Raw genomic sequence first — 69,513 nt, 5'->3', positions numbered from 1 at the left:
CAGAGCGGCCCCGCGAGCCCTCCGGCTGCCCGTTGCATGTGGCGCTGACTGTGCTCGCGGCTGCCTCCTCCCCTCACCTGTCCCGTGTCCCCTGCGCTCGCCTTAACCCCAGCATCCCGCTTCAGGCCGGTTTCCCTGCGCCTGCTGCCAGAGCGGGGAGCGGCCCAGGATTCTCGGGGAAGGGTCATCTTTCCAGGTGGTCTCAGGATGGGGGGGGGCAGCTCACGCCTACAGAGGCCTGAAGGGTTACCCCTTGGTCGTTTGTCACCGGGAAGCCCGGTCGCTGTGCAGCAGCCATCTTGGGAACCCTTGATCCTGTGGAAGGGAAGGGCAGGCAGGGGTAGGAAAGGCAGACCCTGCTGGGTGTGCTGCTCGGCGCCCCGCCCCGCCCTCTGAGGAGCCTCCCCCCCCCCACCCCCCCGTCCCTCCCCTCCCCCCCCGCGGAGGCGCCCCCGCCCCGGCGCCCCGCCCCGCCCTCTGAGGAGCCCCGCCCCGCCCTCTGAGGAGTCCCCAGCCCTGGGCCTCCGCGCTCTGCTGTGTGGGGCCCAAGCACGCTGACCCTCTGTATCCCATTCTCCCCGCAGGGCATCGAGCGCCTCCAACGAAAGAAGCAGCGCAGGGAACGCAGGGGCAGCTGGAAGTCGGTCAAAGAGACCTTCGGCGGGGACTTTTCCCTGAACTGGTTCAACCCATTCTCTGGACCGCGTTACCCAAAGCCGCTCAGCGACAGAGACTGGGTGCGACAGGTGTCCTCGGTGTCAGACACGGAGAACACGGAGACGACGACGGAGGAGCCGTCGGAGGAGCCAAAGGACGAGGACTTCGCGGAGGTGGTCGATGAGTGACGCTGCGGGGCGGGGGCCGGCACCGGGCCTCGCTGGCGGCGGCCGGGGGCGCCTGGGCACCCCGCGCGCTCCCCTCCCGCTCCTGACCTCCGACTCCCGCCCCCCTCCCCACGCCGGGCCAGGTCAGGCGGTGGGGTGGACGCAGCATGATGGAGGCAGACGAGAGACCTGCTCTGAGCTCCCCACCCCGTGAGGGATTGTCAGGAACCATCCTCCGAGGCTGGGCGCGCTTCTCAGCCTGCACAGCCTCACCCAGAAAAGGAAACTCCGAACAGGGCAGCCCAGGGGCAGAAAAGAACTTGCCTCTGTCCTTTCTTGGGGTGTCTGTCTTCTCTTGAGAAGGTTGGGGCCCAGGCTCCTGGCTTTTGGCAACTAAGGCCGTGAGGCGGTGACGGTAGGACAGAGCAGGGCTGGCCTTGGGAACCTGGGGGGACCCCAGCATCAGGCGGCAAGGACCCTGGCCGCTCCCCAGAAAGGGCTACCCACCCCAACCCCCGTGCCTGCCTTACTAGGAGACAGCCAGGGCGGCCTTGGCTACCTCCGGGCTCCAGCTTGGTTTGAGAGAGGGCCCCACACATGTGGGACGTGCACGGTTGGGCACGAGCCTAAGTTGTGACAGCAGCACCCAAACTGAGCTCGAGTTCCACAGACACCAGAAGCCTTAGTCTGCTCGAGGTGTCCTGCCCTGGGGCTAAGAATCTGTCCACTTCCGGTGGAGGGGCAGAGGGACAACCTACATAGAGCTCCTGGAACTCCGACCTCCTCCGTGAGAACTGCATTTAACTGTCCCTCCTGAAAAGAGTCTAACCACCCACATGGGCAGATCTGACCAGAAAATCTGGCCTGAGAGTCTTAGGCCTGTTCTCCCAAGACAGTGTCCTTTCTTGGGGCGTCTCTCTCAGACCATGGATGGTGGCCAGGGCCTGCCAGTTAAGAAGCAGGAAGGCCCCCTGTCACACGTACAGACATCCCACACTGCCAGGCTGAGCCGGGACCCTGGTCATCCCATGTGAAGCCTGAAGTGTCCGTGATCATTCCTGAAGGTCTGAGCAGCGCGTCCTGGGTTCACAATCCCTGTTCTCATAGCAGCTGAAGCAGCATCTTCACAGAGTCCAGCAGAGGGTTGGTGCCCCGTGGTGATCGTGGGTAAGAAAGGAGGGCCAGGCAGTGGCCTAGTTCTGGGAGGGCACCCTTGGGCATTCCATAAACATGGTGATTGTCAGAGAGACACTGCCGTCCACCCCCAGTAACCTGCCAGGCTCTGGGTTTTCTTGCAGAGGGGCTGCTTCTTTCCTCATCCCAGCTCTAATGTCTCACAAGAGGGCGACAGCAGGACTCTGGCGTTGATAGAGCAGTTGGCAGGGCATGGGGCCTTCCACACCCAGGCCGTAGGCCTCTTTTCTGGGTTCGTATCAGCTTTAATATTTATTAACAGCCACATAAGGGACCCTGGGGGGCTCTGAAGCCTGTTAACTCACCATCTAGCCAGGGTGTGGCTACAGAGGCCTGCTAGTTTTTATCCTTACCCAAAAAAGCATCCAAGGCACAGGCTTGATGGACTGTACACCCAAGAGACTCCACGCTGGGGAAGGAAAGCTGTCCCAACCCCTGGAGTCCCCAGGAGGCCGTGGTTAGAAGGAGATAGGGGTCACTGGTCACTGTTTGCAGACAGCTTCAGGGGTCTCTGCTGAGTCCAAGCCCCAGGTCAAAGGCATGTGCTGAACCACAGGGCCCCTGAGAAATGTCCCTGCATGACAGGCTTGAAATTAGTCTTCCTCTGGCCGTCATGGCCCGAAAGCAGAGGTACCCACCAGGCCCAAAGCCACTTCTGCTTTCAGATTGGTGGATGCGGAGGCCTTTCACCCACACAGAGTAGGACCCAGAGCCGACCCCTCTCCTCGCTGAGCCCATCTCGCTCCACACTAGACACATCACACCGTGTCCCAGGAGGGGCACCTGGGTGGTGTGGGAATCACCTGCCCAACCCTAAGCCTCATAGCCTCGCACCAGCAACCACAGTGGCCTTCTCTCCATGGTGGCTGTCGCCAGTGTGATATTCTGCTTAACCCCCAGCTAACCACCGGGCGACTGATGTCAGAACAAGCTGAGGGCTGCAGGGAGGGAGGCCAGGCACAAGCCTCCACCTCTTTGTTTGAATAAAAAGCTCTCTGGTCCACCTCAGCTGCCAGAGTCTCGTGTCTTCATGGAGCTCCCAGTCTAGACCCCTGGGCGGCGTCCTGCCTCTCAGGTCACCTTGAGGACATCTCTAAGCCTCTTCTCTCCCATTTGTGGCCCAGGAGACAAGTGTCACTTAGCTACACCCTTGTCTTGGGATTTTCTCCCCGTGGTATTTCCAGCAGGAAGAAAACTCACCTTTTATGCACCAAGCATTGATGGAGCATCTACTGTGGACATTTGGGCCGAGAGTGCCCAGAACTGAAGGTCCTTGACTCTCTAGAGCCCAGGCCTCCACCTCTGAATCTCCTGCAAATTTCACATAAAATATCTCTCATTCAGCCCACACGGTGCTACATGGTGCCTCTGCCAGAGTGTGTCCAGTTCGGGTTATGGCCTTAGAGGGAGGAGCAGGTGTCCCCAACAGGGTCCAGAACAAAGAAGCCTGACCCCAGAAAGAGACAGTCCCTTGACCTGGGAAGTTCGGAGGATCAGACGGCTCTCCAAGTTCCCACATGGTCCCAGCGTAAGACTCTAAGAAGCTTGTTCACAGAAAGAGAAAAGTGACCTGGAGGACCACATGGTCATCTCGAAGGCATTGGGATTTAGTTAAATGTGCACTGATCATCTGAGCAAGTCTCTGGAGGGCAGCACCCAGAGAAGAGCTGCAGGTAACACAAGGGCTTTGTGTTGGCACAAGGAGGTGCCTCCTTCTGGGATGACCAACCCGCCCCCCAGGAAGGGACAGACCCCTGCCCGAGGGAAGGGGGTTCTCCCTCCCAGGCTGAGCCACCTCCCTGGGGCCGAGAGCGTGTCAGCAGGCCAAGGCCATCTCTCCGGGTCCCTGTGCTCCTGCCCACCGCTCTGCTTCCAGGCCCACCATACGGGGCCAGTAGCATCAGTCAGATGAGGTGAAGGGCTCATGGGGCTCATGCCCCCTTCATGAGGGCACTCCTTGGGATTCTTCTTTACCCCAAAGGTCAGGATGGGTCACCCTTCTTTAACCCCCTTCTTTTCCTAGAGTTGGTTCAAGTCAGGGCCCTTCTGGCTGGCCTGCCTGCTTTTGCACCCTGAGGTGGAGGCCCATGGGGTCACTAAGGCGGCTTTATCCCTGGGGGTCAAGGAGTGAATGGGAGGTACAGGGCAATAGATTTTAACCTCCTTGACCATGAGAGGGAGGAACTGAAGCAACAGGATCAGCAAATTCACTGACCGGTCTAGGGCCATGTCCAAGGTGGTTCACAAGGGCAGGCGTTCTTGAAAAGGGAAGCTCAGGTCTGGGGGCATTGGGGGACGCAGGGCTGACTCTGCTCAGCTAGGCAGTGGCCTGGGATGGGCCTGCTGGCGTGATGAGCTGGGGTGCGGAGGGGGATGTTTGGGGTATTAAGAGTGAGAGTGAAACATCTGGATAAGAACCAGGTGAGGAGCCTGTGGCTTCCTTGGAGAAGGTTCAGAGGCTGTTTGGAGGGAACAGGTAGGCAGGCTCCTGCACCAGGAGGGGTGGTGCCATTTACCATCTTCCCCCGTCCCTCCCCTGCCCCGTGTCAGCCCCCTTGAAGTTTCCTGATTTTAACTTACCATGATCAAGTAGGTGGGACCACTGGATCACCCACCACCATCTCAGGGGGCTGGGGCTTCTTCCACGTGGAAGACTGGAAATGGCCCCTGCGCTGCAGGTGCCTCGAAGGCCCACCAGCCGTGGGGAAGCGCAGGCAGGCAGGGGTCATGAATCTTGGTTTCAGGTGTCACAGTTTCAAGTTGCCTGAAGTTGTCAAAAGTCAAAGGCAAGCAGACAGCACGTGGTCCTCAGTCCTGCGTCTGGTTTGGGCCCGGGCTTGGTGTGTGCTGAGGTCTGTAGGAAAGGCCCTGTCCGCCTGCTGGCCCTCAAGTCCCCTTGGGGAGGAAGGAGAGGTGGGAGTGAGGCATGGGGCAGAAGTCATTGGACTTCAGGCAAACACAGCGGAGAGAGAAGATATCTTCAGCAGGCCCAGCCAGGGTGGGCAGAAGGCTCCGGTCAGCTGCTGCTTCCAGGGCTGATGTGCACTGGGACTTCTCACGGGGTGAGTGGGCAGCAGCTAGGGTCCAGGGAGGGCCTCTGGGGCTGTGGATGCCTTTGGTTCTGATCACAGACAGCCGTGGTCCAAAGCTCAAGGTGGCAGGGCAGGGCTCTGGGACCCAGGCTGGGCATTTCTACTGTCAACAAGGTGATCTGTGATTCCACGTGACCTGGCCCAGTGGTTGTGCTGCTGTGGTTGGTTGGCCTTTGAATGGTATCTTTCACCCAGCTAGCTCTTGAATCTGCCCTCATATGAGTAATCAAACCTGATCATCTGAAATCTAATGAGTAATAAAATCTAAGTATCTGAAAGCTAATATCTAAGCTTTTCCTTGGAAGAAAAACTATGACAAACGTAGACAGCATATTAAAAAGCAGAGACATCACTTTGCTGACGAAGGTCCGTATAGTCAAAGCTACGGTTTTTCCAGTAGTCATGTATAGATGTGAGAGTTGGACCATAAAGAAGGGCACCAAAGAATTCAAACTACTATGCTTTCAAACTACGGTGCTGGAGAAGACCCTTGAGATTCCCTCGGATAGGAAGGAAATCAAACCAGTCAATCCCAAAGGAAATCAACCCTGAATATTCATTGGAAGGACTGATGCTGAAGCTCCAATACTTTGGCCACCTGATGCAAAGAGCTGACTCACTGGAAAAGACCTTGATGCTGGGAAAGATTGAAGGCGGGAGGAGAAGGGTAGATGACAGAGGATAAGATGGTTGGATGGCATCACCAATTCAATGGACATGAGTTTGTGCAAACTCCAGGAGATGGTGAAGGACAGGGAAGCCTGGGGTGCTAGAGTTCATGGGGTTGCAAAGAGTCAGACACCACTGAGTGACTAAACAAAAATCCCTAGGCAAGAAATGCTGAAATGTTCAACCAAGGCTCAGAACCCATCAGCTGCCACCTCCTTCTGGGGCATCAGGCAAAGTCTAGTTGGTGTTGAGAACAGTCTTCTCAGCAGGAACCTCTTTCACCTTATTGGAACTAAACTTGATGAGAAGTTTCTTGAGTCCAGTTTTTGTTGGGATGCCTTGTATGTGGAATCTGATGGTCTCTCCCGGCTTCACTGCCCTGGAAAATTCAGACACACAACCATACAGTTGGCGGGAAGTGCTGCGGGAGAGGGGAGGGGCACTGTGTGAGAAGCCGGGAGTCCCAGCCTCAGCTCAGCCTTTTTGAAGGGTCCTGCCTGGTCCTGAGCAGGGCACATGGGCGTCCGGCTGAGAAGTACCTAGGAGCTTTAGACGATTACTAATGATGAGACCCAGGCTGGAGAGTCAGTTGCAGCCGTCAGGGCTGGAACATGCTGCCAGGGCCAGGCAGGGATGTCAGTAGTATTTCTGCCATTGGGAGCACTGGGTATAAACCGACTAGCTGAAAACAAGTTCAACCTCCAACTTGCTGAGTCTGATCCACACACTGAGTTTTACAACTTGAATTACTACAGAAGACCTTCACACTGTAGAAAAACACACACGCTCCTCTTGCTTATTCTGAAAGATCAGAAGATCCAGAAGTACAACGCTCAAGTTCCTACACAGTCTCAGCTAACCAAAGAGAGCTGCAGCACCTACTGTTTATAAGGTACCTCAAACATCCCCAGAGACATAACTGCCTGGAGACACATGTGTTTTCCCCAACTCCTCTCAGGAGGTGGGAGAAGTTTTCTGCTAAGCCACTTAGGTGAGGGTGGGGAGTGAAATTCCCCAAGAGAAACTCTTGACGCTTAAGTCATGAAAGACCCCTCACTGCCTTGGGGGGTGGGGTGGGATGGGGGGTGTGGGGAGGGCAGGAGGTGCACACCTGCAGGAAAGAGTTGCTAAGAAGCTTTTCACTGTAACTTTTGCATCTTTAGAATTTTGTACTACGTGCAAATACTTATTCCAAAAATTAAAATGTTTAAGATTCAGATGAGCAAAAACTTTAAAAAAAATTGCCTATTGAGGCATCACTTCTTCAGAAATTCTAATTTGGAAAAGCAAGGTGTTATTTTTCTTAGGAATACACCTGGCCTGAAGAATAAGCCAACCAAGGCACCCACCAGGGGTCTTAGGGACCCACCCCAAGCCAAGACCGAGCTCCAGGCAGGATCCCTGTCTGCCTCTAGTGGCTCACCTCTACCAGGAGCTTAGCGTACCGGAAAGATACAAATACCTGAGTGGTGGTCATTTTTTCAGACTCTAGAATTTCTGCAATGATGAAACCTTTGATGATTGGTTCATTATCAAACATAGGCAGTCCAAGTAGGTATTGGAATCCAAGGACACAGTCTCTTCAGATGCTGCCAAAGAGCTAGAGAGTAGGGATATGGTCATTTACTGCAGTTCCCCCAAACGAGTTAACATCAAGCACAGAATTAGATGAAATCTGGGTGGACAGAACTGGGTTACTTTGCGTAAGTCTCTTCCTCTCTCTGGAAAGCAAGCAGCTGAGGCTCAAGATGAAATAATAATTGACTGCATTCTCCAGGCTCCCATCCTGAGTCCATGGAGACATCACCAGCTCTAGGACTTTCTGCCCATTCTCAACTGCCCTGGCTACCCACAAACCACTGGTATTTGAAACAAAATCTTTGCCATCATAAAAGACTTCCAATGCTACTTCTAGCACCCCTGATTCATGACTGTGATGGACCCCACGTTTCTGGACTAGTAGTCTCTTTGGCCCCCATTTTCTCTGTGCATAGATTCCTTGTAACTATCAAGCGGTAGCTACTTAGGAAATGTTCATTTGTGTTAACTCACAAACCGTGAAAACCAAGTCCTCTGAAGCAGGGACACACGTGCACATGGGGGTTATCGTCCACCCTTGGACACAGGCAGACCAGTCTCAGGAGGAAGCTACGTGGCCTGGTGGTAGCGGGTGGGGTCCTGCAAGGTATCCGCAAGAGGTGTGGAACAGTAAGTGTTGGGAGGTCAGACGTGGGAGGCAAGAGTTAAGACAGGAATCAAAGAGATGTTCACTTCCTGAGCCAGCTGTGCAGGACTTCCACGGGCAAATGTGGGACAGTCCTAGCACAAACATAATTAAGAACAGGAACAGTCGTAAACCACTGGGTACAAATGAGATCCTTGAGCCCACGCAGAGAGATTGTTTTATAGATGGATAGATGATTGATAGATCAGACAGACAGATGATAGACTGGGGTGAAGGAAGGGCTTTGGTTACAGAATACCAGGGCCCAGCAGGTAAGCTGGGAGGGAGAGCTGAAGCTGGGAAATGACTGTGGAACCATCAGAGAAGGTTGGTGCAGACATGAGTCACGCGTGCACACTCAGTCGTGGCCGACTCTTTGTGTGACCCTGTGCACTGTCGCCCCCGGGCTTCTCTGTCCATGGGATCCTCCAGGCGAGGATACGGGAGTGAGTTGCCGTGCCCTTCTCCAGGGGATCTTCCTGACCCAGGGACTGAACCCGCATTTCCTGCATTGGCAGGTGGGTTCTTTACCACTGAGCCACCTGGGAAGCCCCAGCATGAGCTGTCAGTGGAGAGGAAATTGTTGGGGAGGGGGGCGGCGTGGCGGGAAATGACAGGAACGATTTTCATGAGGACCAGGATATTTGCATGACCTCATTTACTTGTTTACTCCAACCAACTTTGTCCTTTCTGAAATGAAATGGGGAGGAGCTGAGATGCGTCAGGGAGTGTGAGGCAGCAAACGCTGAGATGCTGGGGGACAGAGCAGAGAGTGAAGTGATGCAGACAGCCAGGGCACACTTAAGAGCCTTGAAAAACCGGAAGAGCCACGAAAGGGCGCTCCAAGGAGCCTCTCAAGAGGACCTGGCCGTGACCATGCCTTGATTTTAGGCTTCCAGCCCCAGAACTGTGAGAGAATACGTTTCTGTTGGTTTAGCCGCCAATGTTGTGGCCATTCGTTTCTGCCCTAGGAAGGGAATTCAGGGCAGAGTCCACGTGCCCTGAGCACTGGCGCGTTCTCCCCGCCCGCCACCGCCTCGAGGCCCTGCAGTGATGCAGCACCCCCACACGGGTGGGTTCCGGAGGTCACAGCAGGGCTGGGCCTGCAGGAAGCCACGCCTCAGCCACAATTGTTATTTTTTTTTTAATGCTTTTGTTTTCTGTAGTTATTGCACCTGGGTGGGTGGTAAAGACTGAAATGTCAACTGCTTGTAATGTCATATCATAAATGATGGGGAACCATCCCGATAAGGGTAAGCTGTGAGGAAAGTGCTGGCAGGATACAACTTCCTTGTTTTTCGCCGCCAGTGGGTGAGTTGGAATTTAAATCCTCTCAGTATTAAAAAACAAAACCAGTTTGCATAATGGATGATGTTTGCTGTAACTTCTGCCTCTTGGAGCCTCAGGAGAGAAATGACAGATGGAGACGCACTGTTAGGGTTTTAAAAGGCAAAGTTGCTCTTAAACCAAAGTTAGCGATAGTTGCTAAGTGCTCTTGTGAGACCATCAGCCTATGACTTTTCAGCTTGTGTGCAGATTTCTGGCGGGTGGGGGACTGTCCAATCAGGACTCAAAAATGGCAAGACGGCAACTTCCCTGGCGGGGGGGTTGGGGGATGGTCCAGTGTTTAGGACTCTGTGCTCTCACTGCCAAGGACCAGGGTTCAATCTCTGCTCGGGGAACTAAAATCCCAGAGGCCAAGTGGCGCAGCCATAACATAACATAAAATATTATAAGAGATATGGACAGGTATGCTCCTGAATTTGAAGAACACTCGCCTGGGTAGAGTCAGGAAGGAACTGGCAGGCAGAGAGCAGCCCAGCGCCAGGCCTAGAACTGAGGATGGGATTTCAACTCCCTGAGAACTACAGCTCACCCCAGGTGCTCTTACTCCAAAAAAAATGAGGAAAGGAAAAAACTCAGGGCAGAATCGAGATCACACACTTGGCAGTTTAAACTTACAAAAACAAGCATTTATTAATCTAGTTTTTCTTCTCTTGCTTTAATACAGAAGCATGAGGCTGATGGTCTGGTAACACTGATGTGAAGCCAAAAGCCCAACCAGTCCTGATTCCAAAATCCTGTGACTGGCCTTCGTTAGGCAACAGGATTGCAGTTACAGTGTGGTCTCAAGTCCATACAGGAAGCTGACCAACCCCAGAGTCTCCTGCACCTGCCCGGGCTTGCTGGGTGGGCCAGGGAACACGAGAATCAACAGCACAGCACAGACGGATGGAAGAGGCGGCTTCGGGCAAAACACTGCCAGGCGTACTTCCCCTGACAGAAGCTGGAGCTGTCCACGCACAAAGCTTCTTGGTCACGGGCCCGCTTCCCTGGGCAGCATCCTCCTCTGGCCCGGGGTCGGAAGGCTGCGCACCCAGATCGCCCTGAGCTGCGGTCCCCACACGCCAGCACGAGCCTGAGCCGTCATGACTGTCTTTCCAGCGGGTCTGCCCGGCCAGCTGGTGCTACCGCTGCTTGTGTGGAAGGGGCTTCCTGGGCGGTGGGAGCTCCCTGTGGATCAGGGTGAGTCCACAGAGGATGAGGAACACTCCACCCCACCACAAGACCTCCTGGCACTCTCCATACAACACAAAACCCAGGAAGGCCTGTGGGACAGAGACAGCTGTGAGGCCGGGTGGACACGTGCCTGCAGGGTGGGTGGGCACCACCTGACTCCCCTGTGGCCCAGTGCCTCCCAGGGCAGGAAGAAAGGTCTGGAGCTGGAAGTCTTGGGCCTGAAACCCAGCTGTGATCTTCAACAAGTCTCATCTGTAGAAGTGGGGCGGGTACCTCCTCACGGCACTGGACCAGCAAAGGGGACGAGAGAGGCCAGAAGCAAGGCCCTACACACAGCTGGCCCAGCACGTCCGCCCTGCTTGGACTGCACGCTGACTGGCTCAGCCCCACTAGGAGGGAAGAATTTCCACCCTCCATGTCTCCTGCCTGAGTTCACAGATCCTTGTGGAGCAGCAAACAAGTAGGCTTTTGACAGCTGGACTTCCTCTCCATCTAACTTGAGAAGGTCACCAAGTTTGAGGTTGGAGGAGAAGCCACAGGAAGTCAAGATACCGCCCAACCTCTGCTTCGGTTCTGGTCCCTTCTCCTAGGTGGGAAAGCAGGGTGTTGCCCAAGGACAACCCACCCAGAACCCAGGTTTGGGACAGAGGAACCATACACTCAGGCTACTCACCGAGTTGAGGATGTTTGAAAAAGTCACCGTGACAGATGCAATGGCTGAAGACATGGATAAACTGAGGCCCCGGCTAAAGAACGTCCACATCAGAGAATTGGTGGTAGCCATCATAATAATGCCTAAGACGCACAAGCCCACGTTCACCTGCAGGAGAAAGGGTCACTGCAGCCACGGTCAGCCCTGGACAAGCTTAACCAGCAGCCACCCTTACAGCCACCCAGGGTCATGGTCCCTGCTGGCAGCCAGGCTGCCACAGCCTGGGGATCCTGAGCTTTCCTGCATAGGACTTACTTAACCCTCAGCCGGTAGCACGCTCGTTTAACAGCTGAAGCAAACTCAGAGAAGACATTTATTTGGCCATTGTACTAGCCATGTGACCTTGGGCAGAAGTGCTAATTCATATCCAGTTATCTTCTATTGAACACCAGTCTGTTACGGCCCCACAGTGACCAGTGCGGTGGGGTAAGTTCAGTCTCAGTGGGCCAAGTAGTTACCCCCAGTCTGAGTAAATGAGGGGCAGAGTCCTCACATGCCAGAATCAGGTAACACAGGAATTGGTGGTCTCCCTGCTGTCCTATGCTGCCTATAAGCCACTCAGCCCGGTCCCACCGGGCATTCTTGAGCTTTTACTCGGTAGCAGGCCCTGGGCTAAGTGTTACAAGTACATTTTTATTTATTCCTTAACTTCATTTTACAGATAAGGAACCTGAGGCATTAAGGAACTTGACTGAAGTGCCACAGCTTGGGGGAGCCACCAGGTTTCAGGCCCAGGCAGTGGGACTCCATGCTCTGAACTAGGACACAGCATGGGAAACCACACCTAGGTGTCTGACTAGTGATCCCAGGCACCACTTGGAGAACATGCAGATTTCATTCATTCGTTTCAGCAGACTACTGAGAGAACAGAGGGTCTTTAGAAGCCTCCTGCACAAAGGACAGGCGGACCCCTTACTTGGCTTTGAGTTATTAACCTGCCTGCAGAGAGCCACTTCCCCTGGGGATGGCACCCATCTACACCTCCTCTTCTTTCTCCTAACAGTTTTCCAGCAGCGGAATATATGGTGTCTTGAGGAAGGAGTGTCTCTGTATAATTGACACAGAAGCACCGTCATGTACCAGTGGCAGCCTACTTATGTAAAGGCTTATGAAGGTCTGCTGCACAACTGAGAAAACAAGAAAACCTCATGGCTCACGGTCACTCATCTTACTTTGGACCACTCACTCCAATGAGAATTACACTCGCCAGGATACCAGCCTCAAGCATGGCAGTGCCCACTGGATTAGCCCTTAACAGGCTTAAACCTAAAGAACCAGCCTGTCTCCTGTCTCAGTTGGGGACTAACCCTGAGTTGCAGCAGCTGCAGTGAAAACTCTTTACCAAGCAGAAGCTGGCCTATCTGACTTGAGATGGGAGAGGCCACCTTAGCAGATGTGGGGAGGCAGTTCAGGAGTTCTCAGCATTGGGGAAATATCCAGAACGGTTGTCTCAGTTTTCCTTTTATAGGACATCTCAAATTCCCAAGTTTCCTGGCAGGTGGGTTGACCAGTCAAAACACCCGTTGAAGACGGAGTTGGGCAACAGGCTTCTCACCTTAAGAGTCACGTGGAGAGAAATGCTCAGGCACAAAGGGCTTAAAATGAGAGGTAGAGAGTGGATGGAGGAGGTGTGCGTCTTCCCCGAGAGTGAACTAGCCCAGTCGGAGGACAGATTTTTGGGGTCTCTGGTAAGGGAACAGGTCTCAGTCCCCGACGTCTCTTACCACCTACATTGGACGAGGGCTGGGCGTGATTCCGAGTCGAAGTATGCTCTTCTGCCCCCGCTGTTCTACAGCGCCCGGCTACGGATGGGCCCCCCAAAACAGACCCGCGGGGGTCGGACGGCCCCAGCGCCGCCAGCCCCGCCCCGCCCCGGAGCCCCGCAGCGCCCCTCCTCCGCCTGGCCCCTCCCGCCGGCCCCCCGCAGCAGCGCCCCCGGCTCGACCTCTCTGCCGAAGGCCAGCTTGGCGGAGGCGGCGGCCAAGGCCCCGAACGCGCCGGCGCACAGGCAGTTGAACACGCCCCAGAAGCGGCGCCGCATCGCGCCGGCCTGGAGGTGCGGGGGGAATCCGGCAGAGGTGTTAGGGTAGGCGGCGGCGCACACCCCGCCGCCTCCGGGCAGCGGTCTTCCCGCCATGGCGCTCGCAGCCACCTCTTGGGGTGCCAGCCAGCGGCTGGGCCGGAGGCGCGCGACGATTGGACGGCGGCCTCACGTGAGCGCAGCACCACGTGAGTGGGATGGCCAATTGCGGCTCCGCGATGGCCTCGAGGGGTGGGGCCGCCGCAATCTTCTGGCGGTGGCCGATTTTCCGCGTTAGGTTTAGGCTTTCGCGCGAGCACTCCTGGACTGATGTATCCAAGGCTGACTGGTCGCTGTTGTAGAACAAGTCTTCGTGACTCAGCAGTTTCAACCCGTTACTTGGTGGGGTCCAGCATCAGTTTTCCCTGCCCCACACCCACTGAATCAGAATCTACATTTTTAACAAAACCCCCAGGAGGTGACCTGCACCTCCTAGAAGCACGAAATGGAGAGATGCGATGGCAGAGGGCGCTAGAGATCTGCAGGGTCAGTAAGAAAGCGGAGTTGGAGTTGAGGGCTGGGGAGGGAGGTTAGGGCTGCTGGCAGATGGCCCAGATGGTTACATGCACACTGTAGGGAATTTAGAAAGTATAATTAGAAGAAAATGTCACCCATCATCACCCCACTGAGATAATCAGGATTGACATTACTTCCACTTTCCCATACACTTAAATACTGCTAAAATGTTTTCACTTAAGAAGTAGTACATTTCTCTGAAAACAAACTGTCTTTGGGAATCTCCTGGCGGTCTAGTGGTTAAGACTCTGCTTCCACAGCCTGGGGGGCACAGGCTTGATTCCTGGCTGGGAAACTAAGACTGGCATGCCATGTGCCAGGGACAAAAATAATTAATTTAATTTTGAAAAGATATATGTGCTCAGTTGCTCAATTGTGTCCAACTCTTCGAGGTCCCATAGGCTGTTCCAGCCAGGCTCCTCTGTCCATGGGATTCTCCAGGCAAGAATACTGGAGTGGGTTGCCATTCCCTACTCCAGGAGAATCTTCCCCACCCAGGGATCCAACCCACATCTCTTGAGTCTCATGCCTAATCCCCAGCACCTGTGAATGTTAATATATTTGGAAATGGGTCAACTGTAATCAAATTAAGATGAAGTCATTAGGATGGGCTCTAATCTGACTAGTATCTTTAGAAGAGAGGAAGACACGGCAGAATGCCCTGTGACCACAAAGGCAGAGATTGGAACGCTGTATCTGCAAGCAGAGAAACACAAGGGTTGCCAGCAACACCACAAGGTAAGAGAGGCATAGAACAGTTTGTACTCTGGAGGCGTGAGCCTTGCCAGCACCTGGATTTTAGACTTCTAGTCTCCAGAACTGTGAGAGAATGTGAATTGGTTGTGTTAAGCCACCTGGTTTGTGCCAATTCGTTGTGGCAGACCTAGGGAACTCAAATAGCTGAGAAAACCCAAGCCTGTGTATTACCAGCTTCCCTAGTCCACCACCTTCTCTCACCTGCAAGGCTGCCGTCCCCTGTAAGATGGGGGCCCTCCTGCTGATCCAGCTGGCCCTGTGGATCACATAACTCCTATTATTAAGTCAGTCACCATAAATCAGGGACCCCATTGATTCAGTCAGCACCCTTATATCACTTGACTCCCATATATCGATATTAAACCAGCCCCCTGAACCCATCACTCTCCCTTTTATGGAAGCATAATAAAGGAAAGAAGAAAAGTGTCCAAAAGTAGTCAGTGCATTGTCAAGGCTTCCTTTTTGGTATTCCTATAGAGTGGTATTTTAATAGACTACAAATTTATTGAAGATGTACCTACATGATAACAGTCTTGTTTTAAAGGGGATATTAATTTTTGGTTCTTGGTGCTTCCCTGGCGGTCCATTGGTGAAGACTCCACACTTTGAATGCACCAGTGCGGGGAGCATGGGTTTGATCCCTAAATGGCACCCCACTCCAGTACTCTTGCCTGGAAAATCCCATGAATGGAGGAGCCTGGTAGGCTATAGTCCACAGGGTTGCAAAGAGTCGGACACGACTGAGCGACTTCACTTTCTTCTTTCTTTCTTGGCAGACAGAATCACACACACACACACACACGCACAGTCACTTTCAAGATGCATCAATAGTAATTGTTTTATGTTGTTGACATAGAGCTTATATATTACCTTTTAGAATGCCATGACACTTTAAACAGTTTCAGATCTTTATAAAGATATATATAAAATATATATGTGTGTGTATATATATATATATACACACACACATGTTAGGTTTCAAACCCATCTGAAGCATAATTTGATTGAAGCAAAAGGGCCTCTGTGTTTGAAAATACAGGGAATTCCCTAGTGGTCCAGTGGTTAGGACTTGGTGCTTTCACTGCTGGGACCCAGCCTTGATCCCTGGTCAGGGAATTAGGTCTTCCCTTCCCTCGTTTAGTTTTTCTTCTCGCCATTATCACTTGCTAAATACACATTTTATTTTAATTTTGCTTGTTATCTGTCCTCTTGTTTTCTTTTCCCCACTAGAATGTAAAGATATACACTGCAAAAATTTATGATTTTTTTTTTTTTGCTGTGGTTTCCCTGGAGCCTAGATCAGTCATGTAGTAGGTACAAAGTAATATTTGTTGAATGAATGAATGAACAGCTATAAAACAGATACAAAGAGACAACGCACAGGGTGAGATTGTTGGGACTAGAGTTTAGGGCCAAGAAGAAACCGGGACCTAAATATTCATCAATAGTAAAAATTGGTTAGTGTTTTAAAATTTATTGACAGAGACCATAATAGTAACCATTTTTTCCTCTTGCTTAATGTTTGCCTTTCTGAACATTATTTTGTGTAAAATAAAAGGGGGTTATGATACTTTAAAGGAGGGTCAGGTTAGAATGCGCTTCCATGATGAGTTAAAGAAAGAAAGGTCTGGAACACTGCTATAGGACAAGACTCAAGGATTAGTTTTTAGAAAGAGAGAGAGAGAAAGGAAGGCAGGAAGGAGTGATAGGGACAGAGTAAGGGATGAGGTCACTGTTTTGTCGTTTGTGCGCGTGCTCAGTTGCGTCCGACACTTTGCAACCCCGTGGACTGTAACCTGCCAGATTTCTCTGTGCATGGAGTTTCCCAGGCAAGAATACCAGAGTGGGTTGCCTTTTCCTTCTCCAGGAGATGTTCCTGACCCAGGGATCGAACCCATGTATCTTACCATCTCCTGCATTGGCAGGCGAGTTCTTTACCACTAGCGCCACTTGGGACGGAGAAGGCAGTGGCACCCCACTCCAGTACTCTTGCCTGGAAAATCCCATGGATGGAGGAGCCTGGTAGGTTGCAGTCCATGGGGTCGCGAAGAGTCGGACACGACTGAGCAACTTCACTTTCACTTTTCACTTTCATGCATTGGAGAAGGAAATGGCAACCCACTCCAGTGTTCTTGCCTGGAGAATCCCAGGGACGGGGGAGCCTGGTGGGCTGCAGTCTACGGGGTCTCACAGAGTTGGACACGACTGAAGTGACTTAGCAGCAGCGCCACTTGGGAAGTCCAGGTAATTATTAATAAAGAGTTGATTCCACTAGGGGATTCTAGTAAAGAAAAAAGTATGGGAGTTACTGATCACTGAAGAAAGCAGGCTTGTTTAGCAACGAAACTGCAACATCTGCATGAAACATGCCCGAAAACAATCAAACAGTTGCGGCACGAGAGCCACGTCCTGCCCCGTGAGCTCAGTAAATTAATGATTCCTCTGCGCACACTAAAAAATATAAGGGAAAGGGGATATACTAAAACCTGGGACGATTTACCGTTTTGATCATGTGCTACTGCCTTTTTGCTCATTTCCATTGCACAGTGACAGTCCTGGCTTGACGTGTAGGGACAAGGAAACTCCTCCTCTCACATGCCTGTAAGCCTCACAAGCGTCCTATTGTAGTAAATCACTTCTTATCTATCGCTTTGCCTCTTGCAGACATGGGTTTGATTCCTGGTCCGGGAAGATCCCACATGCCGCAGAGCAGCTAAGCCTGTGTGACATAGTTATTGAGCCTGTGCCCTAGAGCCTGGGAGGCGCCACTGAAGCCCATGCCCCAGAGCCTGTGCTCCACAAGAGAGACCATTGCGATGAGAAGCCCGGGCACCACCTAGAGAGTAGCCCCTGCCTGCTGCAGTTAGGGAAAAGGCCGAGCAGCAATGGAGACCCAGCACAGCCAAAAATAAATAAATAACAGTATTTAAAAAACAAACAAACAGAAAGCCAGGCATCCAAGCAGATGGCAGACAAGGGTTGTAGAGAAGCCTCTTACTGGGGTCTGCATTTGTTTATTTATTTATTTATTATCGAGCAAAGAAAAAGTGGGCTGAGGAGCCGAAGCAAGAAGACCAGTGAAAATGGTTGCAAAGATGTCCTGGTTTAGGCCTGACACCAGGAGGGAGTGTGTTAATTTCTTCTTGCTGTCAGCCATTCCCAGGTGAACTGAATAAAGGTATTGTAGTTTAATCTTCAGGCACATGGGGGAAGGGTTCCCAGAAAGGAGCCATTGCATATATTTTAAGCTATAGGCAACATCCCTTTAATGATGAACTTGTCGCAAAAGCAATAAAGAACAAAGGCTAAAGTAAAAGAAACAGACCTGTTACAGAGGCAGATTTATTGATTACCTAATCCAGCCTAATTCATTTCATGAATTTTTCCTTAGGTAAAGGTTATTCTGCGGGCCTGGATGTAAATAACCATCAGTTTGTCTTCAGAATCATGTCTGAATTACCACAATATATTGAGGCTTTTCTTGCTGTATCAGAGGAGCTAACAAAAGGCAGTTCTGATCAGGCCAAAGATAAAACTGGGAAAATCACTATCATATAGAAAATGACTGCCGGGGCACCATAACTGAACGTGGTTTCATGGATTTAAGAACAGCGAGCTGCAAGGTATTCTGATAGAGAGGTGTGTTGTAAGAGATGAAGGGAAATTCTGGCTCTAAGGAAGGAAGGGCCCTGTCCAGAGTCTGTCAGGAAAGACTCAGCAGAGCTTGAACCAAAGTGATTGTAAGAGGGTCCTAGATCCGGTGTTTGTATGCTATTTATTTTTATTAATTCATGCTTCTATTCAGCTACTGTTTTTGAAGCCCTACTATGAGCCAGTTACTGTTCTAAGCGCTGTGCATATATTGCACTAAAAACAATCCCTGCTTTCTTTCCTTCTACAGAAGGGAGACTGATATTAAGAAATAATTTACACGTGCAGAGCTGGGCTGGTAGATTGAGAGCAGCTGCGGTGGAGGTGGGACTCGGCGAAAGGTTGGCTCCGGAGCTCAGATCTGCAGGGGAAGGAGGGGTGAGGAGACCTGAGGAAAGAAGGCTCTAGACTCAAGAAAGAGCGAGTGTGAGTCTCCAAGGAGGGCCACCTGATCTGCTTGAGGAACGCTGGGAGGTCAGTGTGGTCAGAGGCCAAGAAGCAATGGGGAGATTAGCAGGGCGGCGAGGAGGAGCCCAGACTTAGAGGGCCTTCGGCTACTTGAATTGTGGACAAGACCTGGTGCCACATGAAGACCTTGAGCGTATCTGAGAAGGCCCAGCCCAGGCCCTGTGGTCATGGTAGGCATCAGGGTATGAGGGTGGAAAGAGGGGGCTTGTTTGAGGTTCCTGTGGGAAGCAGGCAAGGGAGGCCAGGGGAACTGACCAGAGCATCGGTGAAGGGTTGCATGAGGGGTACTCAGAGTTACTGACTGGATGCTTGCTGAGTTGGAGGAAAGGGAAGAGCTAAAGGCATTTCCGTAGCTTTGGTCTTGAGAACTAGAGGAATGAAAAGCTGGTGAGATGTGTGCTGTGCTCAGTCCATCAGTCACAGCTGACTTTCCAACCCCTTGGCCTGTAGCCCTCAGGGCTTCTCTGTCCATGGGATTTTCCAAGTAAGAGTACCGGAGTGGGTTGCCATCTCCTTCTCCAGGCGATCTTCCCGACCCAGGGATCAGGTTCTTATCGCTGTACCACCTGGGAAGCCTTCCTGAAATAGGAAGAGCCCGTGAAAGGCAAGTTCAAGTCATCTCTTTTAATATAGAGCTCTGTGTGTGTCTTCCCTTTGTGTTGTTTACCTGTTGAAAAACTAGATTGTATGATGTATATGGTTTTCCACAATGTGGATTTTGCTGATTATTTCCCTTCGGTGCCATTGAACATGTTCCCGTTTCCTCCATGTTTTCTAGAAGTTGCCAGGTGGGGACTGTAAGCTTGATGGAGTTCATGTCTGATCTGTGTCCGTTTCACCGTAGTTCTGGGTGCGGGCCCTCCCCTCTCAGCCGTCTCTCGTTTCACGTGGATGTGTTAGCAGCCGTGGATGTCCTCCTCGCTGTGTTCAGTCACTTGGTCTGACTCTTCCCGACCCCATGGACTATAGCCCTCTGTGGCATTCTCCAGGCAAGGATCTGGAGTGAGCTGCCATTTCCTTCTCCAGGATAATCCTCCTTATATCGTAATAACTTTCTACAAGTTATGAAATGATGACACTCTAATTTATCATTTAGCCTTCACTGATGAGCCGCAATATTGCCATAAAGGGAGTAGTTAGCTATATTACGGTTCACCTAGGTAACGAACTGTATGGACTAAATGCTGGATTTTTTTTACTTCTCTTTTTCTGATAGTCAAAATAATGTGTTAGTTACCTAGCATCTTCCAAAGTTAAACATTTCTTTTTTTTTTCCTTCCAGTGAACTTATAGAATTAAATATCCGTGATGTATTTTAATCCATTGCAGGAAATTCTGATCGATGTTAATGAAAAGCATTCTTCTTTGGCTCTGGGGTTTTGAATGATCCTCTGTCTCCAGTAGCTTTTTTTTGTTTCTGTTGCGACAATATGTTCCGGGCTCCTCTTACCCAGTTGCAGTCCTGGAATCAGTCATTTCTCCAGGAGCCTAGTGTTCTCTTAATGGAAAATGGTATTGAGTGATGACAGTCTGGTGCCAGAGTTTGATCCTTGTTTGTTGACAGAGCTAGGACACATATCTGCACTTTGTAAAAGATAACCTCATTAAGTTATCTTAGTGACATACTGACACTTCTAATTCAATGCAGAACTATATAGGATTTTTTTTTTTTTGGCTGGGTCATGGCTTGTTTGTTCCCTGACCAGGAATCAAACCTGTGCCCCCCACAGTGGAAGTGATCTCAGGTGGCCTTAGCCTGCAGCAGCTGGGAGTGGGGCTTGGGTTCCTAGCCAGAGATTGAAAGCACCAGATCCTAGCCACTAGACCGGTGGTCAGTGACGAAGGACCTGGCCCTGCAGCTTTGCAGAAAAGGATTCCTACAAAGACAGAAAGTAGTTAAGCAAGTAATGTATTAAGAGGAAAAAAGTACAATTCGTGTGGCTAGGCAGATGAAAGAATTCCAAAGGCTGTCTGCAGGTAAATAAATAGCACATAGAATAGAGATAGAGTTTAGAGCTCTTTGTTTGTTTGTTTAAATGTTTATTTGTCGACATTGAGCCTGTGCCAGCTCCCTTGTGTCATGTAGGATCTTTGGGCTCCGTAGTTGAGGCTCTCAGGCTTAGCTGCTCTGTGGCCTGTGAGATCTGAGTTCCCTGACCAGGGGTCGAACTCAAGTCCCCTGCATTGAAAGGAGGATTCTTAACCACTGGATAACCAGAGAATTCCCCAGGCAGTTGTTTTTAAGCAAGGGTGAATGTCAGAATTTGCACGCTGCTTGTCAGAAAGCTCATTACTGTGATTCTGACTTGGGAGAACTTGGTTGGCGCACAGGAATGTTTGCTGTTAACAATCATCCAGGGATCATTCTGTGACCCATACACTGAAAAATGCCATCTTGAGTTCATGGCGTGAGGTCTCTCATGTTCAATTTTAAGGTGTCAGTCCTGCATGTAGGACAAGGTTAAAGGGAAGAGTAGAACTTGTCTGACCAACTGAAATAAAATGGCATACATAACTCCCTGTCCCTTCAGCTCAAATATAGTGGCATAGTGGTATTTTAAAAATCCTTTTCATAGACTATTGTAAAGTGAATTTCAGCCTCCCCTTCTGAGTCATTTTTCACATCCCAATTCTTCTTCCCAAGCTAATTAAGCAGTAGAAACCAGCTGAGACCACAAAAAGGAGTGGTTGATACATCAAGTTTTCCTGTGTTATTATATTCTATACGTGTCATGGGGCTTTCCTGATGGCTTAGATGGTAAAGAGTCTGCCAGCAACGCAGGAGACCTGGGTTTGAGCCCTGTATCTAAGTGGGATGGAACATGATTTAATATAAATCTTTGATTTGCTGTTTTAAGGAGCTGATGTTTGCTGTAATTGACTTTCTCCCCCTCTTTCCTGGTAACATGCAATTTGAAACATCCATTACTTGTTCTTAACTAAGGCTGAATTGTATTGACTATATTGAAACTGCTATAGTAGCACTTGTGACATGTGTTTGAATACAAAGTATATCCATCAGCATTGTGGCAGTTACAGTGGATATCAAATGGGTTTGTAATAGCACTTAAAATGCTGTTGTTTTAGGAGTGTTACCGTCAGGACTTAATTTGGGGTCTATAGTTTCTCTTCATGCTAAAGACTAGATTTTGTATGTATATGCATTTTTATTTTGATAAATGTTTGGCTGTATCATACCATTCGCTAACAAATGTAGATTTACTCATTCATAGTTTCTCGAAGCTTTTACAAGGATGGTAATACATGCCCTACAATATATTCCTTCTTCTTGTTCAGTCGCTAAGTCATGTCCAGCTCTTTGCAACCCTGTGGACTGCAGCACGCCAGGCTCCCCTGTCCTCCACTGTCTCTCTTTATTACTATGCAATTTTTTAAAAGAATCCATCTTAAACTAGTGCTTTTGTCATTCTTTATGGTCACATCTATTCTTGCAACGTAACTGCGCATTCCATTGTCCTTAACTTTATAAACGACATTAAAAAAATTTAAAAAACAGACATAGAAATAAGACAAAGTTATTTGATTTCATATCAATTTGAAAATCAGTTCTTCTCAAACAAACAAAAACATTAATAGCTGCCCCAAACCATAGGATATCAACGTGTTTTATGTTTCTATCCCTAGGACTGCAGACACACTGATACCTAGACTTAATGAAAGGCAGAAACAATGACATTCTCTAAATAATTCTTTATAGAATGAGATCTACTTCTGAAACAGATACCTTAATGACTTGAATTTGATAAATTAGACACCAGGGGAAAGTTTCCTTTTGATCCCACTTGAGTCAAATCTTTGTCAACAACCCTACTGCTTTTAGATGACAAAATTATGTCCCTATGTTTGGACAAGACCTATCAGCCTGATTTAAAATGCTTATTTGTGCATCTTAGATGCACTATTGCTATGTATTTATTTTACGAAACATTATTCTGTTTAATTAACAGTTTTCTTCTGTAGTATTTATTCCCTGCTGCTAAGTCGCTTCAGTCGTGTCCGACTCTGTGCGACCCCACAGACAGCAGCCCACCAGGCTCCCCCGTCCCTGGGATTCTCCAGGCAAGAACACTGGAGTGGGTTGCCATTTCCTTCTCCAATGGATGAAAGTGAAAAGTGAAAGTGAAGTTGCTCAGTCGTGTCCGACCCTCAGCGACCCCATGGACTGCAGCCTTCCAGGCTCCTCCGTCCATGGGATTTTCCAGGCAGGAGTACTGGAGTGGGGTGCCATCGCCTTCTCCGATTTATTCCCTACATATATAAATATTTAATTGCAGAAGTATAAAGTTGATATGTTTTCTATTTTTCTGACTATATTTAGTGCTGTTTTCATTGGTTCCCAGTGTTTTATTTCTTTTAATTTCTCAGTGTAATCTTGTTCTCATAAGTCATAGTTTTATTACTACATCTGTTAAAAGAAGCAATATAAATTTTCCACCCCTTTGGGTAGTTTACTATTAGATTTTGTGTCTATTGAAAAGGAGTTATGTTCACAATTTTTGCCTGTAAAGTAAGCTGCATAAAATTCAATATAGATTAATAATACCAAACTGTGATTTAGTTTCATCCAAAAGAGATGAAAACGTGACTGTGACATTGTATATTTTTTTGTCATTCCACTCCCTGGCCTTGTAGTTTTAGCAAAAAATTCTGAACTTTGGTGAAGTGATCAAGAAAGTGAATTTTCTGTTTTTTATATGCATTTTAAGAAACTATGCTGTTTCCCTCTTGAAAGAACATAGGATAAAACATTGCTTAACTGTACCTAAAGATTGACATTTTCTGTGAGATCTATTATGACTAAATAGTATGTTAATCAAAAGATTATTTATCTAATTATTTGTTAAATCATTGTACTGAGATTGGAGGGTACAAAGAAATGGGACAAGCCAACAAGAGAGTAATAAGTACAAGATAATATTAGAAAATAAAATCTAGTAATATTCCACACCCAGGCAACTAGCATCTTCGTAGAGGACTCTGTAGTTAAAAGAGCACAGTCACAGAGGAGAATAGAGGCTGTTTCACCGACGTGGATAGAAACTGTTGACTGTCTCAGCTGGAATAATGAATGAGAGAATCAGTCCACAAATATTTTTTGTTTTTTGTGTATCAGGAATTGTGATGTCCCTGGAGAGAAAAGAGAGTATGAAGTTTGCAAAGAATGAACACCTGCTTTGAGAAAGGAGAAAAAGGAAAGGGTGTAGATTTTCATTAAATTCTATTGATCAATACCATCCTTGACATTTTATCTCATTTAACTCTAAAAGTTATGCAAGTGGATTTTCTTATCTCCATTTTGCAAAATGGCTTCCTCGTTGGCTCAGACGGTAAAGAATCTGCCTCAGTGCAGGAGACCCGGGTTTGAGCCTTGGTTTTGGAAGATCCCCTGGAGAAGGGAATGGCTACCCACTGCAGTAGTTTTCCTTCTTGGAGAATTTCATGGGCAGAGGAGATGTTGCAGAGTCCGGCATGACTGAGTGACTAGGCTTCTGCAAAAACAGTGCTTGAGGGGAGAATAAACTCACGGAAAGTCACTAGGTCTTAAAGAGAGAAAGCTGCGATTCCAATGTAAATTGATCTTATAAATATTTCTTTCTGGAACATTAAGAAAGTATGAACACAGGTCAGTGTCCTGCCATCAAAGTGAGAGTTGAACTAATCGCTGAAGTAATTGTACTCACCCCATCTCTTCAACGGTCCCTGGTTTGGGAAGATCCCTGGAGGAGGGCATGGCGACCCACTCCAGTATGCTTGCCTGGAGAATCCCCATGGACAGAGGAGCCTGGCGGGCTACGGTCCACCGGGTCAGACAGGACTCAGCGACATCTCTTCAACCACAATAAAAGTACATTTTCTCTCGTGTCACTTAGTTTTCCTGCCTGTGATTAGAAATAGTCCATTTCAAGTGACCTTTGGTCTAGTCCAATGTTTCTGAATAAAAAATTAAATCTTAAGATTGTGATAGACCTGTGCAGTTGCCCGGGGAAAGGAATGGAGGCAGGCCGAAGGGCTGAGGGTTGTTGTTACAGATAGTGTCCACCAGAGGGCGCCAGAGCACTGGCGAACTCAACCTGCGGGTCCAGGGCGAGACTTCAAGGCTAGGTGATGAGCTTGGAGGAACCCAAGGATGCCCCCTGAGAGACAGGTTGATTAGGGCGCACTTCTAAATCCAAGACTTCCCTGGTAGCTCAGACGGTAAAGCGTCTGTCTACAATGTGGGAGACCTGGGTTTGAGCCCTGGGTTGGGAAGATCCCCTGGAGAAGGAAATGGCAATCCACTCCAGTACTATTGCCTGGAAAATCCCATGGACAGAGGAGCCTGGTAGGCTACAGTCTATGGGGTCGCAAAGAGTCGGATACGACTGAGCAACTTCACTTTCACTTTCTAAATCCCTGGCCCAAAGTGCCTGCGCTCCACAAGGGAGCAGGGATGGGCCTTCTGCACGCACTGGGGGCCCTTCCAGCCTGGTTGGGTGGCCTCACGGCCTGACTATGGATTGTTTCTCCAGACGCAGAGAAAAACCTGCCTTGGACTTCCCTGGTGGCACAGTGGATGAGAATCCGCCTGTTACTGCAGGGGACGTGGGTTCAATCCCTGGTCCAGGGAGATTCCACATACCTCAGTGCAACTCAGCCCAGGTGCCACAACTACTGAGCCCACGCTCCAGAGCCTGCAGCCTGTGAGTGCTGAGCCCACGCCCCACAGCTGCTGAAGCCCACGGGCCCTCGAGTCTGCACCACAAGAAGGGAGGCCACCTCCGTGAGGGGCCCACGCCCCACAGAGAAGAGGAGACCCCATGCACCACAGCTGGGGAAAGCCCATACAACAACGAAGGCCCTGCAGAGCCAAACATAATTTAAGAAAAGACATACCTGCCTTGACTTCTTGTGGACGCACAGAAGAGGCTCAGTAGTCATAGCGTTAATGACTCTGTGCATCATTTTCCAAATAGAGACTCAAGTGTTACAGTCTTTGTTCTGTAAACCTTAGGGTTCTTGCCAGATGTGGGATCCTTCAAGACGGGATGGTGGTCTTTAATGGAACCAACAGTAGGGGTCGTGTGATTAGGTGTTTGGTGGAAGGAGCTGAGGTGTGGCGTGTCTGCTTTCTCTGTGCTATTAAGCATCCGCACAAAGCAGCAGCTTGTTAAAGATACCAGTTCACGGGCCCCACACCAGAGCTGCAGACTCACAGTTTCTTCCTTGCGTGCTGGAATGCTTTGTATGCATGTTAAAGTTTGAGGGGCAAGATTTGAAGACGTGCTTTTCACTCTAGGCTTGCCACAGAGATGACACAGTGAGTTTCAAATACTACTATCACCTGTGACCTCCTTCACACATTCTGTGTATTGGTCCGGATATGTAGTTGAAAATGGATAACCAACAAAGACCTGTTGTATAGCACACGGAACTCTACTCAGTGTTACATGCCAGCCCAGATGGGATGGAGGTCTGGGAGAGAATGGATACATGTATATGTATTGGCTGTTCACCTGAAACTATTGCAACATTGTTAGTCGGCTATATCCCAACACAAAATAACAGAGAAGGCAATGGCGCCCCACTCCAGTACTCTCGCCTGGAAAATCCCACAGATGGAGGAGCCGGGTGGGCTGCAGTCCATGGGGTCGCTAAGAGTTGGACACGACTGAGCGACTTCACTTTCACTGTTCACTTTCATGCATTGGAGAAGGAAATGGCAACCCACTCCAGTGTTCTTGCCTGGAGAATCCCAGGGACGGGGGAGCCTGTGGGCTGCCGTCTGTGGGGTCGCACAGAGTCAGACACGACTGAAGCAACTTAGCAGCAGCAGCAATACAAAATAAAAAGTTTAAAGTCTGAAAAAAAAAAACCATAGTTGACACACAATTTTGTATTTGAGATGCATAACCTAATTTCCTGTGAGTGACATTGTTTATAAAGATTCATGTCAATCTATGCCAAAACCAATACAGAATTGTAAAGTAAAAATTAAAAATAAATAAATAAATTTAAAAAAAATAATAATAAAATTTCAAAGAAATTTAAAAAAAAATAAAAATAAAAATAAAAATCACAGCAAAAAAAAAAAAAGAATGAAAATAAATTTGCTTTCATTACAGTTTCCAGGCAATTCCAGGGTGAAACCAGGTGCTGGGGTCCAGCCCTGGTGGATCCAGGGAATTCGAAGCAAGGATGGCGTTGGCATGAGAAAAACTTATTTATTGATTGATATAAGATTAGATTAAGAACAACAGTGTAGTAGGAAAATTAAGTGGAGGAAGAGGGCTGAATAACTTGGATTACGCGGAAGACCAATAAAATTCCAGACAAGGAATTTGCACCATCTACGTTAAGGATGCCTCGCCTTAGGCTCCTTTTTGCGCGGGTCTTAATAGCCAGGGCAAGTAAGTAGACTTGACGAGCCTCCGCGCCCCAGATGGGAATTCAGCCTGAAATTAAAGTAAAGAGGAAAAGGAGGGAAAAGAGAGACACGGGGAAAACCAGTCCAGCGACTGGCTCCGGCTCCTATTGTTTAGAAGGCCTTATATACCTTTTAGATTGTACATGGAGATCAATGGGTAATACAAAATTATGCAGTGTTAGCAGCCCAGACTCTTATCAAAACCAGGCTTTTCTCTCTGCATACTTAATTGTATACACAAGTCTTAGGTGATTTACATCATCTTCTGGCTAAGAAGGGCCAATTAGCATTTTACAGCCTTTTTTCTGATAAGGGTTTGTTAACTAGAAGACTTATTTGTTTTGATCTTCCCAAAGTTTGGTGCCACTCTCAGAAAGTACTAAATAAAGTTACATTCTTACATAGCAAGGACACAAGAGGAGTGCAAAGAGAAGTAATTAACTCAAAAGTCTAGTGTTGCTAACATCAGAACTACTATATATCTTTTTTCATATCCTGTTTACATTGATTAACATCCTCCCAGGTGCCTAAAAGATAAAGAATATGGAGGCCTGGCAGCAATCATTGAGTCAACAGTGAAATCCCATCACCAATATAATTTTTAACTCTTTAGAAAAGGCTCTGTATCTTTAAGATGCTTTTAAACTTTGTGCCTCTTGTGGTTGGGGGCTGCAAGCAATTCACAAGCTGTAAGAGGTCCAGGGAACCTGTTAGGCAAGCTAGAGAGCAATCAGAGGGGGTTAACTGAAACATCCCTTTCAAATGCAGAAGACTAAAGCCCTGAGTTGACTTTTTTCCAGAGAATATCAGAAAAGTGGAAAAGCAGAGTACAGAAGCTGGCAGATTTTTATTTTGGGGTGTGGATGCTCAGGAAATGCCAGGGGGAACTCCTGAAGTCTGATCACGGCCTTGCGTGTATCAGCTTCCTCCCTCATGACCTTGTCACGGGTGGGATTCCTCACACTGGCTCCCGGCAACCAGGGTTATGCACGAGGCTCTCAGATGTTTTTGTGGTGTGAGACTTGAGTCCAGCCTTTGGTTCAAGGAAAGGTAAGAGTCTGGGTGGGTGGGTCAGTTCTGTGCAAAGCACATGGCCCAGTGCCGCAGTCTTAGTGGCTGACTCTGAGAGGGAAGGGTAAATGAAAACAGGGAAGCAGAATATGACGTTTTGGTCTCCATGTAGGAGCTCATTTCTTCTTTCATCTGTCACGCGACAGAGGATAGGGGAGCATGGCCTTTCTGCATCTCCAGGGCCTCCTGTCTCTGCGTGTGCAGGTAGCTGGTTGAGAAATGGAATACTTCCTGCTATATCAGTCTAACAAGGGTGTCAGTCATCAGGGATTGCAGCCCACAGGAAGAAAAACAATTCCTGCCATCTAGCTGCCAGCCAACTGCAGCCACTCTCTACTGTGAGCCCCAGTGAAGCTCAGAATGTAGAAAACCAAAGGATCCTGGCCCCAGATAGCTGACCTGCGAATCAAAGGAAAGATTTCAGTGAGCCCAGACTCTTGCATCTCCCTGTACATAGAAGAGCACTAAATTCCTTAACTTGGGTCATCTGATTTTCTTAAATTAACAGTAGTCTTTTGAAATTCAGACCACCTGCTCTTTGTTGGAAAACTTGTATATAACCTGGATTCTCCTCTTGCTTTTTCAGAGCAGTTCCCTCAGGTTTACCTGAGGTGCTGTCTTCTGGGCTTGAAGTCCTAAAAAATTTCTGCAGAATAAAAATGTTTTTCAGGCACTAAGTCATGTCTGACTGTTTGTGACCCCACAGACTGCAGCAGGCCAGGCTTCCCCATCCTTCGCCATCTCCCAGAGTTTCCTCAACTCACGTCCATTGAGTTGGTGATGCCATCCAACCATCTCATCCTCTGTCGTCCCCTTCTGCCCCCAATCTTTCCCAGCATCAGGGTCTTTTCCAGTGAGTCGGGTCTTCGAATCAGGTGGCCAAGGTATTGGAGCTTCAAATTTAGCATCAGTCCTTCCATTGAATATTCAGGGTTGATTTCTAAAGGGTTGACTGGTTTGATCTCCTTGTAGTCCAAGGGACTCTCAAGAGTCTTCTCCAACACCACAGTTCAAAAGCATCAATTCTTTGGCCCTTAGCCTTCTTTGTGGTCCAACTCTGACATCCATACGTGACTACTGGAAAAACCATAGCTTTGACTATACTGACCTTTGTTGGCAAAGTTAATTTCATGGCTGCAGTCACCATCTGCAGTGATTTTGGAGCCCAAGAAAATGAAGTCTGTCACTGTTTTCATTTTTTCCCCATCTATTTGCCATGAAGTGATGATGGCATGATCTTTGTTTTTTGAATGTTGAGTTTTAAGCCAGCTTTTCCACTCTCCTCTCTGACCTTCATCAAGAGGCTTTTTAGTTTCTCTTCATTTCCTGCCTTTAGGATGGTGTCATCTGCATATCTGAGGTTGTTGATATTTCTCCCAGGATTCTTGAATAAAGCGTAACTCTCAAAGTTTAGGTTGCCTGCATTTTTTTAGTTGACAAGGTGAAAGTGCTGTGCTGATGCCTTCAAAGATGTACAGGTGTGGGACTTCCCTGGTGGTCCAGTGGCTAAGACTCCACACTTTCAATGCGGTGGGCACAGGTTCAATCCCTGGTCAGAAAACTAGATCATTCATGCCGCAACTGAAAGTTTGAATGCCAGAACTAAAACGATCTCCCGTGCCGAAACTAAGACTGGGCACAGCCATATACATAAAAAATTTTTTTTAAATATTAAGTTTAAAAAAATGTACAGGTGCGATTCCTCTACATAATATCACCTGAGAAAGAAACCTAGGAATGGAGGAGGAAGAGGAAGAAGCGATAGGTTCTCATGTAACATTTGCGATTCAGATCAGCAGCTCTGTCCCCATTTCTTCGTGAAATCCCACGCATTTAGGACTGGTAAACATTTACGTTTCTACCTCTGGTGGTCCTGCCTAACAAATTCTTTTTTAAAATCTAATCTCTTTACTATCATACATTTATTTATTTTAAATAGTGGTGCAGTGAAATCTTAAGGTTCATGTGTTTTGTTTTGTTTTGTTTTTTTTTTTTCAAAATAGGGTTTCCTCCAGATATATACCCTGGAGTGGGACTGCTGGATCATAGGGTAGCCCTATTTTTAGATGAAAAAATTTCCAGATTGTTCCCTATGGTGCCTGTCACCAGTTTACATTCCCACCAACAGTGCAGGGCAGTTTTCTTTTCTCCTACCCCCCTTACCAGAATTTATTTTTTGTAGGTGTGGACCTACTTGCGCCCTGACTTTCTAGATGGCTGATCTCTTCAAAAGGGCTTTGCATCGCAAGCTCCATGGCAGCCCGTCATAGCCCCGGAAGCTCTCTGACATCCCAAAGTAGCTCTGGGCAAAATGAAGCGCCTGGTAGCTGTGGAAGCAGTGTGGGCCTGAACTTGTCCCAAGTGCTTTGGCAACTCTGAAACCTTCTTCAGTGGAAGAAAGGGGGAAAGGTGAGTGAAGCCAGCCTCTGACCTACTGGCCTGCCCTCCCCCAGGGAGTCCCAGGATGGCCAGAGGCTGAGGAAGGACAGTCAGGAGGGGTGATGCTGGACTCCCGGCCCTTCTGTACCTTGCAGGTGGTCAGCGCACCACAGGGTCAGGTACCCCTGGAGCAGCGTCTAGGGCGGAGTTCCCCAGGCGCAGCTGGCTCTGGGAGCGCAGTGATGTCTACCCCGCCCACCAGCCAGCTCCCTGTGTCGGATTCAGGACGCACCAGCAGCCCCAGGCTCCTGGAAACCCAGAATGAGGACCTGCGTCTTGGGGCTCCCGCTGCAGTCATTCTTCCTCCTCCCCTTCCTCTAGCCCGGGTGTGGGTGGGCCCCCAAAGGAGGCCCGGTTCAGAGCTCCCGGGGGTTCCTTTCCTCAAGGGGATCCCCTCTACGCCCTGCCAGACCTCTAGAACAAATGGTGTCTTTCGGGGAGGACGCCTGCAGCCTTAAGAGGCACCCAGTCCGCTTTGCGGACTGCGAAGCCTTTTCCCCTTGGCTTGAGAGGTTGGATGTGGGTATTTTGGTGAAAGGATACTTAAAAAAAAAAAAGATCCTGCCTCTAAAGATCTCTGGACACTTCCCAGATGTCTTCATGCAAACTGGAATTCGCTAGGGGACGGCCTGAAGTTCCGGGCAGGGGCAGTGCTCCAGCTGGGCAGCGCTTTGGGGTACTTTAAGATCCTGGCGCTGACATTCCGCTCCGCCCAGGTGACGTGGGATGTCAGCAGGGCTTCGGGGTCTTTAATCCTCAGGTGCTTTCGATCAGCAGTCAGGCTGCAGACTCCCTGCCAGAGAAGGTGGATGGCGTGCCCCAGAAACAAAACCATATGTATTTTATTGTAAATTTAAGGAATTGGGACTTGAACGTTGAAGCACAGAACCAGGAAAAAGAATTTGGTTCCTGGTATGACTCTTCACCAGGGTCACGGTTGCCAGCGCGCTGGGGTCTTGTGTAGTGGGTTTGGTGTTTGGAGGTACCCCTTTAGTTCCCCAGTGGGAGCACAGAGGAGGTCTTCATGTTTACTGGGAGCAGACTGAGGGGTGCTTCTCGGAGAAGGTGCATTTCATCCATTTAGTTTACATTAACTTTAAAAAGGGGGTTCATTAAAGTTTCTCAGTGCGGGAGTGTGTGTGTGTGTGTGTACGCACGTGTGCGAAAGTTGATCATGAGTTTGGAAAGGTTGAGTCTCTTGCAGTCAGTGAACACTTTGCTGGCTCCAGGCAGGAGAACAGCCCTCGCTTACGCTGCCAGTTACTGTGTGAGCATCATCCACCTGTTTAGTCAGGTTTTGGAGAAGTAGTTACAGAAGGCCTAGTCTGTGCCACGCAGTGTTTCTGGTGGTTTGGGATTTGCTCTCTAGGTTTTGGAGGTCTGGGCTTTAGAGGTGAGGAGGTCTGTACGTGGGGCAGGGGAGGCAGAGCCTTATTTGGGTGGGACTGGCTGCCCCTCGATAAAGTCATCAGAAATAAAAGTGGCGGGGAGGAAAGCAGTTTGTCCTTAAGCCTCTGCTCAGTGGTGTCTCGCCTCGTCACCAAGGAGTCGGCTGTGTTTGGCTCTGTATCTTGGCTGGCAGGCTGTTTCCTTAGGGGAAGCGCTCCAGGTGATCTCAGTGTGGACTTCACCGTCAGAACCCTTGAGTGGCACACTGACGTAGCAAAAAAAAAAAAGCAATGGTGAGCTGAAAACCTTTGAAAAAGCATATTGAGTGTGACCGAAATATGAATCAGGCAACCATGAGGCTGCTTTGGTGTTGTCGTTTGTTGTTGCTGCAGTTTCAGTGGTTTTGGGTGCCGGGTGAAAGGGTCAGTTGGTTAAACTTCAGGAAGAGGGTCCAGAGATGTGGAGGGGTCTTACTTAGCCTTTCAGATGTGCTGCTGTTGCGGAAAGGTGCAGGGTCCTGCAGCTCAAAAGCCAATAAACAGGCCAGGTTGGTGGAAAGGAACATTTGCTTTTTCGGATGCTGGCAAAGGGTAGGGGGTGGTGACGGGGGACATCTGTCCAAAGGCCAGCTCCCCACAACTGACAAGCAGTGGGTAAGAGGTTTCTTAGGTTGAGAGAGACGGCTCCATGCAGAAACAGCACGGTCAGCTCTGTAGGTCGCCTTCAAATTGGTCATCTTGTTTTAGGTACAGTTAACCTTCAGTTCCAGAGTTAGTTTGTTTCTATCTCTTGAAGCCGGTTGTCAATAGGGTGGCAGCGTATGTCATGGGTACAGTCTGGCCATCACCTAGTTAATTTCTTCCACTTGGTGGGGGTTTCCGTATCTACAATACAGCTCACGGGGTATGGCTCAGAATATTGTCTGTCAGCCATTGAGAAGGAACCAAAGGTGCTTGACTGTGCGCTTAATGAGCCTGTTATTACTGTGTGGTCTCCTTTGTTTTTGCATGTTCTCACTTCTCTGAAAACGTATTCTTTGCCTAACGTTTTTCATAGACAAAAGTCAGGCAGAGCACATGCGGGTGAGGGCCCTACGGTCCTGCTGTTTCACCGTGTCCTTGGCTCAAGGTGTCAGGTGTGGCTCAAACTAGAGAGGTGAGGGTGTGGCCTCTGTTCGGAGTGGTCTGATCCAATGGCAGAGACCCTTGTCCGTATCTCAGGCCTAAAGGTTCTTGTTTCCCACAGTTGGTTTACTGGCAACCACAGAGAGATGAGGAGCCTGGTCCCGTCTCTGGAGTCCTGGGGTTCTTCTGTCCTAAGCACGTGTGTGAGGACTGTGTACTGAGCACTGTGTCTGACGTGGAGCCTGAGATGGCTTCTGAGGAGCATCCAGTCTGGAGGGAGGGCTGGAGAGGTCATAGGACTGACTCAGGATGTGGTTTGGTGGAGCGGAGTCCAGACTGGAGGCTGAGGAGCTCGGTCAGACCCATGGGTTATTACGGAATGTTGAGTGTAGTTTGCTCTGCTGCACAGGAGGTCCTTGTTGATTAGCTGTTCTATAAATATGAGTGTGTCTGTGTCCATCCCAGCGTCCTCAGTTATTGCCACCCCTCCCCTTTCCCCTTTGGTGACCGTGGGTTTGTTTCTAGGCCTGTGAGCCTGTTTCTGTTTTGTACATTAGTTTGTTTTGGCCATGCCGCATGGCATGTGGGATCTTAGTTCCCTGACCAGGGATTGAGCCCATGCATCCTGCGGTAGAGATGTGGATTTTTAAGCACTGGACCGCCAGGGAAGTCCCTAGTTCATTTTTCTCAGTGTATATAATTCTACGTGTAAGTGATACCCCATGATATTTGTCTTTCTGTGTCTGATGCCGTCATCTCTATGTCCATCCTTGTTGCTGCCAATGGCATCATTTCATTCTTTTTAAAGGCTGAGTAATATTCCATTGTACATATGTATCTCATCTCCTTTCTCCATTTCTCTGTGGCTGTGTATTTTCATCGGTTCCGTGTCTTGGCTCTTGAAAATAGTGCTGCATGACCACGAGGGTACATGTGTCATTTCAAATTATGGTTTTCTCTGGATAGACCGCCCAGTCGCATGGCATTTCCATATGATTGCAATACCTTAGGATCTGGGATTTCCAGACCCTGTGGTAGCTCTAGTCTCCACAACGTAGCAAACTGAAGCACAGGGCGATTGTGGAAGCAGGTTGTGGACTTGGAAACTGAATATAAGGCAGGCTTCAGTCAGTCTTCAGATCTTCTGGACTTGTCCCACATGCTTGGGACCCCAGACATTCGAAGTCCTTTGGCATCTCTGAAACCTTGAGCAGTGTGATGGACAGTGTTTCCACTGGCCCGTCTCAAGAGGAAAAGGTGGGTGAAGCCAGCCTCTGACCTCCTGGCCTGCCCTCCACCAGGGAGCCCCAGGATGGCTGGAGGGTGAGGAAGGACAGTCAGCAGGTGAGGGCGGACTCCTGGTCCCCTTTACTTTGCAAGTGCCCATGGCGTCGGAGGTCAAGTCCTCCGGGAGCAGCTCTTGGGAGGAGAGCTCCCCCAAGCGCAGCTGGCTCCTGGAGCGCAGTGCTGTAGCCCCCTCCAGCCAGCCAGCTCCCAGCACTGTGTGGGGTTCAGGGGGTCCAGCAGCCCCAGGGGCCGGAGAGGAGGAGGCTGTGTCCTGGGGCTCATCCCGCCGCAGGAGTCTCTCCTCCTCTTCCCATCCGTCTGCCCCAGGTCTGGGTGGGGCCCTCTCTGAAGGAGGCCTGATTCGGAGCTCCCCGGGGTTCCTTTCATCGAGGGGATCCCCTCTGCGCCCTGCCAGACCTTCTCTAGAAGAACTGTCTCTCGGGGAGGAGTCTGCAGCCTCCAGGGAGGCCCTTGAAAGCAGTGAAGCCCTTTCCCCTGGCTTGAGATGTTGGAGGTGGGTATTTTGGTGAAACGATACTAAAAAAAAAAACCAGCCATGCCTCTTAAGACCTCTGGACACTTCCCAGAGGGGTACGTGTAAATTGGTAGGTGCCAGGGGATGGCCTGCAGTTCCGTGCTTAAGTGGTGTTCAAACTGGGCAGCACTTTGGGACTACTTTAGGACGCTGCGCCTACTTTAGGATCCTTGCGCCTTCCTGCTGAGGTCGTGTGGGCTGTGGGCGGGGCTTCGAGTCTTTAAATACTCCCCAGGTGCTTCTCCGCCTGGAGTCGGCCTGGCTGAGCTGGGAGGTGGGTGTTGTGCCCCAGAGAGCCAGCTGTATCCATTTCGTGTATAGATTAAGGAATTGTGTCTTGTACTTTGAAGCCCAGAACCAAGATAGGAATTTGGTTCCTGGTGTGGCTTTTCCCCAAGGTTACGGTTTCTAGCACGTTGGGGTGTTGCGTGGTGAGGCAAGGTTTATTTTGGAGGTTCCCATTTCGTTCCCCAGTGGGAACACACAGGAGGGCTTCATGACACCGGGGAGCCGACGGAGGGTGCTTCACGGAGGAGGCGCCTTTCATCTAGTCATTTTACCTGAAGCTAAAAAGGAGGATTAATTTCATTTTTTTCAGCTCGCAAGTGTTTATGTGTTGAGGGTGTGTGTGCATGTGCGTGCGTGTGTGTGAAAGTTGGCCTTGAGTTTGGAAAGGTTGAGTCTCTTGCAGTCAGTCTGCTCTGTGCTGGTTCCAGGGAGGAGAAGAGCCCTAGCTTATGTTGCCAGTTACTGTGTGAGCGTCATCCACGTGTTTAATCCGGTTTTGGAGAAATAGTTAGGGAAGGCTTAGGTTGTCGCCCAGTGCTTCAAGTGGTTTAGGGTTTGGTCTCTAGGTTTTGGAGGTCTGGGCCTTCAGAGGTGAGGAGGAGGCCTGTATGTGGAGGAGGGGAGGTGGAGTCTTATTTGGGTGAGACGGGCTGCCCCTCGATAAAGTCATCATAAAATAGAAATAATTAGCCTGAAGCAGTTTGTCCTTAAGCCTTTGCTCGGTGGTTCTTACAGCCTCACTCCTCAGCTGCGGGTATTTCACACTTTATCTTCCCTGGCGGGTTGTATACTTTAGGCAAAGTGTTATATGCCTTTTCAGAGTGGGGCTCATGGAACCCTTAAAAGGGCACATTGGCATTTATTTTCTTGGGTGTGACCCACGTCTTGCAGGATCTTAGCTCCCCAACTAGGGGCTGAACCTGGGGCTTTGGCAAGGAAAGAGCAAGTCCTAACCACTGGGCTCCCCGGGAACTCCCCACGCTGACTTAAAAAAAAAATGTGATGATAAGTTGATCAGGTTTGTCTTTGACTTAAGAGTGCTGAATAGGACTGAAATGTAAGTGAGGTAGATATGTGGGGAATGTGATCTTGTCACTGATCTTGGATTCAGTTTCGTTGGTTTTGGGTACTGGGTAAGATCAGTTGATTTAACTTCAATAACAAGATCTTCACGTGTGGGGGGATCTTGCATAGGTTTTCTGGTGCATCTGGTCTGGGGCTTGGGTTGTCCTGGGGCGGGAACTGAAGAGTTGAGCACTGGTTTGTGAATACTTTCCCCCTTGAAGTTCATCGCTTGAAAATGTGAGACGTTCCGAATCTGTACATGATCTGCTTGTATGCTCCGCATGAATGCATGTGTGGATGTGAGTGTGAGTTAGTGGGTGTGGTGTTTTAGGAATAGATCTAGCTGAGTTACCTGTGTGTGCACACACACGTGCACGTGCCTACGTGCACACTCAGTCATGTCTGACTCTTTGCAACCCTGTGGACTGTAGCCTGCCAGGCTCCTCTGTCCATGGGAATTTTCAGGCAACAATACTGGAGCAGGTTACCATTTCATCCTCCAGGAGATCTTCTGGACCCAAGGATCGAACCTGCGGCTCCTGAATTGGCAAGCAGATTCTTTACCTCTAGTGCCACGGGGTAAAGGCCTAGTCCAGTCAGAGAGACGCTTTTCTCTCCTTTAGGCCCTTGGTGCGTTTGCTGTGTGAACTTGGAGGGGTGCACACTTAGCTGTGTGCGTCCCCTGCAGTACGGAAGTCTGTGCCTGGTCATGGGATGTTCCCAGGGAAGGACATTTGTCTTAATTCATTCTGGCTCCTCTAACCAAATGCCATGGACTGAGTAGCTTATAAACCACAGAACTTTCTCCCAATTCTAGAGGCTGGAAGTCTGAGATCAGGGTGCTGGCTTGGACAGGCGAGGGGCAAGGACCCTCTTCAGGGTCCCGGACTTCCCTTTCAGTCCTCACGTCGCGGGGGAGGGGGCAAGGAAGTTGTCCTGGGGCCCCTTCACTAGGGCACTGAGCCCGTCACTAAGGGCTCCACTCTGACGACCCGGTCACTTCCCACGGGACACATGGCGTACCATCACCTTGGGGTCAGAGTTCAACATGTGAGCCTTCTGGGGAAGACATTCAAACCACACCTATACTGGGGGAGTTTGAAATCACTAGAGATTCCTGCTGGCCAGCATCCCGTTGTTTGTGAGATTCTTTCAGATCCTATGGTCTCTGATGCTCTGCCTTTACTTTATAGAGAAGGCTGGATGTGTCTGTTATGAGCAGCTTCACACGCTTTATTTTCAGACTTTAGTTTGACATATGCAAATTTTTTATTCCGTTTAGGGAAGGAAGAGTGGAAGGGAAAATTTGAGCCTTCATGATGTGCTAAAGCTTGTCAAATGAGTCTCAGTATTTGACCTCTCGATGGCCACTTAATTCTCAGTCTTCTGAAGTGGGCAGGGTTATCTTTTTAAAATATGTTCTATTTGTTTTTCAGAAGAAAACCAGGGTTATGCTACACTCTTGAGATTTTAAGCATTGTTGTTGTTGTTGTTTTAAATTGAAGTACAGTTGATGGCAGTGCTATCTTCACATCTTAGCAAATACTTAGCTATCAGTGAACACGTGTTTGAACACCTGCTCTGTGCAGGCCCTGGGAAAATGAGACTCAGAAAGGTTTTATGCCTTGACCAAGGCCACACAGCTTCCACACGGCACAGCTGTCGTGTAATCCCCGATCAGTCTGACTTCGAAGCAGTGTTCTTTCTGCTGCTGCCCTCTGTGAGCACTGTCCTCCTGACCCAGCGTTAGACCTGGGTGCGGTCTAGGAGGCTGGGGATGTGAAGAAGACAGGATCCTTTCTCTTGAGGAACCCTCCACAGGGTCACGCAGCCCAGACACGAGAAAGCACAGTGCCTCTTGGCTCCAGAGTGATGAACTTTCATGAGTGGTCCTGTCTCCTGCGTCTCCTCTCCGTGGATGTCCAGGGCTTGGGTGGAAGGCTGTGCTGGGGCTGGAGGAGCAGAGAGTAAGCCGGTTCACCACAGGGCAGTGCGTGGTGTCTTGTATCAGGGATATCTGAAGTCACGAGAAGTCTGAGAAGCGAGGGCTTAGCCATCGGGGAAGTCCTCACAGAAGCGGTGTCGTTTGAGTTCTGCTCATGGACGAGGAGGAGGAAAGGGCGTTTCCGGCAGCAGGAGCCACGTGTGTCCAGAAAGGGTCAGGAGATGCCGGTCTCTGGTGCTTGGGGCACGTCTTGTTCCTGGGGCCCTCTGTTTCCCCTTCTCCAGTGTTTTCCTCATTTCCAGGGCACCCGAGTGGGTGGGAAAAGGGAGGAGACGATGCTGGGCGGACGGCTGGGGACCGGCCTGGGAGGAGGGCTTCGGGGACACACTCGAGTCTGGGATCTCTACTGCAGGCAGGTGCAGAGGCGTTGAAGGGTTTTAAGCAGAGGCGTGATGTTGCCAGATGGTCGAGCTCCCTGTGGCACCTGTAGAGAATGGCTGGGTGGGGCCAAGCGGGCAGCCACTGAAGTTGTTCCCCGTGGCTCACAGTGCTGAGGGCTGGCGTGATGTCTTCCCGATGTCTCATTTGCCACTTACTTCGTAGATGGAATCACCTTTCCTAATCTTTCATCTTACTTCCAGATTGATCCTAAAGACAGTCCTGGGAACTCCGTGGATTCCGATCTCGCAGCTGGAGCGGAGGGTCCAAACAGAACAGCTGAGGAACCAGAGAAAGTCCAGAAAAGGCAGAGGGATAGACTTCGAGACCAAGGCTCTACCAGGATCTACCTAAGGGCCATCCAGGGGGTCCTGAGAGAGTCAGTGCCCAGAAGGAAAGGAGAGGGAGCCTCGAGGGTGAAACCCAACCCCAGGGAGTGCCACGGCCCCGGAGAGGGGGCTGCCATGGGTATCACTGACTCTGCGCCTCAGAAAGAGGAAACGTCCGCCCCAGACGTCATAGCGGAGAAGGAGGAGGCTGGGCTGGAGACGAGCGGCTTCTGTGACAACACAGCACTGATAGACCCTCGGGAGGGACCCAGGCAGCAGCCCTGGGTGACTGAAGGGTGGCCCTTGGCCAGTGCTCTCCACCCCTGGAGGTCTGCAATGACTCTGACGCAAATCTCTACAGCCAGAAGGTGAGTCCCAGTCATGCCAGGCATGAGGTTTTGAGTTTTGTTCAGTGGATTTGGTCTTTTTAGTTTGATCCTAAGTGTTATACTCACTCAACACAGTCCTTGACTTCCTCAGGGCTCCAGGAAGCAAACTGATGGTTCTCTTCTAACACGGTTCTTTAACAGCTGTTGTAGTTGTTCAGCCGCTAAGCCGTGTCCAACTCTTTGCAACCCCTTGGACTGCAGCACACCAGGCCTCCCTGTCCTTCACTATCTCCTGGAGTTTGCTCAAACTCATATGCGTGATGCTCTAACTATCTCATCCTCTGTCGTCCCCTTCTCCTCTTGTCTTCAGTCCTTTCCAGCATCAGGGTGTTTTCCAATGAGTTGGCTCTTCCCATCAGGTGGCCAAAGTATTGGAGCTTCCGCATCAGTCCTTCCAATGGATTTTCAGGGTTGATTTCTTTGAAGATTGACTGGGTTGATCTCCTTGCAGTCCAAGGGATTCTCAAGAGTCTTCTCCAGCACCACAGTTCGAAAGCATCAGTTCTTTGGCGCTCAGCCTTCCTTATGGTTCAAGTCTCACATCTGAACATGACTACTGTAAAAACCATTGCTTTGACTGTACAGACTTTTTTTGGCAAAATGATGTCTCTGCATTTTAGTACGCTGTCCAGGTTTGTCATAGCTTTCCTTCCAAGAAGCAACTGTTGTTTTAAAAAATATAAATTTATTTATTTTAATTGGAGGTTAATTGCTTTACAATATTGTATTGGTTTTGTCATACATCAACACGAATCCGCTGAAGCAACTGTTTTTTGATTTCATGGCTGCAGTCACCTTCTGCAGTGATTTTGGAGCTGAAGAAAATAAAATCTGTCACTGCTTCTACATTTTCTCTATCTATTTGCATGAAGTGATGGGACCGGATGCCGTGATCTCTGTTTTTTGAATGTTGAGTTTTAAGCCAGCTTTTTCACTCTCCTCTTTCACCCTCATCAAGAAGCTCTTTAGATCCTCTTCCTGCCATTAGAGTGGTATCATCTGCCTATCTGAGGTTGTTGATATTTCTTCTGGCAGTCTTGATTCCAGCTTGTGATTCACTCTTGCCCTCTCCTGCTTGGCCATGTCCACTTTACTTTGATTCATGGACCTAACATTGCGGATTCCTGTGCAATATTACTCCTTACAGCATCAGACTTTACTTGCACTACCAGACACTCTCACAGCTGAGCATCATTTCTGCCTTGGCCCAGCCACTTCATTCTTTCTGGAGCTGTTCCTAATTGCCGCCTGGTCTTCCCCAGCAGCGTATTGGACACTTTCTCACCTGGGGGGCTCATCTTCCGGTGTCATATCTTTTTGTTTCTTCATCGTGTCCGTGGAGTTCTCGTGGCAAGAATACCAGAGTGGGCTGCCATTCCCTCCTCCAGTGGACCATGTTTTGTCCGAACTCCTCACTATGACCCGTCCGTGTTGGGTGGCCCCGCACTGCGTGGCTCATAGATTCATTGAGTTACACAAGCCCCTTTGCCATGACAAGGCTGTGATCCATGAAGGGATCTTTAAACGTTATCACAGACTGAATACGGGCCAGTCAACTCTGTCTGTGAAGAGCCAGATAGTACATAGTTTAGGCTTTTGGAGCTTTTAAGGCCTTCGTTCGAACTGTTCAACTCTGCTGGAATAGCATGAGAACAGCTGTAGACAATGTTTCAGTGAATGGACCTGACGATGTTCCAGTGAAACTTTTAACACCACCAGGCAGTGCGTCAGGATTGGCTTATGAGGCACAGTCTGCTGAACTCTGAATTAACACAGGAAAATACTGTGCTCAGGGCCTCATTTGTAGTAGACTCTCCATAAGTGCAGCTTGAAATGTTCCGATATGGGCCTGAACCTTAGGCGGTCTTGACTCTAGGTCATCCCTGGTTTTCTGAGAAAGGAAACCCAAAACAGTTTTGGGGGGCCCAAATGGACTCTATAAAGCCCCTCAAGGTCTTAGGTGACATCATCATAGCTGTGTTTATCCTATGTATTTCTAGGTACATGTGCCTGTCTTGAAGTTGCTTCCCCCCCCCCACATTGCATTAAATAATTTTATTAAACCTTTTCACATGTTTCTCTGACTTAGTCTTTGTTGTCACTGGAGTACCTTTTTGAGTCATGAAGGTGATTTCCTGAACTTCCCTGATGAGACGGAAAGAATCTGACTCAAGAGGTCTGAGATGGGACTGGGGAACTGGTGTTTTTAACAGATACCCTCGGATGATAGAGAGGTATGTGAAGCAGCCAGAGGTCATCTCTGCCCTCCCATCTGAGTTGGAATTTTACCTGTTTTTATTTCAGCTTTTTATCATGGAATATTTAAAACTTTTGTGAAAATTACCCGCACACCATCAGTCATCTCCAGTACGTACTCACTCACTGCCAGTTTTGTCTTGCTTGGTCTCTCTATCTGCTTTCTCTCTACAAATAATTTAGAAGCAAATCTCACCTACCGTTACCATCTCACCCATAAATATTTTAGTGTGTATCTGTAAAACTAAGAGACAGGATCTTTAGGGGAAAAAACAAAGCATTACTGCAGTTCTGATCTTTCCCCCGTTCTGTCTCCCCCAGTCCTCAATAGCACCAACTGTCCAGTCAGTGATGACATTCCCCGCTTCATGAGTGTTTCCGTTTCTCTGAAACAGGACGCAGGAGTTGTGTGTGTCAGTTTCTAAATGCCTTAAGTCTCTTAGTCTCTGTAGATTCCTCCTCCCCTCTCCCGCCCTGTGTTATAATTTACTTGTTGTAAAAACAAGAGAGAGAGAGAGAAAGGTGTTACTTGACTTGCAGAATTTCCTGCATCTGAGATCTTATGCATGCAATGTTGCACTTTTTGAATCTGTATTATTCTGTCACTGGAAATCTTACCCACGATGCAGATAGCTGTTGCCTTTGCGTTTTTTCAGAGTCTCACAGTGTAACACGTCTAATTCTTTTTTCGGTTACCTTTTTAAGAAATATATTTCCATCATTTAAAAATAAGAAACGTGTCTAGTGAAAAGTAGTTTTCTAACCTGGTCCTGTGTTGCCCTATTCCTTCACCTGGATACCACTTTATATGTTTAAGTATTTTTTCTGTGTGGTTTTATGCAAAACCACTTACCATGTTGCTTTTCTTTCTTTTTTTTTTTTTATCGCTCAGTCGTGTCCGACTCTTTGCGACCCCATGGACTGTAGCCCACCAGGGTCCTCCGTCCATGGGATTCTCCAGGCAAGAATACTGGAGTGGGTTGCCATTTCCTTCTCCAACCATGTTGCTTTTCAAACAGTTACCTTTCAAAAAAAAAAAAACATAGAAATGATCTTTAAAAGCTTTATTAAAAATACTGTCCAACACAGAACTCTGAGGTCATACTGGAAATAATAATTAAATCTGTTACCTTTCTTTGCTTCCTTTCTCCCTTTCTTTTTAAAAAAATGAATTTATTGCTCACTCCAGGAGCACACATACTAAGACCGGAACGAAACAGAATGATCTCTGTTCGTCTCCAAGGCAAACCATTCAATATCACAGTTGTCCAAGTCTATGCCCCAACCAGTAATGCTGAAGAAACTGAAGTTGAACGGTTTTATGAAGACCTACAAGACCTTTTAGAACTAATACCCCAAAAAGATGTCCTTTTCATTATAGGGGACAGGAATGCTAAAGTAGGAAGTCAAGAAACACCTGGAGTAACAGGCAAGTTTGGTCTTGGAATGTGGAATGAAGCAGGGCAAAGACTAATAGAGTTTTGCTAAGAAAATGCACTGGTCATAGCAAATACCCTCTTCCAACAAAACAAGAGAAGACTCTACACATGGACATCACCAGATGGTCAACACCAAAATTAGATAGATTATATTCTTTGCAGCCAAAGATTGAGAAGCTCTATACAGTCAACAAAAACAAGACCAGGAGCTGACTGTGGCTCAGATCATGAACTCCTTACTGCCAAATTCAGACTTAAATTGAAGAAAGTAGGGAAAACCGCTAGACCATTCAGGTATGACCTTAATCAAATCCCTTATGATTCTACAGTGGAAGTGAGAAATACATTTAAGGGTCTAGATCTGATAGATAGAGTGCCTGATGAAGTATGGAATGAGGTTCATGACATTGTACAGGAGACAGGGATCAAGACCATCCCCATGGAAAAGAAATGCAAAAAAGCAAAATGGCTGTCTGGGGAGGCCTTACAAATAGCTGTAAAAAGAAGAGAGGCGAAAAGCAAAGGAGAAAAGGAAAGATATAAGCATCTGAATGCAGAGTTCCAAAGAATACCAAGAAGAGATAAGAAAGCCTTCTTCAGCGATCAATGCAAAGAAATAGAGGAAAACAACAGAATGGGAAAGACTAGAGATCTCTTCAAGAAAATTAGAGATACCAAGGGAACATTTCGTGCAAAGATGGGCTCGATAAAGGACAGAAATGGTCTGGACCTAACAGAAGGAGAAGATATTAAGAAGAGGTGGCAAGAATACACGGAAGAACTGTACAAAAAAGATCTTCACGACCCAGATAATCATGATGATGTGATTGCTAATCTAGAGCCAGACATCTTGGAAAGTGAAGTCAAGTGGGCCTTAGAAAGCATCACTACGAACAAAGCTAGTGGAGGTGATGGAATTCCAGTTGAGCTGTTTCAAATCCTGAAAGATGATGCTGTGAAAGTGCTGCACTCAATATGCCAGCAAATTTGCAAAACTCAGCAGTGGCCACAGGACTGGAAAAGGTCAGTTTTCATTCCAATCCCAAAGAAAGGCAATGCCAAAGAATGCTCAAACTACCGCACAATTGCACTCGTCTCACATGGTAGTAAAGTAATGCTCAAAATTCTCCAAGCCAGGCTTCAGCAATATGTGAACCGTGAACTCCCTGATGTTCAAGCTGGTTTTAGAAAAGGCAGAGGGACCAGAGATCAAATTGCCAACATCCGCTGGATCATGGAAAAAGCAAGAGAGTTCCAGAAAAACATCTATTTCTGCTTTATTGACTATGCCAAAACTTTTGATTGTGTGGATCACAATAAACTGGAAAATTCTGAGAGAGATGGGAGTACCAGACCACCTGACCTGCCTCTTGAGAAATCTGTATGCAGGTCAGGAAGCAACAGTCAGAACTGGACATGGAACAACAGATTGGTTCCAAATAGGAAAAGGAGTACGTCAAGGCTGTATATTGTCACCCTGCTTATTTAACTTCTATGCAGAGTACATCATGAGAAACGCTGGACTGGAAGAAACACAAGCTGGAATCCAGATTGCCAGGAGAAATATCAATAACCTCAGATATGCAGATGACACCACACTTATGGCAGAAAGTGAAGAGGAGCTAAAAAGCCTCTTGATGAAAGTGAAAGAGGAGAGTGAAAAAGTTGGCTTAAAGCTCAAGATTCAGAAAATGAAGATCATGGCATCCGGTCCCATCACTTCATGGGAAATAGATGGGGAAACAGTGGAAACAGTGTCAGACTTTATTTTTTTAGGCTCCAAAATCACTGCAGATGGTGATTGCAGCCATGAAATTAAAAGACGCTTACTCCTTGGAAGAAAATTTATGACCAACCTAGATAGCATATTCAAAAGCAGAGACAGTACTTTGCCAACAAAGGTCCGTCTAGTCAAGGCTATGGTTTTTCCAGTGGTCATGTATGGATGTGAAAGTTGGACTGTGAAGAAGGCTGAGCGCCAAAGAATTGATGCTTTTGAAGTGTGGTGTTGGAGAAGACTCTTGAGAGTCCCTTGGACTGCAAGGAGATCCAACCAGTCCATTCTGAAGGAGATCAACCCTGGGATTTCTTGGGAAGGACTGATGCTAAAGCTGAAACTCCAGTACTTTGGCCACCTCAGGCGAAGAGTTGACTCACTGGAAAAGACTGATGCTGGGAGGGATTGGGGGCAGGAGGAGAAGGGGACGACCGAGGATGAGATGGCTGGATGGCATCACGGACTCAATGGATGTGAGTCTGAGTGAACTCTGGGAGTTGGTGATGGACAGGGAGGCCTGGCATGCTGCGACTCATGGGGTCGCAAAGAGTCGGACACGACTGAGTGACTGAACTGAACTGAACTACGCAAGGATGACAGTAAATTTGTAAAGGGTCCCATATGTTTTAATCAGGTAGATGAGTTTAGAGCCTGTTCTCCAGAGTGAAGTAAGTCCGAGAGAGAAAATCAAATACCATGTATTAACACATATATATGGAATCTAGAATGATGGTACTGCATAACCTATTTGCAGGGCAGCAGTGGAGATTCAGACATAGAGAGCAGACTTGTGGACACAGCCTAGGAAGCAGAGGGTGGGGTGAATGGAGAGAGTAGCGTGGAAACATACACATTACCATATGTAACATAAATAGCCAGAGCGAATGTGCTGTGTGATGCCGGGAGCTCAAATCAGATGCTCTGTGACTCCCCAAGAGGGGAGGGACTGGGTGGGAGGTGGGAGGGAGGGTCAGGACGGAGGGGACCTACATATACCTGTGGCTGATTCATGTTGTTGTATGGCAGAAATCAACACAGTATTGCAAAGCAGTTATCCTCCAATTACAAAAATTAAAAAAAAATAAGTTTAGGGAGTCTCTTTAAGTGTCTTAAATTAGCTTGGTTGGGATTTGTTGGGGGTCATTTTTCTTCTTCAAAATAAAAGAATACGTCTTGTAATACAAGAGACTTTGTAAGGACCTATCTGCTGGTGAAATATATTCTAAAGAGCTAGATTGCAAAGATGTTGTTTGTTAGTGTGGGTGAGAGACATTTTGTTTGTTTTCTGAAGTGTAGTTGAATTATAGTATCGTGTTAGTTTGAGAGACATGTTAACTTGCAGGTGCACATATACCAAAGGAAAAAAATGACTTTAGTATGTGTCACTGAAAAATTCATCAGGGAAAAAAGCTCGTCAGGCTCAGGCAGGGTTGCAGTTTCTTACTGTCTGCATTGATGAATTTTCTATTATAAGCAAGCTAGTTTTTGAAGATTTGTTCTCCCTTAGAAATTAACTTTTTTTAAGAAAGCTTTTTTAATGGGAAATTTTAAACATATTTAAAGTAAACAGGCAAGTATAACAAATCTCCCAGTTCCTTCCTGTCCCCCAGCTTCAGGAGTTCAGAATAAAATTTAGATGGGCTGCAGTTTCAGTTACCTTGCACCTTATCTTGCTTGGGTGTTTATTATTCAGGAAAGGAGTAACAGGAAGAAATCTAAAGCAGAGAAGGGTCAGATGGGCAACTTATAATTCATTAAAAGATATGTTGCCAGCTTGTTTCCTTTTAGACTTGTAGATAAAGGCATGGAAAACTAGAGTAGACCATAGATATAAACCTTTTGTTCCTTTTAAGGAGGTAGTCAATTGATCCATAATGCTCTTTCATAGTGAATTGTTTGTTATACAGATTGTATTTGCTTATGAAAATACTAGAAGAACTTCCTTAAGGCCTCTTGGTCATGTCATCTGGTGCTGGCAGGTACAGGTGGCTTCATTAAGGAAAAGAGACTGTGACACTTTCAGTTCAGTTCAGTCGCTCAGTCGCGTCCGACTCTTTGCGCCAGGCCTCCCTGTCTATCACCAACTCCCGGAGTTCACTCAGACTCATGTCCATCGAGTCGGTGATGCCATCCAGCCATCTCATCCTCTGTCATCCCCTTCTCCTGCCCCCAATCCCTCCCAGCATCAGAGTGTTTTCCAATAGTGGAGTTGTTTTTGCATGAAGTGAAATCTGGGTTGAGTGTATTTCTCAAACCTGGTCTGTATCAAAATTACATGGAGATTTAAGTACAGATTCCTTGGCCCTTCCCTGGACCTTCTTAATCACAGTGTCTCAGGGTGGGGAGGGTCATAAAAAAGCCCCCCAGTGGTTCTGATGTGAACCTCCATTCAGGAATCATTGCACCATTTATTCTACAAATTAATTCAAATACCCCAGGGGGCATTAGTGGTAAGAATTGCCTGCCAGTGCAGGAGAAGGGAGAGATGTGGGTTTGAACCCTGGATCCAGAAGATCCTCTGGAGAAAGGCATGTCAACCCACTCCATATTCCTGCTGGAGAATCCCATGGATAGAGGAGCCTGGTGGGCTGCAGTCCCAAGGGTTGCAGAGTCTGACACGACTGAAAACGTATGCAGAAATTAAAATACAGTATTCACGGCACTTACTATATTCCCAGACGCTGTTCTAAGTGTTTAGGAGACATCAGTGAAGACAAGTTCTTGACTTGTGGACTTAGGATCTAGCAGGGCTAAATTGATTAAATGCAATGTTTAGTTGTTCAGTTATTATTGCTACCTAGTGATATAACATAAAATTTTTTTTGCTCTCAATTTTGTGAGTCAGGAAGTCCGATCGGTCTAGACTGAGCAGGTCTTGCTTGGTGGAGGGAGAGAGGGCTCTCTAGTTCCATTCAGTTACCAGGTGGGCCTCAGTCTGAAAGCCTGGTAAGGCTTGCTGTTGTTCAGTCACTCAGGCGTGTCCAACTCTTTGCGACCCTATGGACTGCAGCATGCCAGGCTTCCCTGTCCTTCAGCATCTTGCAGAGCTTGCTCAAACTCATTATACCATCCAACTATCATCCTCTGTCATCCCCTTCTCCTCCTGCCTTCAGTCTTTCCCAGCATCAGGATCTTTTCTAATGAATCAGCTCTTGGCATCAGGTGGCCAAAGTATTGGAGTTTCAGCTTCAGCATCAGTCCTTCTAATGAATATTCAGGACTGATTTCCTTTAGGATTGACTGGTTTGATCTTGCAGTCCAAGGGACTCTCAAAAGTCTTCTCCAACATCACAGTTCAAAAGCATCAGTGCTCAGCCTTCTTTATGTTCCAGCTCTCACATCCATACACGACTACTGGAAAAACCGTAGCTTTGACTAGATGGAACTTTTGTCAGCAAAGTAATGTCTCTGCTTTTTAATACACAGTCTAGGTTTGTCATAGTTTTTCTTCCAAGGAGCAAGCATCTTTTAACTTTGTGACTGCAGTCACCATCTTCAGTGATTTGGAGCCCAAGAAAATAAAATCTGCCACTATTTCCATTGTTTTCTCATCTGTTTGCCATGAAATGAGGGGACTGGATGCCATGATCTTCATGTTTTGAATGTTGGTTTTAAGCCAGCTTTTGACTGTCCTCTTTGACCTTCATCAAAAAGCTCTTTAGTTCCTCTTCACTTTCTGCCATAAGGGTGGTGTCATCTGCATATCTGAGGTTATTGATACTTCTCCTGGCAATCTTGATTCCAGCTTGTGCTTCATCCAGCCCAGCATTTTGCATGATGTACTCTGCATATAAGTTAAATAAGCAGGGTGACAGTATACAGCCTTGACGTACTCCTTTCCCAATTTGGAACCAGTCTGTTGTTCCATGTCCCCTTCCACTTGTTGCTTCTTGATCTGCATACAGATTTCTCAAGAGGCAGGTCAGGTGGTCTGGTATTCCCATCTCTTGAAGAATTTTACACAGTTTGTTGTGATCCATACAGTCAGAGGCTGTAACGTAGTCAATGAAGCAGATGTTTTTCTGGAATTCTCTTGCTTTTTCTGTGATCTAGCAAATGTTGGCAATTTGATCTCTGGTTTCTCTGCCTTTTCTAAATCCAGCTTGAACATCTGGAAGTTCTTGGTTCACATACTGTTGAAGCCTGGCTTGGAGAATTTTGAGCGTTACTTTGCTAGCGTGTGAGATGAGTGCAGTTGTGCAGTAGCTTGAACATTCTTTAGCATTGCCTTTCTTTGGGGTTGGAATGAAAACTGCTGAGTTTTCCAAATGTGCTGGCATACTGAGTGCAGCACTTTCACAGCATCATCTTTTAGGATTTGAAATATCTCAGCTGGAATTTCATCACTCCACTAGCTTTGTTCGTAGTAATGCTTCCTAAGGCCCTCTTGACTTCACACTGCAAGATATCTGGTTCTAGGTAAGTGATCACACCATCATGGTTATCTGGGTCATGAGGATCTTTTTTGTATAGTTCTTCTGTGTATTCTTGTCACCTCTTCCTAATAGCTTCTGCTTCTGCTAGGTCTGTTGTTTTTCTGTCCTTTATCGAGCCCATCTTTGCATGAAATGTTCCCTTGGTATCTCTGCTTTTCTTGAAGAGATCGTCAGTCTTTCCCATTCTATTGTTTTCCTCTATTTCTTTGCATTGATCACCGAGGAGGGCTTTCTTACCTCTTCTCGCTGTTCTTTGGAACTCTGCATTCAAATGGGTATATCTTTCCTTTCCTCCTTTTCTCATCTATTTGTAAGGCCTCCTCAGACAGCCATTTTCCTTTTGCATTTCCTTTTCCTGGGGATGGTCCTGATCACTGCCTCCTGTACAGTGTCATGAACTGCCATCCTTAGTTCTTCGGACTCTCTGTCTCTCACATCTAATCCCTTGAATCTATTTCTCACTTCCACTGTATAATCATAAGGGATTCGACTTAGGTCATACCTGCATGGTCTAGTGGTTTTCCCTACTTTCTTCGGTTTTAGTCTGAATTTTGCAATAAGGACTTCACGACCTGAGCTGCCTCCAGCTTCCGGCAAGACTGGCCATCCGCAGGGCTGAGTCACCGCTGGACACGCTCGGCAGTGGTGCGCCCTCTCCAGCATGTGGTCGTGGCTACTCGGACGTTACATGGTGGTTGGCCGCCCTCAGAGGATCAAGTGGAGAGAACCAGGGGCAAGGGTGAGGCCCTTCTGCCCTGGCCCCAGAAGCTGCAGTGCCCCTCCTTGACTGTCAGTGACAATACAAGTTTGCCCAGGTTCAAGGGAAGGGGTCACAAAGCCCACCTTTCAGTGGAGACTGATGTCAAAGAATTTGTGAACACAGCTTAACACCGCTACAGGGGCGTGGCAGTGTGTTTTGAATGTGAGAGACATGCTGTTAGGGGCGCTGGGTGCTGCTTTTCTCTGAAACGCCCTCCCCTCCCCAGCACCGTGTGTTCTTGTTGTTGCTAAGTTGTATCCGACTCTTTGTGACCCCATGGACTGCAGCACACCAGGCTTCCCTGACCTTCACTGTCTCCTGGAGCCTGCTCAAACTCAAGTCCACTGAGTCAGTGATACCATCCAGCCATCTCACCCTCTGTCGCCCCTTTCTCCTGCCTGTGTGTTCTGGTGAGCAGCTTTTTTCCAAGAGGGATTCTTCAGGAAGGGCGTGCAGGCACAGCCTCTCTCTCGGGGATGGCACGTGGCACCATGCTCACAGGTTTGTTCCCTGAAGCCGCTAGCCCTGTTCCTAGCTGTAAGCTGGCTCGCTTTTTGTGAATCACGAGGAAACCAGGCGTCAGAGCGCACTAAGGTGGGAATGCAAAGCTGTCATCACAGCTGTAAACGCTGCCGGGGCGTGTGTTCCGCAGGTGGCCTGCACATGAGGCTTTCGCCACACGGAAGGACATTAGCCTTCTGTTTCTTGTTTTCTGCAGACTAAAGGGCGAAGGAGGAAAGAGCATTCTGGGAGGGCGTGTGGCCACGTGGCGGAGCCACATCGAGCCGCCTGCCCCAGCCGCCGTCAGGAGCCCAGGCTGGAGGGTTTCATCGACTCCCACGGTCACCTGGACACGCTGTTTGCCAGGCTGTCCTTCCAGGGGACCTTTGTTGGTTCAGGAAGATCTACAGCAGCTCCTTCCCAGAGGAGTTTCAGGGCTGCGTCTCCAACATCTGCGACCCTCGCACACTGACCGACGGCCTCTGGGAGGACCTGCTGAAAGAGGACCCGGTGTGGGGAGCCTTCGGCTGTCTCCCGCATTTTGCCCACTGCTATGATGAGAGACAGGAAAGAAACCTGCAGGCCTTCAGGCACCCCGAAGCCGTCCCGGTGCAGCACCGGCTGCAGCGTCCTCGGGCGCCTTGCTTATGGTGTGAGTCCCTCATTTCCCTGTTGTAGCATCAGGGTTTCTCTGCCTTGGGAACTAACGAATTTAGAATCTCTAAGGATGTCGTCGCTCTCATCCAGACCTGCTGGTTGCCATTGGTCGCGTGCTTCACACGGTGTTTCTTACCTCTCAGCTTCATGGTGTTAGAAGATAGGGACAGGCCTGAGTGGCCCTCGCAGCTAACGATCCCAGGGGCAAAACTTCCGTTCCTTCTTGGGGAGCAGCACATTTTGTTAGATTAAGTAAACAATATATTTTATATTTTTTATAAAATACAGTTTATATTTTATAACTTCTATATAATTATTTGTAACTTATATAAAATATATTTTATAACTTAGTATGCCCATTGCAGAATATTTGATAAGTACACAGATGTGTACAGATCATTCCCTGTTCCATCCGGATGGTGACCGGGACCATCATGAGACCTTTCCCGCCCGGTGAGCTTCATTTACTCCTGGGCTTTTTCAGCTGGCTTCCTGCGGAGGACAAAGTCTCCAGCCCAGCCACAGTTTCTGTCCCCTAACAATTCTTCCTTCTTAACAGTTTTGAAATTCAGATTTGTTTTGAAATTCGTATTTTCAATGTTGCTGTGTGTTGGAAAATTGCAAGGGACAATTGGAGGCACGTCTTTCAAACACCTGTCATAGAATCAGGAACATGTGGGCTGTCTCTATATGCTTTTTAGAAAAGTAGGAAAATTAAAGTGAGAAAGTAGTAGTCACAAACCTTTTTTCTACTGTGAAACTGTTCCTGGTTCATTAAATATGCTTTGAAAAATAGGCTTTTTAACAGCTATGTAATATTCCACCTCAAGGCTGTACTAGTTTGCTTACTTAAGGAAAGATTTTTTAGAAGCAAAAATTAAACGTGGGAATTAGAATCCCTTGCTACCTCCTGCCTCTGGAGGGGCCCAGGGCGGGTGGATGTGTTGGGGGTCGTTTCCCACCAGCTCTAGATACTGGATATAGCTTGTCTAGACTTGGTGAGCAGTCTATGCTCTTGGTTCCCAGGGTCACTTTCCCTTAGTTGAAATCACAGATTCAGCATGAGTTACATCAGAATTGCGATCGACTCATTGCCACTGTTCTGAGGAGAGGCAGTGTGACTGTTGGACCTGAATGTCGTCAGGTGAACACCACCTGACTCAAATTACCCAAAGCATCTTTTTATTTGATGTAGTAATTCAAACACAAATTATATTCCACAATTGAAAAAATTCATGGGAACATTAAGTTGCAGATGACATAATTTGTTTATAAATGAACTACTATTTTTGTTCTTTTTCCCCTAAACTGATCTTGTTAAAGGAAAGAATAAGTTCCAGCCCTATTTTTTCATTAAAATTATTAGCAACTTGTATATTTTACTACTGACGATTTTTAAAGTAACTAGGACTTTTAAAAATGTATTATACCTATAGGTATCCACCTAGAAGAAGATCTGATTTTGGTTAGGAAAGCAGAAATACATATAGTATCCTTTCCACACACTCGCGCACCTTCCCAGAGTCAGGCTTTGTGCAGGTGTGTGTATGTATGGAGCGTTGTGTGTAGGAAAAGGTGGGCAAGGTGATGGATTACCTCTTGGGAGTGGGAGTAGAGGAGGGGGCAGAGAAGGGGAGGACACTTAGCTTGTAGTGGTGAGCGCCACCCTGCCCCTGGAGCCCTGGATGCCCATTGCCCGGTGGTTGCTGTGAGCACAGCCGGGGTTCATGTTTGCATCGTGGTGCTGGAGCTCACCAGCTGCAAGTTACATGACCTCCTTTGGAGCCTTGGTTTCTTTGCAGGATGGGCTAAGAGTAGGAACGCTCCTAAGGTGCTCGTGAGCATTGCACGTTATCAGTCAGTCAGTTCAGTCACTCAGTCATGTCTGACTGTTCGCGACCCCATGAATCACAGCACTCCAGGCCTCCCTGTCCATCACCAACTCCCGGAGTCCACCCAAACCCATGTCCATTGAGTCGGTGATGCCATCCAATCATCTTATGCTCTGTCGTCCCCTTCTCCTCCTGCCCCCAATCCCTCCCAGCATCAGAGTCTTTTCCAATGAGTCAACTTCGCATGAGATGGCAAAAATATTGGAGTTTCAGCTTTAGCATCATTCCTTCCAAAGAACACCCAGGACTGATCTCCTTCAGAATGGACTGGTTGGCTCTCCTTGCAGTCCAAGGGACTCTCAAGAGTGTTCTCCAACACCACAGTTATAATACATCTATAATACTGCTACCACCTAGGAGGGCTGTCCCTGGTGGCTCAGCTGGTAAAGAATCCACCTGCAATGTGGGAGACCTGGGTTTGATCCCTGGGTTGGGAAGATTCCCTGAAGGAGGAAATGGCAACCCACTCCAGTATTCTTGCCTGGAGAATCCCATGGACAGAGAGGCCTGGCAGGCTACAGTCCATGGGGTCGTAAGAGTGGGACACGACTAACGTGGGGAAAGGCTACCCACTCCAGTATTCTTGCCTAGAGAATCCCATGGACAGAGGAGACTGGCGGGCTACAGTCCATGGGGTTGCAAGAGTGGGACACGACTGAGTGACTAAAGCGCCCCCATCACCACCACCTAGGAAGCGCACAGTGTTAGCTGTTATTGTTCTGCCTGCAATGCGGGAGACCTGGGCTGGAAAGATCCCCTGGAGAAGGGAAAGGCTACCCACTCCAGTATCCCAGCCTGGAGAATTCCATGGACTGTATAGGCCATGGGATCGCAAAGAGTCAGACAGGACTGAGAGACTTTCATTTTCATGCATTTTAAAGTCTAAGAACAAAGAATTGGACGCAGTGGGGGTTGCCCACTGCACTGGCTGCTCTGGGGGTAACCAGGGTGACCCTGACCCACAGGCATTGTCCCCCTGTCTCCTCCCAGGTTTTCGAGAGGCAGCTGCAGCTGGCCGTGTCTCTAAGGAAGCCCTTGCTGATCCACTGCTGAGATGTGCAGGACGATCTGCTGAAGATCATGAGAAAATGGGTGTCTCCAGACTGCAAGATTCACAGGTGAGAGCCTAGGACTTCAGCAGGCAAGTGAAGCGAACAGGCTCCTCTGTCTAGACTGCAAGATTCACAGGTGAGAGCCTAGGACTTCAGCAGGCAAGTGAAGCGAACAGGCTCCTCGGTCTAGACTGCAAGATTCTCAGGTGAGAGCCTAGGACTTCAGCAGGCAAGTGAAGCGAATAGGCTCCTTGGTCTAGGATGTTACTGGGAAGAAGAAGCTGAGAAAGGAGAGCGTTGATAATGTCGCATCTTTATATAGAATCTTTTCCCAAGATTAACTATCAGCTTGATCCATACGAACTTTATGGTAATTGAGTTGTTTTAATCTAAAAACATGACAGCTTCATTTGGTTTGAGCTGATACCCTAAATCATTGTGATCCCCATCCCATGAAAGTGTGAAAAAGGGAAAGTGTTAGTTGCTCAGTCGTGTCTGACTCTTTGTGACCCCGTGGACTTGTAGCCATGCCGTGAAGCAGGCTGAAATGGGGGCTTGGTTCCCAGAGATGATAACTGTTGATCTTGGGAGAGGCTGCCTTCAGGGCACCTGAAAAGAAATTTTGTCTCCTTTGAATTGAATAAAGCTCATCGTTCCCCCTTTCCCCCCTTGAAGTCCAGGATGTGTCTTCTCTAAATGGTATTCAGTTCAGTTCAGTCGCTCAGTCGTGTCCGACTTTTTGCCACCCCATGAACCGCAGCTCGCCAGGCCTCCCTGTCCATCACCAACTCCCGGAGTTTACCCAAACTCATGTCCATTGAGTTGGTGATGCCATCCAACCATCTCATCCTCTGTCATCCCCCTCTCCTCCTGCTCTCAATCTTTCCCAGCATCAGTGTCTTCTCAAATGAGTCAGCTCTTTGCATCAGGTAGCCAAAGTATTGGAGTTTCAGCTTCAGCATCATTCCTTCCAATGAACACCCAGGACTGATTTCCTTTAGGATGGACTGGTTGGATCTCCTTGCAGTCCAAGGGACTCTCAAGAGTCTTCTCCAACACCACAGTTCAAAAGCATCAATTCTTCTGCACTCACCTTTCTTTATGGTCCAACTCTCACATCCATACACGACTACTGGAAAAACCATAGCCTTGACTGGACAGACCTTTGTTGACAAAGTAATGTCTCTGCTTTTTAATATGCTATCTAGGTTGGTCATAACTTTCCTTCCAAGGAGTAAGCGTCTTTTAATTTCATGGCTGCAATCACCATCTGCAGTGATTTTGGAGCCCCGCAAAATAACGTCAGCCACTGTTTCCACTGTTTCCCATCTATTTGCCATGAAGTGATGGGACCAGATGCTGCTTCACCGGCAGTTACCAGGTCGTCAGGCCCCTGCTGGAGCTCTTTCCCAACATGTCGGTGGGGTTCACGGCCGTCCTGACCTGCTCCTCTGCCCAGGAGAGCTGGCAGGCTGTGAGAGAGATCCCACTGGAGAGGATCGTCATGGAGAAGCAATGCCCCCCATTTCCTGCCACAACAGGTAGGGCCATCTTCAGGCTGAGCTGAGGCTCTGGGAGAGGGTGGGAGGCGGACAGTCACCGCGCGGGGCTGGCAGGACCCAGGCCACAGTACCTTTCCAGGTGCCCGGCCCCCACACCTTGGCTGTGTAGACGCCGCCTCTGTGTTGCTTTTCAGAATCAGAGTCTGGGGGATCAAGAAACTGAAGCACAGCTACTCTGTTCCGTGGTGCAGAGCCCCGCCCCATAGGGCGTCGTCCAGGGATGCGTGGGACCCTGCTGACTGGCGCTCCCATGATTGGGACTCTCTGCGCCTGCAGACAGAGGAATGTCTGCACAGTGTCAGAGAGGCCCCGCTAGGGGAGGGCCGGGGAGGGGGTCGGATGTGATGGTCATGCCTGGAAGGTGTAGCGGTGTCCTGAAGGCTTGGTGTCTTCCAGGTTCCCAGGAGCGTCTGCCAGTGCGCCCACCCCGGCCTGGCCTTGCACACAGTTCGAGAGATCACCAGGGTCAAGGTCCTGTTGCTCAGCCACACCCTGGCCACCCTCCGCGAGAATGCCTGCAGCCTCTAAGCCCAGACGTGCCATCAGGAGTCTCCCAGAAAAGGTAACAAAGGTCACATTGCATAGGTTTTACAGTCCAAGACAGAGTGGCTTGGGCTCTACGTTTGAAATGAGAGCACGTAAACAGAGGGTGAGCAGCGAGCCCGGGGTGTCTTGAGTGACCTCGAGTCTGACCCTCGTCCCCGTCTCTTCCCTGACCAGCAGCCTGATGAGAGGAAGGCCGTGTGAGCTCGGCCTGCGTGTCCCCCTCAAGGGTGTATGAGAGCCCACCGGACGGGGTGCTTCCTGAGACCTCGGTGGACGCTCCCCTTTCAGGCCGGCGGGGTTGGGGGGCGGGCGAGGGGTGTGCGCTGGCTTCCCAGCCGCGAGGCTCCAGGGCCCCGGAAGAAGAGGGGAGGACGTGAGGATGTGGCGAGCTCACCTGCGAGTGGCGTTTCTGCAGCTGGTGGCATGAGTCGTCTGTGGATAAAGTCACAGCCCTTCTCAGCTAAGTGCGTGGGGGCGCATAGCGTGGTTCCTGGTTTCTCCCCTCTAAACACACCTCTCCGGTGGAACTCTCCTCTGGGGGACATTTGCCGGAGACCACTCAGATGGAGAAGGAGCCCCTCGTTTCCCTGGATGACCCTTCGGTCTGATCCTCAGCGTTACCATGTCAGCTCCCAGTCAGCACTGGCAGAAGGACCTCAGCCACTGGCCTCACTGGTTCCACTGCCGTCGATTCAGTGGGGCCAACGGGCGCTCATCGTCCAGGGCACATCCTGGCCGAGGGAGCTCCTGACAGATTGGGGGACCTGAGGAAAGCCTGCTTGAGCAAGAGGACCTCAGGGAAGGTGCTCCCGCTCACAGGTCCCCCAGGACTGCAGCCCACCCGGGCCTGCGCGCCATGATGAAGAGTGGCGCTCCAGGGGAGGTCTCTGCGCCCCTGCAGGCTTCCCACAGAGTGAAGCACACGAGGCCGCACACTTGTGTCTCCAGGTTTAGGCTCCTCGTTCCTGTTACACAGTGCAACATGACCTGTGTGGGTGTGAAAGCTACCCACATAGGTTGGCGTCTCTTCTCATCTAGTTCTCGTGTGGCTGACTGGATTGTTTTTGCTATGCTGCCGGAATGCCTCTGTATCTCTGCCCCCTCGCCTTGACCACCCCTTTCTGAAAATAAAGTGATGGACCTCCCATGGCCTCCACGTTTGTGTATCTTTCAGAGTGTTACCCATGGTTTAGCTATTGACTAAAGAATCCAAAGGTCTGGAGGCATTCTTGAGTATGTATGTGCCTTAGCACAGGAAACAAGCATTCCTGGTCCCTTCTTCAAAGTTCTGCCGCTGGACTTTCCTAGTGGTCCAGTGGCTAAGACTCCATGTTCCTGTTGTAGGAGGCCCGGGCTCGATCCTTGGTCTGGGATCTAAGGTCCCACATTCTGCAGAGCAACTAAGCCGACATGCCACAACTCCTGAGCCCATGTGCTGGAACTGCTGACCCCGCGTGCTTTGGAGCGTGCTCGCCACGACCGAGGAGAGTCTGAGCAGTGCAGCAAAAGATTCTGCTTGACGTGATGAAGATACCATGCGTTGCAACAAAGACCCAGTGCAGCCAAGTAAATAAATTTTGTTTTAAAAAGAAAGTTCTGCTGCCTTTGAGCATTAACTCTCAATTTACTGCCTGGGAACACCCAGATATACTTGTACTTCTTGGCCATGAAAAATAGACACTTTCTTTGTTCCAGAGCGGTGCAATAGGAAGAAGAAAAATTGAGTGCCCAAGGGTGTCGTCGATGACTCAGTTGTTCTATGGGCTTTGGACTGAGAGCTCTGATGCCTCTGGGCAAACTGACTGCAAGCCGTGAAGCAGAATTTCCTCCCATCTTCCAGTGCTGCCCTAAGGTATCCTTGGACACAAGTGCTCAAGCCAGAAGTGAATCCGCCAGAAGGAAGGCTCTGTTCCAGGAACAGCGAGCACATTTGCAATCTGTGGCGGGCTCCTCTTGGACGCACAGTCGTTGGTTTGTGTATTTCTAGTACGTTCTTCACTCAGTTGCAGCCAAACACACGGCAGCTGCATCCACCTGACCCAGAGACAGCCTCTTTGTCTCTGGAAATCTGTTCTCGGCCTTTCTGAGGTCTCACATCCTTCTCTCTGTGTTAAGTTTGGGACCAGCAGTAATCAAGCTCTACTGCAAGCAGTTAGTAATGCAAGCATTTTCATCTTTGTTTTGTTTTCAGTTAATTTATTTTTTACTTGAAGGAGAATTGCGTTACAGAATTTTGTTGTTTTCTGTCAAACCTCAACGTGGATGAGCCATAGGTAAACATATATCCCCTCCCTTTTGAACCTCCCATCTCTCTCCCCATCCCAGCCCTCTAGGCTGATACAGAGCTCCTTGTTTGAGTTTCCGGAGCCATACGGCAACTTCCCGTTGGCTGTCTATTTTAGATATGGTGATGTAAGTTTCCATGTTACTCTTTCCATATATCTCACCCTCTCCTCCCCTCTCCCCATGTCCATAAGTCTGTTCTCCACGTCTGTTTCTCCATTGCTGCCCTGTAAATAAATTCTTCAGTACCATTTTTCTAGATTCCATATATAGGCGTTGAATACAATATTTATCTTTTTCTTTCTGACTTACCTCACTCTGTATAATAGGCCCTAGGTTCATCCACCTCATTAGAACTGACTCAAATGTGTTCCTTTTCATGGCCGAGTAATATTGCACTGTGTGAATGTACCACAACTTGCTATATCCATTCGTCATTGGACATCTAGGTGGCTTCCATGTTCTAGCTGTTGTAAAGAGTGCTGCAGTGAGCAGTGGGATACATGTGTCTTTTTCAATTTTGGTTTCCTCAGGGTATACGCCTGGGAGTGGGATTGCTGGGTCATATGGTGGTTTTATTCCTAGTTTTTTGAGGAATATCTATACCGTCTTCCATAGTGGCTGTATCAATTTACATTCCCACCAACAGTGCAAGAGAGTTCCCTTTTCTCCACACCCTCTCCAGCATTTATTGTTTGTAGACTTTTTGATGATGGCCATTTGGACCAGAATAAGGTGATATCTCATTGTAGTTTTGATTTGCGTTTCTCATATTGAGCAATGTTGAGCATCTTTTCATGTGTTTGTTAGCCATCTGTATGTCGTCTTTGGAGAAATGTCTGTTTAGGTCTTTTTCCCACTTTTTGAGTGGGTTGTTTTTCTGGTATTGAGTTGTATGAGCTGCTTGTAGATTTCAGAAAGTAATCCTTTGTCAGTTGATTCATTTGCTATTATTTTCTCCAGACAACATTCTGAGGGTAGTAGTTTCAGCTTACTTAGTGTTTCCTTTGCTGTGCAGAAGCTTTTAAGTTTAGTCAGGTTCTACTTGTTTACTTCTGTTTCTATTTCTGTTTCTCTAGGAGGATCTTGCTTTGATTTATGTCACCGAGTGTTCTGCCTATGTTTTCCTCTAAGAGTTTTACAGTTTCTGGTCTTACATTTAGGTGTTTAGTCCATTTTGAGTTTATCTTTCTGTATAGTGTTAGGAAGTGTCCAAATTTCATTCTTTTACGTGTAGCTGTCCAATTTTCCCAGTTTCCCATTTATTGAAAAGGGTGTCTTTGCCCTACTTTATATTCTTGCCTCCTTTGTTAAAAATAAGGTACCTGTAGGTGCATGGGTTTATTTCTGGGCTTTCTGTCTTGTTCCATTGGTCTGTATTTCTGTTTTTGTGCCAGTACCATACTGTCTTGAAGACTAGCTTTGTAGTATAATCTGAAGTCAGGAAGGTTGATTCCTCCAGCTCCATTCTTCTTTCTCGAGACTGCTTTGGCTATTCGGGGTCTTCTGTGTTTCCATATGAATTGTGAAATTTTCTGTTTTAGTTCTGTGAAAAATGCCTTTGGTAATTTGATAGGGATTGCACTGAATCTGTAGATTGCATTTGGTAGTATCGTCATTTTCACAATATTGATTCTTCTTACCCAGGAACATGGAATCTCTCTCCATCTGTTTATGTCATCTTTGATTTATTTCATTAGTGTTTTATAATTTTCTGTATACAATTCTTTTGTCTCCTTATGTAAGTTTATTCCTAGATATTTAATTCTTTTTTGTTGCAATGGTGAATGGGATTGACTCCTTAATTCCTCTTTCTCATTTTTCATTGTTAGTATATAGAAATGCAAGTGATTTCTGTGTATTGATTTTGTATCCTGCAGCTTTGCTAAATTCACTGATTAGCTCTAGTAGTTTTCTGATACCATCTTTAGGGTTTTCTATGTACAGTTTCGTGTCATCTGCAAACAGTGAGAGCTTTACTTTCTCTTTTCCGATCTGGATTCCTTTTATTTCTTTTTCTTCTCTGATTGCTGTAGCTTGGACTTCCAGAACTATGTTGAATAATAGTGGTGAAAATGGACATCCTTGTCTTGTTCCTGATCTTAGGGGGAATGTTTTCATTTTTTCACCATTGAGAATAATGTTTCCTGTGGGCTTATCATATATGGCCTTTACTATGTTGAGGTAGGTTCCTTCTTTGCCCATTTTTTGAAGACATTTAATCATAAATGTTGCTGAATTTTGTCAAAGGCTTTTTCTGCATCTATTGAGATTATCATATGGTTTTTATGTTTCAATTTATTAATATGGTGTATCACATAGATTGATTTGTGTGTATTGAAGAATCCTTGCTTCCCTGGAATATACCCACTTGATCATAGTGTATGAGCTTTTTGATATATTGCTGAATCCTGTTTGCTAAAATTTTGTTGAGGATTTTTGCATCTGTGTTCATCAGTGATATTGGCCTGTAGTTTTCTTTTTTTGTGTTGTCTTTGTCTGGTTTTGGTGTCAGGATGATGGTGGCCTCATAGAATAAATTAGGACGTGTTTCTTCCTCTGCAATTTTTTGAAAGAGTTTTAGAAGGATAGTCATTAGCTCTTCTCTAAATGTTTGATAGAATTCTCCTGTGAAGCCATCTGGTCCTGGGCTTTTGTGTTTGGGGAGATTTTTTATTGCAGCTTCAATTTCAGTGCTTGTAATTGGGTTGTTCATAATTTCTATTTCTCCTTGGTTCAGTCTTGGAAGATTGAACTTTTTAAAGAATCTGTTCATTTCTTCCAGGTTATCCATTTTATTGCCATATAGTTGTTCATAATAGTCTCTTATTAGGCTTATTTAACTTATATGCAGAGTACATCATGAGAAATGCTGGGCTGGAGGAAGCACAAGCTGGAATCAAGATTGCCAGGAGAAATATCAATAACCTCAGATATGCAGATGACACCACCCTTATGGCAGAAAGTGAAGAGGAACTAAAGACCCTCATGATGAAAGTGAAAGAGGAGAGTGGAGGTGGGCATTGCACGTGGGAAGAGCCTGCACAGTTCAGCGTTGTGGGTGGGTCTGGCAGCTGGTGTTCATGTTCAAGTCTGAAGCCCATAGCTTTCCAGCCCACCGTGCTTCCTGGGCCAGTAAGAGTGCCCAGGGTAGAGTGGGTGCTTCTCATCTGTGTGTGTGGGGTGAATGACCTGGGCGAGTGGGAGAGAAGGCTGGTGTGGCCCTTGAGGAAGCAGTAAGGCCTTGTCTCTGAGGAGGGGGCAGTGGGTGACCAGTGTTCCCTGGGGCCTGACACCCGTCCTCCCCTGAGCCCCATCTGGCTGCTTGTCCATCAGGTCAGGAGCAGGTTTCTTGGGCCCTTTGAACATGTTCAGGCCTTGGGTCCTCCTCTGGGTGTTGAGAAGAGGGCGGTGGGCTAGGGTGGCACCCCTGCTCAACTGTAGAGCTGGGATGTGACTCAGCTCAGGCCCGCGTGTTGGTCTTCACATCAGAGCGAGAGGCTGGAGGCTTCAGCTTCCTCCCTGCCTCCCCCAACCCAAGTCGTTCACCTGCTTCCCAGTACCTTAGATTCCTCTTGAGGGGACAAAGCTTTTCAAACTGTGATCACCACTTAGAAGCAGATGCTTTCAGAAGAAAGGGCTCGTTGAGCTAAGTTACTGGGTGGTCAGATCGTCAGTGTGGGGTGCCCCGAGAGATGGAGAAGTATATGTGTTGTCCGTCCGATAGACAGGCCTGGCCCTGACATCAGAGCTGAGGCTTAGAGGGCCGGTGGGGGAGGTAAATGAAAGAGGAGGCAGGACAGCTCTTCCCTATGTGCTCAGTTTTGCTGAGGTCCGCTGGCCAGGCCTGCATTTTCTTGTCACAGGAGAGTCAACACTTGCTCCAAGCCAGGTGGGGGACTGGGCTCTGCTCGTGAATAGGACCCTGTGGCCTCTAAACCACTTTATATGGACCTGGGGGTCTTGTTAGAAAGCAGATCCTTATCTGTCCTAGGGCAGGGGTGGGGCCCCAGACTCTAAGAGGCTTTCTGACCATAGTGATGTTCCTCAGACCACAAGTGGCTCTTCACTGAGGGATGGTGGTATGGGTTCTGGGTGCCCACCAAGCGTGGCTTTGTGCTTTGTCTTGAGTGCCTAGGGGCTTCCCTGGTGGTGCTAGTGGTAAAGAACTCATCTGCCAGTGCAGAAGACGTAAGAGAGGCAGGTTCGATCCCTGGGTCGGGAAGATCCCGTGGAGTCAGGCATGGCAACCTACTCTAGTATTCTTGCCTGGAGAATCCCACGGACAGAGGAGTCTGGTGGGCTACAGGCCGTAGGGTTTCAGTGAGTCAGACAGGAGTGAAGTGACTTAGCATGCACGCATGCCTGATTGCTGGGTGGCCAGAACTTCACTGGAGAAGGTACTTGGCTCCTAGAAGGTACTTGGCTCCTCTGTGACCAAGGTTTCCCCCGAGTGTGACTGTCGCCCTGGCTCCAAAGAGGGGCGTTGTGCACGTTGGTGATGGGTGTGCGCATGTCCAGTGGGTGGCTGGGTGGTGCTCCTCCCCCGTGATTGCCCACCCATCACCACAGTCAACTCACATGTTTGCACCAAAGTGCAAGTGAGTGCTAAGTGACATCCCTTCCAGGAAGACTGGGTCTTCGCTGGAATTAAGTTGTGGCACTTAATGATCAAGGCTCATTCAGCCATGAGCTGGGGTTGCAAGTATGTTTGGACATCAACCTCGTGTCCCAAATCAACGAAGGGACTGAGGCAGGGGTCAGTCTCAGCCACAGGAGGTGGCGTCCGCTGTGCGTTGGGCGAGGAGGAGGGAGGGGTTAGGTCAGCCAGGTCCAGCAGTGGCCCACCTACGTCCAGCCTCAAAGTCAGGCTTTCCCTTCCCCAGCGTCCTGTCTGCCTGCGAATGTCAGTTCAGGGACATTGACTCTGATGGTGTCACCGGAAGGTTCCCTGCTCACACAGCCCTTGCTGGTTGTTAAGAAGAAGCCCCCACTGCAGCTTTGCCCCTGGGAAGCTCTGCTGTTTAAAGGACCTGTGTCGTCGTCTTTTCCTCCATCTTGCCCCTCTTTTCCCCTTCCTGTTCCGCTGTCCCCTCCACCTCTGCTCCTGCAATCCCCCAGCAGCCGTACCTGCTTGTGGGAGCGGATCTGGTTTGGTTTCCTGCGCATTCACACCTCCTTGCTATACGTTCTTCTTCGTCCTTCTCCTCTCTTTCTATTGACTATAGACCAGGAATTGCAGGGGCATGTTGTTTTTCATTGAAATGTGAAAGTTTCGTCTTTGGTGAAATAAACATTTTGAACCTTTGCATCCGTTTAAGCATTTATTCACCTCCTAGGCTAGGACCCCTCAGAGCTGCACGTGGTCTCGGAAGTGTCCCGGAAGCCAGGTGAGAGCTTCTGAGGGTGGGAGAATGGACAGGTGGTTGGTCCCAGGGCCGGTCACTCGTCAGCCAGGGTTTCTGAAATGCAAGAGGTCAAGTCAAAGAGCTGTGTCTGGGACTTCCCTGGCGGTCCACTGGTTAAGACTCCATGCTTCCACTGCAGAGAGCACGGGTTTGACCCCTGGTTGGGGAACTTAAGATCCCCATGCCTTACAGTGCAGCCAAAAAAAGAAAAACCACCAAAAAATCCTCTACTGTGTCCGCTGTCCTTCTGTTGCCGTCCAATTTGGCTTTCCTTCCACAGGGGGACGGAGATGTGTTGTAACGGTGAGAGGAGCGGCCCCAGGGTTGGACCGTGTGACTTCGGCCTGTCCCCTGAAAGCTGGCGCCCTAGACCCAATCCCCCACGGGTACTGAGTGATGACCCTTTGGGAAAGAGGAATTGGAAGCTCTTTCGAGAGGCAGGGTGGGGAATGAAACCTCTGTTTTGTTACTCATAGGCAGGCTCACACGGGGACTCAGGTGAAGCTTGGAATTGAGCTGAGCTGGGCAAAGACTTACCTTCGGCTTCTTCCCAAAGGATGTCCTGAAGAAACTTCCCCAGCGTCTGGCCGTGCTGGAGGGACTGAGCCCCTGACAGCTTGATCCCAATGTTAAAGGGGGCGTTGAACTAGGAGGAGGACCACCCAGGAATTGTCAGAGGTCACCCCCACCCTCCCACCCCTGCCCCCTGCTCACCCACCCAGAAGGGGCCCTGGGTTCTCAGGAGGGGAAGAGGGAAGAGCCTGGGGTCCGACAGGCCCCCTGAGGGGTGGCTTAGCCAGTTCACCGTCCGTCCGGGCCTGATCTTACCACTCCACGATCCTTAGGAGGCTCACCTTGTACCCTCTTTACCTGACTGAGGAGGTTACTGATAAAAGCTGTGGGGTCCCCTAGATCAGGCGTCCCCCCACCTTTCAGCTTTGGAAGATGCCAGACGGAATGGCCAGTGATGGAGTTACAGCTGGCAGCGTGATGTGGGATCAGGGCTTTCCCCGGTGGACACAGCACCGGCCTGGGGGACGGTCTCTGCACCTGCCTCCCTCCCTTCCCAGGAGCTCTTCCTCTCGACTGCACTGGCCCTTCCTTGTTCCGTGTTGGACCAGATAGGATGTTGACCTCTTCCTCGAACGATGCTCTGAGCCAAGGCTGTTCTTTCTGTGCCTCTGTCTCTTCCCTTCTACAGGCGGATGACCCCCACGTCTCCTAGCTTCTCGGCAGCCTATGAGATGACTTGTTGAAGCTCAAAGATTTGGGCAACCAGGAAGGAATTCTATTTGCGGCTGCATCGTTGTTTCTCTCCAGGGGAGCGGAGACCATGTTCGCCTCCACTCATCCAGTTCCTGGCCGTGATAGAGCTCCTGGGTAAGTCCACAAAGGGATCTTGGGGCTGAAAGGGAGCCCTTGGTCCTCCTGCCCTCGGCAGGGGTGCAGCCCTCGCCCTGCTCAGCCCTGGGCGGAGCGCCTTTCCCTCTGCCTCGCATTTCACAGGTAAGCAGGGATGCTCCGAGGTGTTGTTAAAACAATGCATAAAATATGGGTTTCTCTTTTAAAATTTGCCTCCCCCTCTTGCCTCCACCATGAAGGTGGAGCTGTGGAGATGATGTAATTGATTTGGGGGGAACTGAGGCCCCTCCGTTCTCTCCCTTCAGTAAATATTCATTTCCTCTCCAGCCCCATGGCCAATGCGCGTGGTCAGGTGACCCCAGCAGACTCTGGGGCTCCGTGGACACTGAGCTGGGGACCTGCCGGGCTGGTCTGCACCCTGGAGCTGGGCAAGGGGCAGCTGACAGGAGGTGAGGCAGCTGTCGGACGGGAGAGCACGGCTTCGAGGGGCTGGAAATGGCCCCCTGGGCCCCAGTGTCTAACTGGTCCATGGGTGACGGGTGGGATGGGACAGCACTTGGTCTATAAAGCGTTCTGCTCTGAGATTCCATTTTTGGAAAACGTTTGGAGGGAGTGGAGGGGCCTGCGATGCCTGAGGCGGGACTCCAGGACTGGAGGCTTTGGGGTGCACAGCCCACACCGTGCGGCCTGTGTCTCAGGCTTCCCCCACATCTGGTGGGCCCCCCCACCTCTGGACATCACACACTCCTGGTTCCGGCTGGGGCAGGCTGCTGTTGCCTCTATGGAAACTGGAAAGTCCCAGCCAAGACTTCTGCCCCATCTGAGTGGTCCCAGGGCTTCCCTGGCTCCGCTGGGTCTGGCAGTCTCATCAGGAAAGTTCCCTGGTTTTAATCTAAGAATCTGCAGGCCGTCGTCAAGTAGGGACGTGACGGGTGGTGTCTCAGACATGGTGCAGGAGGCGTCTGGCGAGTCAGGGGCTGGGGGCTGGGGATTTGACCTCTGATGGGAGCAGAGGTGGGCAGAGGGGACTTCCTGGGCACTTGCTGTCTCTGCCAGACTGGCTATGGAGACCGAGGGCTTGGGGACGCGAGACCCCCAGACCGTGGGTCCCACCTCGGCACCTGCAGGCGGTGGCCCCTTGGGCCAGCGGGTTCCCCTGGCTGAACCTCTGTTCCTCATCTCTAAACGAGGCCACGGAGACCAGCCGTACTGACCTTACCAGTGGCTGTAGAGATTCAGTGCCAAGCAGGAGGGTAGAAGGGCTTCCCAGGTGGTGCTGGTGGTAAAGAACCCACCTGGCAATGCAGGTGATATAAGAGACCCAGGTTCGATCCCTGGGTCGGGAAGATCCCTGGAGGCAGGCATGGCAACCCACTCCAGCATTCTTTCCTGGACAGTCCCATGGGCAGGGGAGCCCGGTGGGCTACAGTCCATGGGGTCGCACGGAGTCGGACACAACTGAAGCCACTGAGTACGCTCGTGTGCTGGAGGGTGGAGCCGTGGAAAGTGAGGCCGAGGGGGTGCGGCAGCTCGGTGGTGGCCGGGCACCTCGGGGGACACTGGTCACCGGCACGGAGATGCCCATCTCCACCTAAACCCCTGTCGGTCCTTTCCCGGGACGGCGGCCAGCCAGGAAGGTCACGTGGCGGGGGCCCTTAAAACGCCTTCATGCCGTCTCTCCTGGTCCTCCCATTCTCTCCCAACAGTGCCCTTGCCCCGTGCAGTATTCCTGAGCCCAGGCGAGCCTGCCGGGCTCCATCCTGGCCTGCAGGTGGGGTTCACCCATCCAGGGTGCTGCCCTGCCAAGATAGGGTAAGGTCAGGTCCGAGAGGGCCCTGAGCCCATCGGAAGGTCTTCTGCGGGGAGACACCTGCAGCCTGTGAGCAGCTCCTCCTTCCTGAGTGTCTGTGAATACTTGCTGGCGTGCCCCCTCCCCTCTGCTGGGGCTTATCCTGTTGCAGCAAATTTCCTTAGACATTTGCCTGTTGATGGCAAAGACCTAGCAGAGACAGGGGTGTGGAGTCGCTGTTGTCCTGCTGTTTGATAGCCCTTGAGTAGCTGCTAAGTGGGTGTCTGCGGGTGGCCGCCCTCCCCTGCCCTCCCCACCCACCCTCCTACTGCAGAGGGACCCACCCGGATTTCCAGCTCGTCCTCTGCACCTTCCGCCTGACTTCCCACATCCGGGTCAAACTGGCCTTCCAGGGCCCGGGGCTTCAGTCTGCCTGATGGCTTCTTAGGTTCCTTTCTCTGCAGGAAAGAGGAGGTACTCCCCTTAGGCCCTGAATCTCCCCTCTCCTCCGAGAAGCAGGGTGAGGTGTGGACTCACGGTCAGACCCAGAGCCCTCCTTTGGGCTCAGGGAGAAAGCTGAAGCTCAGGGCAAGCCACGCCCAGCTCACACGGCTCAGAGCATTTAGGACGTGGGGCTCCTGGGGTGGCATCTCACCTGCAGTTTCTGATGTTCGGGGCTCAGAAAGCTGGAGCCCGCCATGGCCAAGTCCATCCAGAGCACGCTAAGCAGCAGCAGGCTGCAAATGGTCCGCAGGGTGCGCATGGCTTCCCTGGCTGGAGGCAGATGGACCTAGAGGAGAGAGGGTCTCTGGGCCGGGCAGAGAGATGGTGGCAGGGCTCCGCGCTGGACCCCTGGACCCAGGGTGACTGCTGTCTGGAGCAGCTCTCCCCCAGGAGCGCTGTCTGCCCTCCTCCCCAGGTAGGAGCATGCGGGCTCCTTACCAAGACTGTTCTCTCAGGGGCGGATGCTTGGCAGTGGACTGTCCACATCCTTTGTCCCCAGCCCTGAGAACCTTGCGCCAAGTTTCTGGAGGAGGGGTGAGGAAGGCGAACCGGCCAGGTCCCAGGAGACACGGGGGCACCGGGGCCGCTCCCAAGTCCAGCTGGGAGCAGCCGGGCAGCCCGGGGCCCTGCAACCTTCCCGTGTTCAGAAGGGCCTGCAGGTGTGCGGCCGTTGCTGTGAGTTAGACCCATAAACAGACCCCGTGCATGCGAGCGTCCCCAGAGTGCCTACCTGGGGTTCCGGGCGGAGGTGGCGCCTGGCGGCCATCTGGTCCTTATATAGGGCAGCCTGTGTTTGTCTGAAACCAGCAGCCGTCTCCCAGGGCAGCTTGGCATCCGGGGGCTGAGTGCCATTCCTTGGGAACTAAAAATGCCCACATCACCCACCAGGGAGACGTCACCAGCAGAGGTCAGATGCCCTGAGAGATGGCCGGGTTGGCTGGGTCAGCCCCCGGAGCTACCTGCCCCTCCTGTGCCCGAGTGCCCGCCTCGGCTTGGGCGGGAGGAAGGAGAGTGCGCCCTGGGGCCAGCCTGGCGTTGCTGCTCCCCTCCTTGTCCCAGGTTAGAACCAGGACAGTTGCTGTTGTTCAGTTGCCAAGTCGTGTCCAACTCTCTGCGACCCCACGGACTGCAGACCTCCAGGCGTCCCCATCCCTCATCCTCTCCCTGAGTTTGCCCAAGTTCACGTCCACGGAATCGGTGATGAACCAGGCGTCGTCGCTTGATCTTGGGGGCTTGTGCTGCCTCTGGCCTCATGAGGGACGCCATTCTGGCTTCCACGGCCTCGAGCACGTGAGAGCCTGCCTCCTGGCATTCTCAGGCTGCCTGGAGGGAAGCCCCGTTTTTCAGATGAGGAAACTGGAGGAGCAGAGCGGGGACTGTCTCCAGCAGGGGCTGAAGGCCTGTCCTCGCCTCTGGGAGGAAGGGGGTGATGGCTCCGCTCTGCATGGTCTTCCTTAACATGTGGGCTTGTCTCTCCTCCCCCTGGCCTGGCCCTGAGAGGCAGCAGAGTGGCCCCGGAGGTGGGAGAGCTGGCACCCAGTGCTGCCAAGGGAGACCACACGCACGCTGGCCTCAGCGAGGTCACCGAGCGTCCCCTGCACAGGGCTGCCTCTCAGAGTGGCTTTGAGGATGGACCGAGGTGACGGATGTGACATCCTCTGTAAGCTGTCATGTCACATGGTAGCTGTTCTTCGTACCTTGGCCAGCCTCAGCCACGTCACACGTCCCCCAGTGATGAGCTGCTCAACCACACAGGGATTCCTAACCTGCCCGGAGCCCTCTGTCTCACCGGATGCCCAAGCGGTGACTCCTGAGGGCTCGGTGTTGTCTGCATAGACATTCTAGTATCAGTCAGAGGA

At 49.4% G+C, this 69,513-nt stretch overlaps 3 protein-coding genes and 1 pseudogene across 9 annotated transcripts in view; 2 read left to right on the top strand and 2 right to left on the bottom strand.

Annotated features, from left to right (window-relative positions):
* ZDHHC3 (zinc finger DHHC-type palmitoyltransferase 3) overlaps nt 1–3,026 on the top strand; it is a 59,551-nt gene extending 56,525 nt beyond the window's left edge. For all 3 annotated transcript variants that reach the window (XM_040246775.1, XM_040246776.1, XM_040246774.1), the window contains one exon: nt 585–3,026. In XM_040246775.1, coding sequence (XP_040102709.1) covers nt 585–845 — 261 coding nt within the window. In that variant the 3' untranslated portion in view covers nt 846–3,026. The remainder of the gene's footprint in view (nt 1–584) is intronic.
* Nucleotides 3,027–9,950: 6,924 nt separating this feature from the next.
* TMEM42 (transmembrane protein 42) lies at nt 9,951–13,418 on the bottom strand. 5 transcript variants are annotated; one of them, XR_005722155.1, is made up of 4 exons: nt 13,181–13,390; nt 12,791–12,962; nt 11,197–11,343; nt 9,951–10,612 (listed from the first exon to the last, which is right to left on the bottom strand). XR_005722155.1 is itself a non-coding variant. In XM_040246772.1 (3 exons), the coding sequence occupies exons 1-3, from the start codon at nt 13,370–13,372 to the stop codon at nt 10,472–10,474; spliced, it is 480 nt and encodes a 159-aa protein (XP_040102706.1). In that variant the 5' UTR covers nt 13,373–13,418; the 3' UTR covers nt 9,951–10,471. The 5 variants fall into 5 exon arrangements, 3 of the variants coding, with proteins under 3 accessions (XP_040102706.1, XP_040102707.1, XP_040102705.1); XR_005722154.1 differs by lacking the exon at nt 13,181–13,390 and having other exon boundaries at nt 12,791–13,080; XM_040246772.1 differs by lacking the exon at nt 12,791–12,962 and having other exon boundaries at nt 13,181–13,418.
* Nucleotides 13,419–34,539: 21,121 nt separating this feature from the next.
* LOC120868450 lies at nt 34,540–56,572 on the top strand (annotated as a pseudogene).
* Nucleotides 56,573–64,033: 7,461 nt separating this feature from the next.
* On the bottom strand, nt 64,034–67,913 carry GHRL (ghrelin and obestatin prepropeptide). Its single transcript, XM_040246770.1, has 4 exons — nt 67,806–67,913; nt 67,495–67,608; nt 64,537–64,645; nt 64,034–64,053 (listed from the first exon to the last, which is right to left on the bottom strand). Exons 1-4 carry the CDS (start codon nt 67,911–67,913, stop codon nt 64,034–64,036), a joined length of 351 nt encoding a protein of 116 aa, XP_040102704.1.
* Nucleotides 67,914–69,513: the final 1,600 nt, after the last annotated feature.

This window comes from Oryx dammah, unplaced genomic scaffold, assembly GCF_014754425.2.
Source record: "Oryx dammah isolate SB20612 unplaced genomic scaffold, SCBI_Odam_1.1 HiC_scaffold_9, whole genome shotgun sequence".
Classification (NCBI taxonomy): Eukaryota; Metazoa; Chordata; class Mammalia; order Artiodactyla; family Bovidae; genus Oryx; species Oryx dammah.
The sequence above is the reverse complement of the archived record's forward strand: the minus strand, read 5'-3'. Positions and strand labels throughout refer to the sequence as shown.

Excerpts from the sequence above, each read along its gene's own strand:
- GHRL (XM_040246770.1), bottom strand. The coding sequence starts at position 67,913 with ATGCGCACCCTGCGGACCATTTGCAGCCTGCTGCTGCTTAGCGTGCTC. Across the intron at positions 67,609-67,805 it reads CCGAACATCAGAAACTGCAG|AGAAAGGAACCTAAGAAGCC; the intron begins GTGAGATGCCAC and ends TCTTTCCTGCAG. Across the intron at positions 64,646-67,494 it reads AGGACGAGCTGGAAATCCGG|TTCAACGCCCCCTTTAACAT; the intron begins GTGGGTCCCTCT and ends TCCTCCTCCTAG.
- TMEM42 (XM_040246771.1), bottom strand. The coding sequence starts at position 13,372 with ATGGCGGGAAGACCGCTGCCCGGAGGCGGCGGGGTGTGCGCCGCCGCC. Across the intron at positions 11,344-13,180 it reads AGCTGGCCTTCGGCAGAGAG|GTGAACGTGGGCTTGTGCGT; the intron begins GTCGAGCCGGGG and ends TTTCTCCTGCAG. Across the intron at positions 11,110-11,196 it reads TTTCAAACATCCTCAACTCG|GAGAAGGGACCAGAACCGAA; the intron begins GTGAGTAGCCTG and ends TTTCCCACCTAG.